The sequence below is a fragment of the Nicotiana tabacum genome, chromosome 7 (genome assembly GCF_000715075.1).
Source record: "Nicotiana tabacum cultivar K326 chromosome 7, ASM71507v2, whole genome shotgun sequence".
In the NCBI taxonomy this organism is placed as follows: Eukaryota; Viridiplantae; Streptophyta; class Magnoliopsida; order Solanales; family Solanaceae; genus Nicotiana; species Nicotiana tabacum.
In genome coordinates, this window is record NC_134086.1 from 63,073,336 (window position 1) to 63,134,283 (window position 60,948).

The following is a 60,948-nucleotide window of genomic DNA, read 5'->3' on the forward strand; positions in this document are numbered from 1 at the left end:
TTTATCAAGATAAAACGATATGTTTTCTACACTCTGCATAATTTGAAATAACTATATTGGATCATGAGCAGAGTCCTACCAAATGCCAAATTTCTTGTGAACTTATCCGTTACAAGTGAACCGGTTACGTTCAAGACTCCTAACCGTATTAAACTACCTATATTCTTTTAAGTTTGCTACTCAAGGGGAAGAAAGTGGTTCTTCCGAAATTGAACAAGTATCTTCTGATTCTAAAGTTTCTCCTGAGACAATTTCTAAAGTTGCTGCAGATTTGGAAAATAGATTTACAGGATCTATAGCAGGTGTTGAGACTAAAGAATCTGGAGAAGTTGGTGGTAAAAATGAAAAAGAAAAAAAGGATAGCAAGGGTGCTAGGAGTACTGTGAGGGGAAAAGGAACAAGAGTGGTTGATTCTCCACCCACTCTTATGAGTTTAACCAAAGACGCATGTGCAATGGTTGTTTGGGGAGATGAACCTGGTTCATCTATAGAGGAAACCCTCGCAATACCTACAAAAGAAAGTGATTGAAATCTATAATCTAGCTTTTTGATAGAGTTATTAATGGCACCAAAAATCATATCATTCCCTATGACTTCGTTCTCACATTTGTGCTTGCATATTTCAATGTACATATGAAAAGGTGGGAGGTTAGTACAAGCATGGATCATTTTTGGGTTAATACTCTGCTTGCTTGCGATATAAAGTCAATGTCACTCCTAAGAACCTAGTTCATCCAAAAAGGTACCAGTGAATAGCAAGCTCAAAGCCTTGGTGCAAGAAAGTGGGGCTAAGGATGCTGAGATTGAATGGCTGAAGAAGAGATTGGTTGAGATGGAGACTAAGAGAGATGCTCTCAAAACTGAGCTGGCAAGAGAAAAAGAGAAGAATGATGGCATTCTTCAAGGTGTGCTAATACTCCTCTAAGTTCAAAACCAAGTACCTAGTTCTTCCCAGCCTTAAGCATCCTAGCCTAGTGTAGATTAAACAGTGACCAAATTCGGGATTTTTTGTTTCTTTTGCTCATGTTTTCAGTATTTTTATTTCTTCTTATGCTTTGTGGTAGAATCTTATCAACCATCAATGAAATTCACTATCTTGTGCTCTAACTGTTTGCTTATATTTCTTTGATAGTTAAAATTTTTAGCTTGATCTATGATGATTAATCCATGATTGCATTTAAAGTAGACTCAGTGGCCATGAGTAAGCTTTAAAATTTGGTTATCTGACTTTTTTTTTTGCAACTTTTCGATGATGCCAAAAGGGGAAAAAGGTTGTGCTTTAAACAAGTGATGTTTATAACCTAATGTACCTGGTCCTTGATGATAAGTGATAAAAAGGAAAAATATTTCTAACAGTGTGTTGATGTTGAGCTGAGTTGAAACAGGGCCTACGCTTATGAAAAACACAGAGTTTGTCATCATTAAAAAAGGGGAATTTATTGTCCCAAGTAAAGGTTTGTTGTGAATACTGACAAAGGAACTCAGGATGAACCAGGTCCATCCCTCAGGTGCACAAAAACGGGCAGATTCGAGCATGTGGGTTGCACGTGAAGGAGATAAGCTTAACTTGGTTTATTTAATATCTCTTGATCGAGAAGGTTGTATAATTGATAAGGGGAAGGACTCCTTAATCAAAGATAACACTATCCATGATAGGGAAGGAGTTAGAAGTTGAAATCAACTTCAAATCTTCCACCGAGGAAGGGTTGCATCAGAACTCTAGTTATTTCTTCATCTACTAACTCTATAAATTGTAGGATGTTCTCACATTACAGTGTTGCACAAACGCAGAAGTTAAACTAAATTGAAAACAAAAGAACAAGGCGATTTTGCAAGCAATTTATGTGAGATTTGAGTGTGCACTCCTGAAGATACTTGAACGAGATAGAAGAACCAGTTCCATTGTATTTTTTCTCATTCTAGTTCAATTGTAGTAGGTGGTTTAAAGTTGTACCTTTCAGCTTTCATAGAAGCAATTGTATTAGGTACTTTAAGTGTTCAAATTATAAGCTAACTTGAAGTTGTCGCAATAGTTGAGGCTGTGTGCCACAACGGGATTAGAGTTAATCCTTAGATTTACAAAGTATTTTTGTAAATGCTGTTTTGGCTCAGTGATTTTAGTGGAAGTTTGGGAAAATTCTATGAGTAGTAAGTCGTGGTTTTTTCACTTTTTGAGCCAGGTGTTTTCCACGTAAAAATCTCTGTGTTTTTTATTTTATGTACTTTTTATTCCGCAAACAGTAGTAGTTAGAACACCTAGAAGAACCAGGTTCTTCTAGAGCGAAAATTGGGTACCACACAAATCACCCCCCCCCCCTCTTGTGTGGTATTAACCCTTAGAACATCACCAGATTATTCCCTATCGTCTTGCACACTCACACTTTATATAAGACCTCACATTCCCTCATTCTCACACAGGTTAATTCTCTGCATTTCTCTCAAAGAAAACACTCAAAAGTTTCAATCTTGATACAGTGAAAACTATTCAAGGTTGTTTTTCTAAGTCCAACTAATAGAGAAAACTAAAATAAAGGAAGAAGGATTCAAGGTTGTTTTTCTAAGTCCAATTCTTTTGGTGCAAGGTTTGAGTTCCGAAAAGGCTTTAGGAATCACATTGTTGTTGTTCTTTGCTTGGTTGTTACTGCTACCGAATTTGCTGAGTTTTATTCTTCAATTTTTCTCTTTGTTTGGCTATTGCGAGCTCTGTGCTCAAGCTTAGGTACATTTATGACTTATATATAAATTTGAATTCTAGCATATTGAAATATTTATGCTCATTTATGAAATTCAAATATGCTATTGTCTTCATGTGACGTTTATGTTTAGCTGCGACAATGTATTTGCATTTGAAGTGATGTTAGAATTTGCCTCTGTTGGTCATGTATAACATGTTTAATTTGAATATGAAATCTGTTAATAATTTGAGGAAACGATGACTTTGTATTATAGTTAACCATAAACGTTTGGCAGATCTATGGAAATTGGGTTCAAGTTTGTCCATGTTGAAGTCTGTTTGTTTTTTCGTTTTACACATTAGTGTTGAAAGCTGAAAGAGGAACGCCATACCTGTAGAACCAAAAGCATGAATAGATGTGATTAATTAATTGCAGTCTATTTGCTATTACATTATTTAATTCATGATTGTAGGATGTTCGTTCCCAGAATCATTATCATCACAAATTCAAGATCACAATTTCTAATGTAATAATTTGGTGTTGTAATTTTAAATCTGGATGAATGTGTACGTATTTTTAGTTTAGTTTATAGCTATTTCATTTCTCTGCAATAGGGCCTGCAATTCGAGAGTTACAAATCACAGGTTTCCACTCCTAGGGGCCCATTTTGAGGCATGCATCATTGCTTTTTTGTGTCAAAGGATATAAAGATGATTTGGGCTAGTGATTTGAAGCCTAGTTGCGTTTCACAAGACCTATTAGAGGTCTGGTTCATTTACATAGTTAGTATGAGTCTATAATATTGTCATCTATTTATTAATATATGATTGAAATATTTAATAAGGTAGAAAACATGTAATCAATTTTGCTAATCTATTTCCAGTAATTCTAAACGCGAGTCTATTCCATGATGTAAGTTTTCTGCTCGATTCTTTCCTCAAATACGTTATCAATGACCATAAGTTTTTTAGATATTCTATTAATTAAAGTTCAAACCTTTAATTTACACCTTGATATTGCTTTATCCACAATAAATCATTTCATAACTTTGAGCCTCCACAACGATCTCAAACCTTAGAAAAATAAACAAATTATGATAACATCTTAGAAATCCTTTAGGTGCGCATTTAATTTTACTATCATGGTTGTGTACACATTCATGCGACATGATTACCATTCCCAAAAAAATAAAATCAAAGTACGCGTTCACGTGACTCTTGCCAAAATAATCTTGATAATTAATAAAGCATGATTAATTATGTACACGTACGTGTGACGTAATTTTAAGCGCCCCCAAATAAAACGATTCGCGCACATGTGATCCGTTTCAAAGAATAAATCCATAATGCCATAATTGAAAATGACAAAAGAGTAAATATAAATAGATTCCAAAATACATAATTAAATAAATTAATTAAGCCAGGTGTGATTAGATCATGATAAAATCACGGAATCCTGAAATGCCTAACACCTTCTCCGGGTTAACATAATTCCTTACCTTGTCTTTTGATTTTTGCGGACTTTAAAACAGAGTCAATTTCCTTGATTTGGGATTTAAAATAAACCGGTGACTTGGGACACCATAATAATTATTATAAGTGGTGACTCTAATTAAATAAATAATCTAATTTCGAATAATGTCACTTTAATTGGATAAACTCCCTATTCCCTGGAAAAAAAAGGTGTGACACTTGTCATCCATGGGAGCCACACCCACCTTCTCTCGAATATCTTCATTCTTAATCTTATCCATCCTATTGTGCCTGTAGATCCACCTTAACATCCTCATTTATGTTACTTTCATGTTCTAGATATGTGAGTTCTTAACTGGCAACACTCAGCCCCATACAGCATGGCCGGTCTAATAACCTCTCTATAAAACTTACCTTTGAGTAGTGGTGGCACTTTATTCTCACACAGGACTCTAGATGCTAACCTCCACTTCAACCACCCCAACCCTGTACGGTGTGTGAGATCCTCTTCGATCTCCCCATCCCCTTGGATAACCAACCCAAGGTACTTGAAACTGCCTCTCTAGGGAATGACCTCCTGTCCAAGCCTCACGTCCATGCCTGATTCCCTCGGCTCGGCACTAAACTTGCACTCAAGATATTTCATCTTAGTCCTGCTCAACTTGAAACCCTTAGACTTAAGGGTAAACCGCCAACCTCTCATTAATGTCGATTCGCGTCTTGTCTATCAGAACTATGTTGTCAGTGAATAATATAAACCATGGAACATATCCTTAAATATGGTGTGTCAGTGCATCCATCACTAGGGAAAATAAGAATAGGCTCAGTGCACATCCTTGGTGTAACCCCGTAACAACCAAAAAATTCTCAAAGTTGCCTTCCACTGTCCTAACCTGAGTCTTAGACCATCTATTCATGTCCTTAATCACCTTAATATAAGAAACTGACGCACCTTTTAGCCTTTTGGAATCTCCAGAGAATCTCTATAGGAACCTTGTCGTACGTTTTCTCCTGATTAATAAACACCATGTGCGGATCCTTCTTCTTATTCCTGTACTATTCCACGAACCTCCTCATAATGTGGTTAGTTTCAGTAATAGAACGACCCAACATGAATGCAAAGGTATCATCTTTTCAAATTACAAATCTTAGCCTGTTTAGCCAAATTTCGAAGGTAGGCTAATTTTAATGAAAAATTGTCAAACAATGTTTTTTGAATAAGTAATTACGGTTAATGAGAAGTTTGTATGCGCTTTTGTTACTATGTATAAATAGTTTATGTTTGGTCGATCTTTCGAAAAGTACTTTTAAGCATTAAATTTACAATTAAAAAAATACAAAATACACTTTACAATTAGTATTATTAAAATAAATAAGTAACACCAAAATTTGTAATTAGGTCACATATGCAAATGTAACTTCCAAAGTTGTTATTCTCTTATCAAATTAATCAGAAAGGGTGATTTGTACAAATAGAATTATTCATTACTAATGTTTTAATTTTGACCTCGTTAACAAAATATCTTTAAAATGTAACAACCCGACCAGTGTTTTAAGCAATTGCATTTTGTTAAGTGGTTCGAGGCCATGAGTAGCTTCATATGATGTATAATGATTTGTGGGTCGGATTTGGTTTTTGAGTGGTTCAGGGATTGATTTGGAAGAATGATTCTCATTTAAGAAGCTTTAAGTTGGAATAATTGATCAAGTTTGACCTCAGATCGGAGTTTTGATGGTTCTGGTGATATTTGACTTGCGCGTATGCCCGGATTTGCATTTGGATATTTCTAGAAGGTTTCAGTATTGTTTGGAGAAAGTTGGCAATTTGAATGTTTGAAAAGTCCATAGGTTTGACCAAGAGCTGACTTGATGGTATGAGGTGCGGATTATTATTCTCGAAGTTGGAATAGGTTTGTCATGCCATTTAAAACTTGTGTGCAAAATTTGAGGTCATTACTAGTTGATTTGATATGGTCCGACACAAGTTTTGGAATTTGAAAGTTCAAAAGTTCATTAAGTTTGATTTGTGGTATGATTCGTGGCTTTGCTATTATGTGTAATTGGAGGCCTAAAATAGGTCCGTGTTATATTTTGGGACTTATTGGTATGTTCGGACAATGTTCCAAGTGGCCCAAGTGTGTTTCAAATTTATTTTGGACCATTTCGAATTATGTTGGTATTGCTGAGATTTTTCATTCTTGGTGATCGTACATGCGGAGCTATGGGCGTAGGTGCGGAGCCATAGAAGCAGCATAAGGGGCGCAAAAGTAGAAAAAGGGGCCTGGGATCAGAGTTCAATGCGGACATTTTATCATTGAAGCGAATATGGACTGGAGGGCAAGAAGGCTAATACCTGGGTGCATCTGCACGTGCGCATGAGCGTTCCCCTATGTACAGAAGCGTGATCGCAGAAGCGAATTTGTTGTCATAGATAGGTGTTGAGTCGGGGCATTTTCGCAAAAGAGGGGTTGAGGCTGCATGTGCGCATCCGCAAAAGCGGGTCTTCAGTCGCAGATGCAACTTACCAGGAACGCAGATGATTCTATCTTTGATTATTGTATTTTATTGGTGAATCCAAAAGAGAATCTGGGAAGTTTTGTCAAAACGTTTTAAAATTGAATATTTGAGATTTGAACATCAATTCACAATCGGATTTTAGTAAAATTGGTATGGTTGGACATGAATACAAATGTGTTGTTGGGATTTCTTAATTTGTCATGTTCTAAGGTGCGACCCTCGGTTGACTTTTTTGTTGACTTTGAGTATTTGATTAAAAATTCAACCTTTATCGTTTGAGTTTTATTCTGTTGACATTATTTGATATATTTAGTTGCTTTTGGTTAGTTCGAGCCGTTCGTAGGTCGATTCGCATGGGATGGCATCTGTAAAGTATTATTTTATCTTGCTTGAGGTAATTATCTTAACTAAACTTGATTGAGGAACTAGTGGCCTGAGTTATTTGTGATAACTACGTGCTATGGGTGCACATATATGTGGGGTTTGAGCCCATGTGCGAGCACCGGGGTATTAATCTATGCTCGAGGTAGTACTTAAGTTATGATATGCCTTGACTTTATTGTTAAAATTTAAGTTGTGATGTTTCTCATATTTGTAACTGTATTGTGAACTATATGATCCATTTTTGAAGTTACATAGAGACTAATTCCCCGAATGAACATGATAATCTCTATTTCCGTGATAAAATTGCCGATTTGAGCTATGATAGCACACTTTGCACAAGAATAAACTTTAGCATGTAATTTAAACCAGTCTAGGAGCATGAAATGTAATATTAATTAATCATATATATGTATTCTTTTATATTTTATTCTGTGTGATATGATTTAGACTGGATGCATGTGGCCATGCTGGGTGGATTGTTTTGTTATTCATGTGACCACGTTGGACGGATTGTATTGTTATGATGTGGCCATGCCAGGCGGATTGTATTGTTATGCCTTTGACCATGCCGGGCAAATTATGCTATTGATCATGTGATCAGGCCGTGCTAATATCATGTAGAATTGGCCGTGCATGCATGTGGATATGGATCCATCCCCCTAGAGTCACCCTTTCATGTGCCTTTTTTATTGTGTACACACAAATTGTGAGAAACCGGCGTGTTTTCTGGTTAATGTGAGCTCTGCGAGAGTTGGTTACTAGTTTTAATTCGATTACTGAGATTCTTATTTGGGCCTGACAGCCATGATGTAATTTTTATTTGGATCAAGTTGTGCGCAGCAACAAATTGATAATTGGTAATTGCATTTCATCTTTACTTGTAATTTTCCTTAATTGTTTTGTCTAATTTACTTGCATATCTTCCTTATATGCTAGACTGTTGATTGCGAATAAAATATTAAACAGAATTGTGAGCACCAAGGTTGTTTTATCTGTGTTTTTATGATTTGATCATATATCAGTTCTATACTTTTGGAAATTTATGAAATTGCACATGTTACTGGTGAGTATCATTTATAATTCTTGCTTCTTTTATCTCGCCGAGGTGAGTTATGATACTTATTGAATACATGGGGTCAGTTGTACTCATACTACACTTCTGCACCTTGCGTGCAAATCTTGGAGTTGATGTTGTTGCATATGGTGGGAGCTAGAATTGAGGATGTACTTGCTTTTCGAATATAGCTACCGCATATCCTTTGTAGTTTTAGATTTGTAATATGTTATGTCATTTCAAATAGATATTGTATTTATTTCATACCATCTTAGTAAATCTAAGTCAAAGTGGCTCATGATTTGTACTACAAATCCTTCAGAGTTGGTATAGAAGTTGAGTTATTTTACTCATTTACTCTTATTATTCTTAGTTGAGTTGAATATTATTTGGCTTACCTAGCGGGTTGGGTTAGGTTCCATCACAGCTGAATGGATTTTGGGTCGTGACAAGTTGGTATCAGAGCCCTAGATTCATAGGTTCTACAAAGTCATGAGCAAGTGTCTAGTAGAGTCTTGCGGATCGGTATGATGACCTCCATACCCATCTTCGAGAGGCTATAGGGTATCTAGGAAACTTCCCATCTTTCTATCTTATCATGCAGCCTTGATTTAGCTTGGCGCGTATAACTTTGATTTTCTTCCATCCACTCGTATGTTATGTCAAGTACTCAGTATCAGTTGTGCATCGATGACTTGTGATGCCATAGATGGGGTGCGAGATGTGTTTTCTATGTTTTGTTGATAGGCTAGTTTGGAGAACCTGGGACCATGTTTAGACCACAACTTTGGCTCGGTAGTTTAATTTATGTGAGTATGTACTTTTGACTTATATGTCCGAAAGTATCCCTATGAGTGGGATTGATGGCTCAGTGAGTGGTTGGATAGCTATGTGATGAATGTTGTGTAACTGAGGACTATGGTTAGATGATCTCTATATGACGAGAATAATTTTTTCTTGGCATGCTAAGGGACTATGGATGTCACGACCCAAATCCTATAATAGGTCGCGATGGTGTCTAACTCCGGAGTTAGGCAAGCCCATATGTGAATCTCAAGTTTAATTATCCCTTTTTAACTTTTAAAAACAGGAGATTTCCTTAAATACACCAAATAAAAGTAAAGCATCATAGGACCATACATATTCCTTTCCAAAAATTTCAACTGTGAATAATACAGAAACCACAGAGATTGTAATAGTGCGTACAATGGTGCATAAACGCTAAAACCCCCCAAAATCCGGTGCCACAAGTGCATGATAAATCTAGAGAATATACAAAAATACTATGTCTATTGTCCGAAGTAAAATAGACAGAAACTGTAAACGAGGTTGTATGCGGTAAAACCGGCGATCCAATTTCCCCGTCATTAGGTCGCCTCGCAGACACGCTTCTCGAGGTTCAAAGCTGAGGTCGTGACCCACCCTCGAGAGTCGTTGGGTTTCAGCCCTAGGGGGCAATGCATACTAACTGCTATAATAGGGGAGACGGGAGTTCCCAAGGCACACAACTGATATTGACAGAGCCTAATGCTATCTAGTTGTCCCATCCCTCTACCTTCATGATTAATGCATTTTTTACTATGTTGGGATTTTTCCTCCTATATAAGGGGGATCCTTGGCACTTTTTAAACTCTGTTGCTCAAACTATTCTACACGAAATATACAAGAACTCTTCCTTTTCTCTCTAACATATTCTCCCGACACTATTGCTATTGCTTACTACTTTCATACTTATTCTTCATTTATCGCTTGTTATTGGCCATAAAGAGCCTCCTTTAATTATATCCTAACTGTTAGCCCCTTTTTGATTATCCCCAATAGCTCGATCCCGAGCCCAGGCATCGACCTCGAGGCCCCTCATCGGTTAGTCCGAGGCTTGGATAGATAACCCCTCGGTTTGATTATAACTCTATTTTAGCTCGCATTTCATCTTTTATCTTCACATATCTAGTATCAACTTCTTTAACAACTAGCATAAAAATAGATCACGTATTTTTAGAGTCACATCAACAAATTTAATTGTTATTACCATTTTTACGGTAAAAGTTTGGCACCCACCGTGGGTCTAAAACTATTAGTGATTATTTTCTTGTTGGTTTCATTACACAACGCAAGTTGCCTTTTACACTTTTTCTTGTCCAAGATCTTCGATTTCATGACAAAATGTCTGGCTCGGTGAACAGAGTGGAGAACAACAACCTCGAAAATCACAAAGAGAAGGACATGACAACTCCAAATGTCGGTACACCACCGCAGAACTCAACCCGGGTGGAAGGGGAGACTCTCTTACACGATGTCCATATGATTATTGGAGGAACCAACATTCCCCAAGGACCCATGTTCAAACGGACGAGAACGTCCACCACAGAAGAGGGACCGACCCGAAATTGCGTGCCCGAAGACACCCTCGCATTCAACAAGAAGGACCTCAAGGCCATGATAGAATCACACAAAGATGCACTGGTGATCTCGTTTCTTTTAAACAATACTAGGATAAAGCGCATGCTCGTGGATCCAGGTAGCTCGGCCAACATAACTGGATCAGAGGTAGTAGGACAACTGGGGCTGCTCGATCGAGTTGCCCCCATCCCTCGAGTCATCCACGGCTTCAACATGATCAGCGAAGTAACGAAATGAGAGATCACCCTCCCGATTGACAAGTCCGACGTGATTCAGAACATCGAGTTCCAAGTCATCAACGACAACATGAGGTACAATGCATTGCTCGACAGACCTTGTATACAAAGCATGAGGGTAGTACCGTCAACCTTACACTAGGTGATAAAGTTTCCCATGAATGACTATATAACGACCATACATGGACAGAAGCGGGTAGTGAAAGAAATGTTCGCAGTCCACTAGAAGGCGTCGATCACCACGCACCCAATCTTAGACGAGGTTAGCAACACACAGACCCCCGACGACGACGAAGAAGATTTCTTCGCTCCTTGGACCTTCGTCGCCCCCAAAGAATCGGACGCAACTAAATCGATAGTCGAAGAGTTGGAGTAGACCATTTTAACCAAACACCTCCCGGACCGTAAGGTATACCTGGGAACGAGGTTAACCCAGAACTCAGGAAAGGCTTCATTCAATTTCTTAGTAACAATATCGACTGCTTCGCTTGGTCCCACTTAGATATGACAGGAATTCCACGAGAAATAACCTCTCATAGGCTGAGCGTAGATCCCAAATTTAAACCCGGGAAGCAGAAGAGAAGACCCTAGTCCGAGGTAAAACATGCCTTCATCAAATAGGAGGTAATGAAACTTCTTAAAATAGTATCTATTAGAAAGGTAAAGTACCCTGAATGGCTGGCCAACATAGTAGTGATGCCTAAAAAGGGAAACAAGCTATGATTGTGCGTAGATTATAAAGACTTGAATAAAGAGTGCCCCAAGGATTCCTTCCCATTGCCTAATATCGATTGTCTGATCGATGCTACAGCCAGCCATGAGACTCTCACCATTCTCGATGCCTACTCGGGGTATAATCAAATCGTTATGAACCTCGAGGACAGGGAAAAAACCTTGTTCATCATAAAGTATGGTACCTACTGCTACAATGTAATGCCCTTCGGGCTAACAAACACAGGGGCAACGTACAGGCGCCTAGTTAATAAAATTTTCGAGCATCGAGTAGGTAAATCAATGGAGGTATACATTGATTATATGCTAGTTAAGTCCCTACACGCAGAGGACCATTTGACTCATTTGCAAGAAACTTTCGACATCCTCAGAAGTTACAACATGAAGCTCAACCCCGAGAAGTGTACCTTAAGAGTAGGTTCGGGCAAATTCCTAGGCTTCATGGTATCAAACAGGGGGATCGAGATTAATCTCGACAAAATAAATTCTACCGAAGAAATCACGGTGGTGAACGATGTAAAGGCTATACAATGGCTAACATGGTGGATAGCGGCCCTTGGCGGATTCATATCAAGGTCATCAAACAAGAGCCATCATTTATTCTCTTTACTCAAAAAGATAGAGCAACTTCAAATGGACTCTAGAATGCCAACACGCCTTAGAGGAACTAAAATGATACCTGACTAGTCCACCTTTGCTGTATATGCCAAAGGAGGATGAAACACTATACTTGTAGTTGGTCGTGTCTGAAATAGCGGTAAGCAGCGTATTGATTTGGGAGGAGCAAGGTACGCAATTTCCTGTTTATTATGTAAGCCAGACCTTGGGGGACACCGAAACCCGGTATCCCCATCTAGAAAAATTGGCTCTCCCACTAATAAGTTCCTCGTGAAAGATGAATCCCTATTTTCAATGTCACCATATCTGTATCATGTCGACGTACCCCCTCCGAAGCATACTACATAAAGTCGAGCTGTCGGGCCGATTGGCCAAATAGGCCATCAAATTTGAAGGGTATGATATCGAGTATCAACCTCTAACGACCATCAAGTCCCAAATTCTGGCGGACTTCGTGGCCAATTTCTTGCCCTCCCTCATACCCGAGGTAGAGAGGGAACTTTTATTAAAATCAGGCACGACTTCTGGGGTATGGACCCTATTCACAGATGGTGCCACAAACATAATATTATTCGGGCTTGGTATAGTCCTAAGGCCACCCATTGGCAGCTTAATCAGACAATCCATAAAAACCACAAAATTTACTAACAATGAAGCCGAGTACGAGGTTATGACTGCAGGTTTAGCACTGGAAAAGTTTGGGAGCCAAGACTGTCGAGGTGAAATGCAATTTGCTCTTTGTAGTAAGATAGGTGAATGGGAGCTTCGAAGCTCGAGAAGACATGATGCAGAGGTACTTGGACAAAATCCAAATCATGTTGTGTCGCTTCAAAGAATGGACCTTAGTCCATGTACCCCGAGAGTAGAAAAACGAGGACGATGCCCTAGCAAATCTGGGATCTTCAATTGAAGAAGAGGACATACTCCCCAGGGCTGTTGTCCAATTGTTTAATTCAGTGATCGAGGAAGGTCACGCAGAGATTAATTCCACCAGTCTAACATAGGATTGGAGGAATAAGTATATTGATTTTTTAAAAGACTGGAAGTTTCTCACAGATCCAAAAGAATTAAGTGCCCTGCAAACCAAAGAGACCCGGTTCTCGCTCGCCGAAAATGAGACTCTATACAGGAGAACTTTTGATGGCCCCCTAGCGGTATGCCTAGGGCCAGGTGAAATAGATTATGCACTCCAAATAATTCACGAGGGTACTTGTGAAAATTATTCTAGCGCCGACTCCTTAGTCTGGAAAGTGATCAAAGCGGGCTACTATTGGGACAACATGGAAAAAGATACCTGAGAATTCGTCCAAAAGTGCGATAAATGCTAGAGATTCGCTCCCATGATCCACCAGCCCGGCGAGCAACTACATTCCATTTTATAACCATGGCCATTCATGAAATGGGGAATGGACATCATCAGCCTTTTGTCGACGACACCAGGTAATGCTAGATTTATTTTATTTATGACTGACTGCTTTTCAAAATGGGTGGATGTGCAGGCCTTCGAAAAAATAAGAGAAAAGTAAGTCATCAATTTCATATGGGATCACATCATATGCCGATTCAGAATCCCATCCGAAATAATGTGCGATAACGGGAGGCTGTTCATCGAGAGCAAGGTAACATAGTTCTTTGAAGATCACAAAATCAAGAGAATCCTGTCAACGCCTTACCATCCATGTGCAAATGGACAGTCCGAATCCACAAATAAAACCATCATTCAGAACCTAAAAAAGAAACTAGAGACTGCCAAGGGAAAATGGGGAGAAACGCTACCGAAGGTGCAATGAGAAATACCTTTCTCTCTAGTATACGATGCCGAGGCTTTGATACCAGTGGAAGTCGAGGAGCCGAGCGCTAGATTCCAGCACACTAATGAGGGCTCGAACAACGAGGCCATGACAACGACCCTCGAACTACTGGATGAAAAATGAGAAGCCTCACTGATCTGGATGGCCGCCGAGAAGCAGAGAATCAAAAGATATTATAACTAGAGAACAAATATCCAGTATTTCAGGATCGGGGACTTAGTCCTAAGGAAGGTCACTCTCAACACCCAAAACCCTCGTAAAGGGAAGCTGGGCCAGAACTGGGAAGGACCGTATCGTATCCTAAGAATATAAAACCTCAAAAGACATGAAAATATTTGTAAGACCTTATTACAGTCATAAACTCGATCCCGGAGTCTAGGCTATATATCGCATTTGTAAGACTCCCGAAAGGGAATACCCTCGATATAGACGCCTAAACTACTACACTTGGGACCAAAAATGGCTCCGACCAAAAACAAATGACTACGATCATACGGCTGTACCAGCCGAATTAATGCGACTCGGGGACGCCCGAGTGTCACTACAAAATCATAGGCCATTACTTCGAATCTACTTCGAAAAGAATCGGTTAAACAGGATACCCTCGATAGGCAAAAGAGCTTTGACCATGTCAGCTCCAAGTCACAAGGCTTCGAGCTACTCAACCTATGAGCCAAACCTTTTAGGTGCTCGAACATCGCCGCAAACGACTTGAAATTGAGGTTATTCCCGAACCGACGAGGGGTCAAGAAAAATCATTTCAAAATGTCCTTAATGAGAGGAAAACAAAGCCTACATATGCCTAAGGACAAAGTGTGAGAGCCATTGTCACCAGCCTAACGAGCCTCAGGGCCACATACTAAAAGGTCATATCAACTGAAAGCGTAAGAGCCACCATCGCCAGTTGTAAATTTGAAAACATGAGGGTAAAAATGAGCTCGAGTCGTAACCCGATTCAGAGACCGGACCCAAAATAGTTAACTATATATGCCTAATGGCAAAGCATAAGAGCCATTGTCGCCAGCTTATATTAAAAGGTCACTTCGGCCCAATGCGTAAGAGTCATTGTCGCCAACCCAAACAAATGCAAAACTTAAGGGTCGATTGAGCTAGAGTGGATATCCGACTCAGAGATTTAACCCAAAATAGTTAAAATACATATGCCTCTGTGCAAAGCGTAAGAGCCATTGTCGCCATCTTAATGAGCCTCAGGGTCGTCCATATAAGGGATCGCTTCGATCAGAGAAGTAAGGACCATTGTCGCTAGCCCATGCAGACTCGAAAGCTCGAAGGTCAAATGAGCTCGAGTCGAAGCTCGACTCGGAGACTAAACCTAAAATAGTTGGGCAGAAGCATAAAAGCCCTAATGCCGGTTTATATTAAAGGTCACATCGACCAGGCGCGTAAGAGCCCCCGAGCCAGCCTAATGAGCCCCAGGGTTGTATCACGAATCTAATGATTCTTGCCAACTTTAAAACGGGATCATCCAGCTGAATTCCAGAAAAAAAGGCGAGTGGAAGAAGCAAAGCCACAGGGTTTACATTATACATATGCCAGTATAAAAGTACGATATACAAACAGGAAAATCTACATGATCCTAATCCATTTATGAGCCTACATTCACAATGGCTCCCCGAGAGTTGCACCCCGAAAGCTATGAGTCCCCCAACTCCCCTTCTCAATAACATCTTCCCTTCCCGTGGATCCACCCTCATTTTTAGCATCACCTGAGCTGTCACCCGACACAACCCAATAGCCTGCTTTTGGGAATCTGGCCAAGCATGATCCACAGCTCGAGGTAAATTCGGGCTAGCCTTCTTAGACGCCCTCTAAATGTGAATACTTGTGACAATATCTTCCTCCCTATGCGAGGATACAAGCGCCTCAGCTTCAGTTTTGATCCTAGATAGTGCAGCTACCAGCTCAGAATGGAGGCCTCTGTACTTATCACTGTCCTCCTTCGCGTCCTAGAGCTGGCACTTGACTGCAGTTACCTTCCCCTAAAGGTTGTCCCTCTCGAAATTTGTTTCCCTTATATACCGACTGAGCTCGAAAATTGCAGCATCTCTGGCCTAGAGCTCCTCTCTCAGTAGGGTGTTTTCCTTCTCAAACTGCACAGATCAGGTCTGAGGTATTAAAAGCATTGGAATCTAACAATGATTCAGATAATAGTAAATGGGGGATGAATAACCTACTTGGTAAGATAGGCTTTCGCACACTCGCAATAGTTTACCTCATCCTTGTATTGGGTGAAAGCCTTGTTGTACATCGCTTTTGCCTGAAGCCACAAAAAAGGACAAGTTAGAAAAACAAAGATCGGAGCATCCCAGAGTGGCAGACAGGGTTAGCAATAATTACATGCTCGCAAAGTCTTCCAATTTTGCCAAAAATGAATGAAGCGTCAACCTCGGGAATTCCCTCGAGAGCGGTTGACGGTTTCTCGAGCGCATCTCCGCCTTTGACCAGTGCTCCTGCATCGGAGGGCTCTTCGCATGGAGCATATTGCACTCCATGAGGCGGTAGGACCACTCCCTGAGGAGAATCAATAACGATCATAGAGCTGGCAGGATCAATCAAAGTCTCCATCCCTTGTTCACCCCGGACCCCAGAGCTGGGCCCCTCCGAACTGCCTACCAAGGGCACCTCAACTCGGCGAGAATTCTGGCCACCAGCCAACTCGGGGGTAGTATTCGATACTCCATCCGTTGCCTCCCCACCATAAATATGAGCCATAGGAGCATCAGGCTTCGGTTCGGAAGCCTACATCCCCACGGTCCAAGGATCATCCAAGTCTATACACTCTTCGGGGGCTGTTGGGAAGCTGCTTTCCCCCACGCCTTCAACTCGAGGGTTTCTCGCCATCTATGGGGTCAGAGTTGTTGGGTCAACCTTGGATCCTTCCACCTTAACCCTCTTGAACTCTGGCGGCCCGACCAACAGACCCTCTGCCTTCTCTTCTTCTCGCCAGGCACTAGGGCATCCCCATCAACGGGTGGTGCCTCCTTCATCAAAGGGACTTCCCCCAGACCTACACAAATGCATAAGTTAAACACAAAAAATGAATAATGCCACTAATAGTGATTTTCATCAAAGTGTGCTGATGCATTAAGATTTGGAACTTACCGTGATCTTTGGCTTCCCATCGGGCTCGGGATAAATCTTACCACATGCATTTGGAATATGGGCAAATCGAGTATATGTGGCCGACCTAATACTGGAGATCTAAAACCACACCAGGGTAGGTTGCTATAGCTAAAAAAGCAAGAGAAATAGAGTTAGATGCTTGGAGAAATATCGTCAAAGAGAAGCGAAGAAAGACCCGACAACACGTTTACTTACGCCCAACGTTCCACCTCTCGGGGAACGACATCTTTTCTGCCAGGATCAGGTTAGAAGTCCTCACTCGAATGAATCAGCTTGCCCATCCCTCGTTGCCGAGCTCCTCGGTATAGGTAAAAAGGGACCTCGGGGCTCGACAACGGTGTTTGATTAGGCCCTCGCAAAGGAGACGGGGACTATACATCCTGATCAGGTGGTTGAGGATGAAGGACATCTCCTCTATCATGTTTGTGTAATGCCTGATCATAGAAACAACACACCAGAACGAAGGATGAATTTTACCAAGGGTTACTTGATAACGTCGACAGAAGTCGAGAATCATGGGATCAATCGGGGGAGAGGATGGCCTCACCGGCCCCAAGGTGAATGGATAGGTGTACACACTCAGAAAGCTGAATTTATGAGCCGTAATATCTTCTTCCCAAGTAGGAATCTCCACAAGCACGGTATCCCCCTAGTGGCAGTCTGCCCTCACTCTCTCCGCATCTGTTAGAGTTGATATACCGAGTTATGGGCTCACAATGCTCTGGCTTCGAGGAAGGTCTCTCAACCTTGAAATCAAAGGCCATCGCAAAAAATCCTAGGACTCATTCCTCAACACGAGGAGGTATGGACACGTCACATTGAGAAAGATGCGAAAAGGATGAGCCCGCAACCTCCTGGGAAGCAGAGGTGGAAGTTTTCGCCATTCGTAGAAGATTCTGGAGGGAGAAAAAGAGTTTCATTACTGAGAAAAAACGAGATCAAATGAAGAGGGAACATTTTTAGGGATTTGGGCAGGCAATGGGTTATAGAAAAGAAGAAGGGAGTACTTATAAAAGCACCGTGTGTGCATTGAAGGAGGCCAAGAGGCAACTAAGAGCCATAGTCAATGCGGGAACCTGTAGGAGCAGCGTGCGTATTGTATCTTGGCATCTTGGTCCATTGCCGATTGCAAAATTATCAAAGGAGGAAGAAATTCAAGATCGTTTCTTATCACTTTTACTCTAAGAAACGCGAAGACTATCTGTATGCGGTAAAACCGGGGGGCCCGATTTCAACGTCATCACCTTACGGACATGCTTCTCGAGGTTCGAAGACAAGGTCGAGACCCACCCTCGGGAGTCGTTGGGTTTTCGCCCGGGGGGTCAGTGCATACTAATGACTATAATAGGGGTAGAGGGGAGTTCCCAAGGCACGCAGCTGATATTGACAGAGACTAATGCTATCTAGTTGTCCCATCCCTCTACCTTTATGATTAATGCATTTTGTACTATGTTGGAATTTCCCCTCCTATATAAGGGGGATCCTTGGCACTTTGTAAACTCTGTTGCTTCAACTATTCTACACGAAATATACAAGAACTCTTCCTTTTCTCTAACATATTCTCCCAACACTGTTGCTATTGCTTACTACTTTCATAATTGTTCTTCATTTATCGCTTGTTATTTGCCATAAAGAGCCTCTTTTGATTATATCCTATTTGTTAGACCCTTCCCGATTATCCTCGATAGCTCGAGCCCGATCCCAGTAATCGACCTCGAGGCCCCTCAACGGTTAGTCTGAGGCTTGGACAGCTAACCCTTCGGTTTTATTTTAACTCTATTTTAGCTCGCATTTTATCTTTTATCTTCACATATCTACCATCACCTACTTTAACAACTAGCAAAAAAATAGAACACGTATTTTTAGAGTCCCATAAATAAATTAATTGTTATTACCATTTTCACGGTAAATAAAGGTAGAGGGAGACTTCGGTGCTGTAGATCGAAACAAGGCAACCTGCTCACCATTATGTCTTCAAGGAAGTACATCGACGCGCTCGTGTGACCACTGGAAGTACCTATCTCAATACCTGCACATTCAGTTTTTAAGTATAGTGTGAGTATGTAAAACAACACGTTCCCAGTAAGTATCTAGTCTAACCTCGAAGAAGTAGGGACGACGGATCGACTTAACACTTACTAGTGGTCAAACAGTAATAAAAATACATAAAATAGACATGGAGGATGTACAACAAGTAACAACGAAACTGATAAAACATTAATTATAAACATCCAACATGGATCTTTATCAAATCACTAAAATGTCATAACTGGCCTCGAAGACACTAGCTCAACTGTTACCGTAACCAGTTCCAATCTCAAGTATTAATCATGAGTTTGCCGAGTAAAACTGCTTGATCCAATAAGAATAGTGATACAGAATACCGTCGAGGCGAACGACCCAATCCCATAAGAATAGTGTTATTATACTACCGAGGCGAAAAACCCAATCCCATAAGAGTAATTTACAACACTGCTGAGGCAAACGATCCGATTCCATAAGAGTAGGAAAATTACCTCGCTCGCGGAATAAGTGTGGACATCTATTCCACATGTCCTCCTCGCCTTCCAAGTTACTGCTTCTACTGGTTGACCCCTTCACTGGGCCTTCACTGCTAAAATCTTCTTAGAACTCAACTTGTGAACTTGCTTGTCAATAATGGCAACTGGCTCCTCTTCATAACCCAAGCTCTCATCAAGTTGCACACTACTATAATCCAACACATCCGACCTGTCAGCATGGTACCTCTGAAGCATAGACACATGGAAAATCGGATGAACTCCTGATAGACTGGGAGGCAAGTTAATCTCGTAAGAAACCTCCCAGCTCGCTTCAACACCTCAAAGGGGCTAGTAAACCTCATACTCAGCTTTCCCTTCTTTCCAACCCTTATGATACCCTTCATCGACGAGACCTTCAAGAGAACTTTCTCGCCCACCATAAATGATAAATCACGTGCTTTCTGATTCGGGTAACTCTTCTGTTTGGACTGTGCTGTGCAAAGTGTCTCCTGAATTAACTTCACCTTATCCAATGCATCCTTTACCAAATTAGTACCATTAAACCTAGTATCACCATGATCAGACCAACTGATGGGGGAAGGACATCGCTGACCATATAAAGCATCAAATGGAGCCATCTCGATGATGGACTGATAACTATTATTAAAGAAAACTCAACCAATGGTATGAATCGATCCCATTTCCCTCCACAATATAAAATGTCTGCTCTGACTGCCCATTGGTCTACAGATAAAAAGTTGTGTTAAGCTCTACCCGGGTACCCAAATCACTCTATACTGCTGTCCAAAAATTTAAGTGAACTGGGGTCCTCTACCTGAAATAATGGAAATAGGTACACCATGAGCTGCAAAATCTCCTGAATATAAATCTGGGCCAACCTCTCTGAATAGTACATAGTCACCGCCAGAAAAAGTGTGCCGACTTGGTCAGTTTGTCGACAATGATCCAAACAACATCAAACTTCCTCAACATCCGTGGTAACCCAACTATGAAATAGATAGTGATGCGCTCCTAGTTCCACTTCGGTATAACCATCTTCTAAAATAGGCCACCTAGCCTCTAGTGCTCATACTTAACATGGTGACAATTCAGACACCTCACCACATACTCAACTATTTCCTTCTTCATCAGCTTCCACCAGTAATGTTGCCTCAAGTCACGATACATCTTTGTAGCACCTGAATGAATAGAATACTGAAAACTGTGTGCTTCATATAGAATTGTCTCCCTCTGGACAAACATTAGAAACATTTAAGCAACATTGGAGTAGGAGAACATCATTATCACTGATAGTAACCTCCTTAGCAATACCCCGTAGCACCGTCTCTCTAAGGACTAACAAGTATGGATCATCATTCTTGTGAGTATTGATCCGCTCAAGTAAAGAAGGCTGAGCTACAACACATTCAAGAACTCAACTGGGCTCTGAAATATCAAACCTCACATGTTTGTAAGATAAGGACTAAATGTCCAAAACCATTATCCTCTCATCTGCTAAAATGAATGCCAAACTACCCATACTCTCAGCCTTTCTGCTCAAGGTATCTGCAACCACATTAACCTTGCGCAGATGATAGAGGATAGTAATATCATAATCCCTCAGTAACTCAAGTCACATGCCCTACCTTAGATTAGGATCCCTCTACTTAAACCCATTAAGATAATTCATCCAAATCTTGAGAGCATGAATATCACAACCACCTCCAAGTCATGTACGGAGTAATTCTTCTCGTGGGTCTTCAGTTGACGTGAAGCATATATAGTAACTCGCCCCTCCTACATAAATACACAACCCAAGGCAATGCACGAAGCGTCGTAATACATAGTATACATCTCAGAACAAGAGGAAAACACTAACATTGGTGGTATCGTCAAAGCGGTTTTGAGCTTCTAAAAGCTCCCATCGTAATCATCGAACCATCTGAACAGAGCACCATTCTAAGTCAATATAGTCAAAGGTGATGCAATAGACGAGAATCCCTCCACAAACCAACGATAATAACCTGCTAACCCCAAGAAACTCGTGATCTCGGTCATTGCGATAGGATGAGGCCAATACTGAACTGCCTCTATCTATCCTTGTTTTTGGTATTTGGCTAATGATCTCAAGAAAGAAACTGGGGGTTTTTCGTCTAAAATTTCATAAAGTGAATTTTTGAGTTTTAAGAATTGGTTCAGAGTCGGATTTGAGTTAAACTAGTAAGGTTGGACTTGTAATTAAATGAGTTGTCGGATTTTGTAAGTTTTTTCTGGTTTTGAGGTGTGACCCTTGGTTTGAATTTTTTGTTGACTTTGGGGTTTTGATTAAAGGTTCGACCTTTATTGGTTGGGTTTGTTTCCTTTAGCATTTTTTGATGTTCTTGTATTGCTTTTGGCTAGTTTCGAGCCATTCAGATGTCAGTACACATGGGATGGCATTTTTGGCGTATCATTTGGCTTGCTCAGTATTGGTTCGGCTTGTTCCAAGTAATTTAACACTTTTAAAACTTGGTGATGATGGTATTTATACCTGAATATATGTGATATATGTTTGGTATAGAAGTGACGCACATGCTAAGAGATGGGCATGTGGGCATTCACCGTGTGAATTATGACTCGGTTAATTCTGTGGTACTTTGTAGTTATTTAATCTTGTCTTTATCCATGAAATTTCTACGTGATAGAGTAATTGAACTGTGATCCATTTTAGAAACCATGTTTAGGCTATATGCTTATTCTGTTGGGACACACTAAGGTCATTTTTGCATTGAGTTATTTGCTTAAAAATTTGCAGTTACATACTCAGTCATAGTCATTCATTTGCATATCAAATCTCAGTCTCTATTATCATTTGTTGTCACAATGTGTTATAATTGTTTAGGCCGATTGGCATAATATTTGCGAGCCTGAGATACTAGAGAGATTGATGACTAAGTTGGGGCCAGAGGGCTGGATTTTTAGTGATATTGATGGGATCGGATTGTATGCCACAACAGGCCTTATGGATTCATTATGGGATCGGATTGCACACTTCTATAGGTATTATTGATTCATGATAGGATCAGGATGCACGTTGTTACAAGTATTATTGATTCATGATGGGATTGGGCTCCGTGCCGCAGCAGGTTTTATTAGTGCTTAGGCAGGATCCTTCTCACTGGAGTCTGACATAACAGCAGTGAGCGCATGTTTAGTTGATTCATGATGGGATTAGGTTGTGCGCTGTAGCAGGTACCGTAAAGTGTTGAGTGACTGAGTGGGCTGAGTGATTGAGTATGATGAGTGGGAGTGCGAGACAATGAGATTAAGTACTCTGAGAGTGTGAGTACATGAGTTCATCACTATGTTGCATTGCATTTAATATGCTTACTTGACTTTCAGGCATAAAGATGCCTTTCTCATGCTACATGGTTTTGTGACATTCATGACTTCCCAAGAACATCTGTATGTAGGCATATAGATGTACTATCCTCATGCCATCTGAGAATGAAATATCTTATCTGTTGTTGAATGGTTTGGGGAAAATCACAGTTTTTCTGATTTACTCTTATTTTGGTGATTTCGGTGAAAGATTTGGGTTTTACTGCTATACTTGAAAAGCATGACTATTTTTCCGTAAATGTGAACAAGCTGAGCATCATATCCTTGAGTTATATCTTGTACTACTTTATTATATTTTATGAGTTGTTGTTAGGTATTGGTGTTGGACTCTAACCATTGTCCAAACTCGTCACTGCTTTCAACCCAAGGTTAGGTTTGTTACTTATTGGGTACACGTGGTCGGTTGTACTCATACTACACTTTTGCACCTTGCGTGTAGACTTTGGATGCTGATGTTGCTGTGTATGACGTGAGCTGGGACTGAAGACGTACCTTCATTCCGGTCATAACTGCCTCTTATTCTTGGTAGCTTTAGAATTATTAATCTGTTCATGTATATTTATATGTTTATGTATATTTTGAATAGATGATGTATTTATTTCATACCAGCTTCGTAAACTCTAAATCTTAGAAGCTTATGATTTGTACTACCAGTCTTTGGGAATTCTTTGTATAAAAGTTCAGTTGTATTATCATTACTTTTCTTAATGAATCTCATTGGAAATTGGATTGTTGCTAATTGGCTTACCTAGCGGGTTGGGGGTTGGGTGCTGTCACGTCTACTTAGATTTTGGGTCGTGACAAGTTAATATAAGAGCTTTAGGTTTATAGGTTCTATGAGTCATAATCAAGTGTCTATTAGAGTCTTGCGGATCAGCGTGATGACTTCCATACCTATCTTCGAGAGGCTACAGAGCATTTTGGATAAACTCCCGATCTTTCTTCCTTATCGTGCGACATTGATTCGGCTTGAAGCATATCTCTTTGGATTTACTTCCACTCACTCGTATACATATGTGAGTGCTCGATATCAACGGTGCATCAACGACTTGTGATTCTATGGATGAGGTACGATATGTGATTTTTGTGTTTTGGTGATGGGCCGGTCTGAAGGACTTGAGGGTTGACTTGGTACACAATTTAGGATCGGTAGTTTCCATTGTGTGAGCATGTGCTTTGGGACTTCCACGTTCCGTGGTGTCCCTATGAGTGTGAATAGTGGCTCGGTGAGTGTTTGGATGGCTATATGATGAGTGGGATGTGACTACGAGATTTGTTCAGATGGTTTCAATATAATGGGAAGAGTTTGATTAAGGTGTGAAAAGGACTATTGGATGCTCGATTTATGTGGATGTGTCATACGTTCTTGAGTTATAAAGGTTGTTGAGAGATTCTTTTGTGTTATTTCATTTGTGGAACGAAGAACATTTCCATATCTTGTTGATGAATTCAGACTTAGAAAAATTAAATGATTGCATAATAGTTGTGGTTGTGAAATGGTATAGAGAGATGTCAGTTTGAGGCTAAGCTGGTGGTTACTACCTGTGAGGTAATCTACGGATGTGTGACCCTTATAATGGTTGTATGGAAAGTTTCTTGCTACCAACGGGTTATGTGTGATATGATTTGGTTTGGATTGATTGAGGGGGTTGACTTGTCTTTCATGACGATGAATACGAGATTAGTAGATAATTTGAGCTATTTTATGGTTGGTGTTGCAAGAGCTTGCGAAGAATTTAGTTGAATCTCACCGCGGTATTATGACAGTAATAGAGTATGGATATTTTGAGTTATCGAACGTTTTGATCCTTGGCTTTGTCAAGTGGGGGAGCATGCTATCAATAATTTTATTGAATAGTTATGTGTTAAATATTAGTTTTGGTCTGAGGCATACTTATGGATCATTTCTAAGTTGCAGAGGTTGAGATCGAGGATGACTCGAGTAAGGGAATTTCTGGATACGGGTTATATTGCACTTTATGGGTGTATGGAAATCGTGGTATGATTTGAGTTGTTATTCGTGAAGGATTTAGTGCGCATGGAGTAGGAATTTGCTCGGTCGCGTTAAGGTAGGGTTACTTCTTGGGTGTTGTCGATCTAATGGGGCATAAGTTGTTCTACCCATATGGTCGGTGAAGTTGAGATTTGAGCAGAGTGGGTAACTCTCGAAAAGGTTCTAATGGGTTCAAGATTTATATGTAGGAATTGAGAATTTTCCAAATTTGTGTATGGCTAGAATTTGAGATTTGCATCGGATGGTGTCGGGACTAGCGGTATTTTTGTATCACTATTCATAAAAGATCTATACAGAGTGGGTGTCTCGTTTGTGGTACATTTTTGGTGCTAAGATGGAATATAATGGCTTAAGGGCCTTAGAGCGGTGTAGTTTTGTGCTAGGATCTCTTGTGGTGAGCTTTAGGTAAAGATTGTGGTGTTCTGGCAAGGAAAAATGTTAACTTGAGGGTAATTCGAAAGGAACTCAGAGTAATAGGACGGCTTGGTAGTAGTTTAGATCAGCACAATAATGGATATGATCGGTTCTTTAGGTACTTATGATGTGGTGAGTCTCTACAAGTATTTTATGGAAATACTCTTGGGTGTGGCAACCTGCGTGGCTTGGTAGAGTTAGAGAGATTCAAATCTAATGTTTTTAGTTTATGCAAATGGGTTTCAAAGTGTTCTCAATGGTTTCTACCATGCTTTGAGATAGATATTTCCTACCAGAATAAGGAGGATGTTGTGTATTGTGATTTTCTCCTGGATGGGATCAAATAGAAGGTTTCTTACTGATCAGGTATGTGTTTCGCTGGTGACTCATAGTCGATTATGAGATTCTCGTGCATTTCATGTGATGGCATGATAGATGTGGTGTGTTATGTGAGATTGAGATTTACATGTACAAGATCACAATTCAGTTTTAGAAGGCAAGGTCGGGAATTCTTAGACATCATGGATGGTTTCAGATGACTAGATGAAAGCTATTACTACTTGGAATTTCTTAAGGGTGCGCGTTTCATAAAGCACACTAAGTTTTGACTTATTGATGCTTCATTGGTATGCAGTACTCGCCTAGTTGATCAACTGTTGATATTTAGATTTTTATTATGTGACTGGGGGGGATAATAGAAGTATTTCTCATGCGATAATTTTGTATGAGAGATGTGTTAGTCATTCGATAGTTGGAGTCGAGATCGACTATGGTGATTTATGTGTTCTTTAGATTTAGAGACTGGGAGTTCTCAGAAGCATATTGTTTTGGGGTTACGAATTGTGAAGATGTGGCCAGAGTTAGACAGATGGTGCTACGTGTTATGGTTAGGTCGTTGTGGAATTTTGGAGGGCTATTTATCTATTCAGGGATGACCAGAGTTGATTTGGGGGCCCATTGGTAGGCCCAATGAGGATGTGTATTCTCCACCGGATTGGATTTGTTGACTCTGTACTACTATTGTTGAGGGATATTCCATTCAGTTAGAATTAATTTTATTCGCATCCGATATGTTCTATTTGTTACTCTTCTATACTACAAGGGTTGTGATTCGTTGGTTATACGCACACAAGGTGTGGTTCTTTTGGGCCTTATAGCGAAATTCGAGCGAGATGGTGATTGGGGTGTGGAATGGTTGATTGCACCTTGGTTATGGTCTATACGAGTTGTGGTATATCGTGTTATTTGCTTCTCCATAGTTATGGTCATGCACTTCGTGTACTTGATGTCAGCTATGCGTGGTTGTTGATTTTCAGCATTGTGGCTTTAGGTATTTTATATGGACAAGTGTTTGGATAGGATCATGCATTGCAGCTGGGTTATGTTGGGATATGATCCTTTGTGTTAGATTCATGTGTCTTTGTTCTGCTATGTGTGATGGGTTCTTAGCATTGCATTGTGGTGGTACTTGTTGAGCTTGCAGGACGGTTCTCTCATTTGAGTCATTTTCTATGATTAAGTACATTTGAATTGTTGCTTATTATTACATGGATTGTACGATTTGTGGCTTTAGGTTGTATTGGTGTGGAATGTCAATAGAATAGTTTTGGTTGATGAGATAATGTCATTGGACCTAGAACGGATACTATAGGATTTGATTACGGTATGTTTGAAAGAATAATGTCTGAATTTGGCTAAGAATTTGGCTTTGGTTCTAGTAGGATAAGTGAGAGAGCTCTATAACTTGTCTATTTGATGAGTGGTTATGCGTTTATGCATGTTTCATTCATCATCGATAGTGTACGAAGGTCTTCAATGAGGTTTTATTTGATATTACGTTTACTACCGGTATCGGGTTTGTTTTGAGCATTCACTGTAATCGGGAATTATTGAAACGAGTATGCAATTTGTGTGGTATATCATGTGTTTACATCTTGGATTATGGTTATGGCTTGATACAGCATGCTCAGACTTATACGGTATGTACATGCGAGATCTTGATCTTGTAAGGAATTTCGGATGTTGGAAATTAGGTTCTATGGCTTACGGACTAAGAATAAAGTAATGATCTTTAGTTATGATGTGTTGTCAGGCCTACATGGATTGGGGTGACATGGGCGGGTATGTGTATGGTAAGGCTACATGGAGAATTGATGTCTTCGAAATGACTCTTTTCACGTTCGAGAATGAAGGTATGTTTAGGGGGGAGGAATGTAATGACCCAGACGGCCATTTTGAGCATTTGCATTTCGTTCATCTATTTGAAGTCTTGAGCAGCATCGTGTGATGTATTATGACTTGTCTAAATCATCGGTTTTGGTTTTCAGGTTATTTTGAATTGATTTGGAAGAACGATTCTCAACTAAGAAGCTTTAAGTTGTAAGAGTTGACAAAGTTTGACTTTTAAGTATTTGACCCAAGATCAGAGTTTTGATGGTTCCATTAGGTCCAGATGGTGATTTCGGACTCGAGCGAATGCCCAGATTTACATTTGGATATTTCTAGATGGTTTTGGCACTAATTGGCAAAAGTTAAAAATTTGAAGATTTGGTATGTTCATAAGTTTGGCCGACAATTGACTTCAATGATATCAGATTCAAATTGTGGTTCCGAAAATTGGAATAGCTTCGTTATGTCATTTGGGGCTTGGGAGCAAAATTTGAGTACATTACAAGAGTTTTGGAAGTTAAAGTTCAAAATTCATTATATTTCATTTGAGGTGCGATTCATCATTTTAATGTTGTTATAGTGATTCAAGGCCTCGAGTAGGTCCATGTTATTTTATAGGACTTGTTGGTAAATTTGGATGGGGTCCCTAGGGGATTGGGTGAGTTATGGACGTGATTTGGATCATTTTTATCTCTTGTTGCATTGCTGAAGATCTTTAGTGCTGGTTTACCCGCATCTGCGGAGTCTTGTTTGAAGAAGCAACTTTACATGTGTAGGTTCTTCATCTCATAAGCAGGAAAAGGCTAGGTGAGGAAAGATCACAGAAGCAATGTTTTGAGCGCATGTGCGGATGGGCAGGTCTGGTTGGCTAGAGCGCAGAAGCTAGGTCTTACGCAGGAGTGAATGATTACTCAAACCTGAGACGTCGCGTAAGCGGATATTTTGCCGGTAAGTGCGAGGGTCGAATTGTCAGCTAGATCTACATAAGGGGATGAATTGTCGCAGAAGCAGCGCATTTGTTCGCAAAAGCGAAAATGGCTGGGCAGAAGCTTTAAATCGAGGGCTTGGACATTTTATTCATATTTGGAGCTATGGAGGTCGAATTGAGACGACTTTTGAAGCAATTTTCAACATATGGATTGGGGTACGTGTTCTCCGCTCGATTTTGATTATATTTCATGAATCTATCCTCTTTTTGGCATTTAGCTGATGATCTCAAAAGAGAAATTGGTGAGTTTTTGTCTAAAATTTCATAAAGTGAATTTTTGAGTTTTGAGCATCGATTCAGAGTAGGATTTGAGTGAAACTAGTATGGTTGGACTCGTAACTGAATGGGTTGTCGAGTTTTTTGAATTTTGTCAGGTTCCAAGGTGTGGTCCCAGGTATGACTTTTTGCTTGACTTTGGGCTTTTGATTAAAGATTTGACCTTTATCGATTGGATTTGTTTCCTTTGGCATTATTTGATGTTCTTGAGTTGTTTTTGGCTAGTTTCGAGCCGTTCAGATGTCGCTATGCGCGAGATGGAATTTTTAGAGTATTGTTTGGCTTGCTCGGTATTGGATTTGGTTTGTTCGAGGTAAGTAGCAATTCTAAATTTGGTGTTGAGGGTATGAATCCATGAATATACTTGATATGTGTTTGGTGTTGAGGTGATACACATGCCAAGTAATAGGTGTGTGGGCATGGACCGTCTGAATTGTGACTTAGTTTATTCTGTGGTACTGTATAATTATCTAATCTTGTCTTTATCCATGAAATTTCTACGTGATAGAGTGACTGAGCTGTGATCCATGTTAGAAACCATGTTTAGGCTATATGTTTATTCTGTTGAGACCCACTAAGGTCATTTCTGCTAGTGTTATTTGCTTAAAAATTTGCAGTTAGATACTCAATCACAGTATGTTATCATTTGTTGTCACAACGTGTAATCATTGTTAGGGATTGTTGGCATGAGATTAGTGAGCCCGAGAGACTATAGAGATTGATGAATGAGTTGGGGCCTGAGGGCTAGATTGTGAGTGATATTTATGGGATCGGGTTGCATGTCATAGTAGGCCTTATTAATTCATGATAGGATCGGGTTTCACACCGCAACAGGTATTATTGATTCTTGATGGGATAGGGATATACGCCACAACAGGTATTATTGATTCATGATGGGATCAGGCTACGCGCCGCAGCTGGTTTTATTAGCGGTTGGGCAGGATCCGCCCCTCCGGAGTTTGACATACCAGCAGTGAGCGCATGTATTATTGATTCGTTAAGTGATCGGGTTGCGCGCCACAATTGGTACCGTGCGGTGCTGAGTGACTGAGTAATCTGAATGATTGAGTGTGATAAGTGGGAGTGTGAGACAATGAGATTGGGCACTCTAAGAGTGTTAGTACATGAGTTAATCTCTGTGTTACATTGCATTTGACATGCATACTTGACATAATGGCATAAAGATGCATTTCCTCGTGATACACGATTTTGTGGCATTCATGACTTCACATGCACATTGACATGTAGGCATAGAGATGTACTTTCCTCATGCCATCTGAGAATAAAATATCTTATCTGTTGTTGAAAGTTTTTGTCAAAAATCACAGTTTTTATGATTTACTCATATTTTGGTGATTTCGGTGAAAGATTTGGGTTTTTATTGCTATACTTGAAAAGCATGCCTATTTTTTCCGTAACTGTGAACAAGTTGATAATCATATCCTTGAGTTATCTCTTGTGCTACTTTATTATATTTTTATGAGTTGATGTTGGCTATTGGTGTTGGACTTTGACCATTGTCCAAGCTCGTTACTTCTTTCAACCTAAGGGTAGGTTTGCTATTTATTTGACTACATGAGGTCGGTTGTACTCATACTACACTTTTGCACCTTTCGTGCAGATTTTGGATGTTGATGTTGTTGTGTATGGAAGGAGCTGACGTTGAAGTCGTATTTGTGCTCCGATCATAGCTGCCTCTTATTCTTAGTAGTTTTAGAATTATTAATTTGTTCATTTATATTTCAAACAGATGATGTATTTATTTCACACCATCTTTGTAAACTCTAAACATACAAGCTTATCATTTTTACTACCAGTCTTTCGGAATTCTTTGTATAAAAATTCAGTTGTATTATCATTAATTCTCTTAATGAATCTCATTGATTTTGGATTGTTGCTTATTAGCTTACCTACCGGGTTGGGGTTAGGTGTTGTCATGACTAGTTGGATTTTGGGTCGTGATAGTATCTTACCTAAACTTAGTTGAGGCACTAGTTGCCTGCGTTATATGTGATTGTTATAGGCTATGGGCCCACATATGTGTGGGGATTGAGCCCATGTGCGAGCACATATGTATTTATTCATGCTTGTTGTATCGTTTAGGATATGATATGCCTTGAATTTATTTTTAAGCTTAAAGCTTTGATATCTCCCATATTCAAAAAAATGTTGTGAACTATTGGATCCATATTTGAGATTACATAGAGGATAATTCTCTTAATGAACTTGATAATCGTTATTTCCATGATAAAATTGTCGATATGAGATATGATAGCACACTTTGCACATGCCTACACTCTAACTATTTATACCAGTCCAGGAGCATGAAATCTTATATTCATTCATCATACACATGTATTCTTGTATAATTGATTATGTGTAATGTGATTTGGACTGGATGACTATGAACATGCTGGACAGATTGTGTTGTTATGTTTGTGGCCACGGTAAGTGGATTATATTGTTGTGCTTGTGACCACACCAGGCGGTTTTTTGTTGTTATACTTGTGACCACGTCGGGCAGTTTGTATTGTTATGCATATGACCATGCTGTACAGATTATGACATTGAGCATATGACCATGCTTGGCTGATAGCACATTGACATGCGTGTGTATATGGATCCATCCCCCTAGATTCACCCTCTTATGTGCCTTCTTAATAGTGTACACACGGATTGTGAGAAATCGATGGGTTTATAGTTGATATGAGCTATAGGAGAGCTAGTAATTGGTTTTGGTTTGGTTGCTGAGATTCTGTTATGGTCCTGAGCCGTGATGTGATTTCTATTTAAACCGGATTGCATGCCGCAACAGAGTAGTTATTGCATTTCATCTTTACTTGCAATTTCTTTGACTATTTATCTTATTTACTTGGATATATTCATTATATGGTAGATTGGTGCCCAAGCAGAACACTTTAAAAAGAATTTTGAGCACCAAGGTGGTTTTATTTGTGATTTCCTGATTTGATCATATATATATGTTCTATACTTTTGGGAAATTTATGAAGTTGTACAGGTGATTGGCGAGTATCATTTATAATTCTTGATTCTATTACATACTTATTGAGTATATGGGGTCGGTTGTACTCATACTACACTTCTGCACCTTGCGTGTAGATCTTGGAGTTGTTGCTGCTATGTATGGCGAGAGCTGGCATTGAAGACGTACTTGATTTTCGGATATAGCTACCACTTATCCTTGGTAGTTTTAGACTGGTAATCTGTTATGTATATTTCAAACACATGTTGTATTTATTTTATACCAGCTTTATAAATCTGTCTTAGTGGTTGATGGCTGGTAATACCAATCCTTGAGAGTTTGTATAGAAATTCAGTTATTTTGCTCATTTACTCTTGTTATTCTCAGTTGCATTGTGTTGAATGTTATTTGGCTTACCTAGTGGGTTGGGTCAAGAGCTAATACGACTTGATGGATTTTCGGTCCTAACGAGTTGGTATTAGCCTCTAGGTTCAAAGTCTTTCCAAGTCATGAGTAAATGTCTAGTAGATCTTGCGGATTTGTATGATGACATCTATATCTATCTTCGAGAGGCTATAAGGCGTGTAGGAAAATTTCCCATATTTCTTTTCTTATCGTGCGGCATTGATTCAGATTGAAGTATATCTCTTTGAATTTCTTCCACTCACCCGTATGTTATGTTGAGCACTCGATATCAGTTGTGCGATGTCTGCTTGTGATTTCATGGATGAGTTATGAGATTTGTCTTCTGCGTTTTGGTGATGCACTAGCCTGGAGGACTTGAGGTCGTGGTTCGGACCGCTGCTCGGGCTCGGTGGTTTTGGTTGAGTGAGTATGTGCTTTTGGACTCATATGTCTGGTAGTGTCCCGATTAGTAGGTTTTATGTTGCAGTGAGTGGTTAGATGGCTATATGGTAACTATGATGTGATTGTAGGATGTGCTCAGATGGCTTGGATATGATGAGAAAGGTCCCATGGGATGTGAAAAAGGAATATTTGGTGCTTGCTTTATGTCTTGATGTGTTGTATGGTCTCGATTTATGTGCTTGTTGAGGGGTCTTTCATGTTGTTCCTTTATTGAATGAGGTAGATTATTATGTCTTGTTGACGAGTTCAGACTCGGGAAGATTAAGTTATTACATAGTGGTTGTGGTATTGGTAGCGCATAGAGAGATGCCAGTTTGAGTCTAAGCATGTGGGTTATCACCTACAGCGTAGTCTACAAATGTTTGATTTTTATGATGTTTCAGTGAAGTTCTTCCTACTAGTGGATTATACTTGTTGCAACCTGAGTTTGGATCACTTGCGGAAGTTGGCTTGACTGTCATGAGGGTGTATGTGGGTGTTGAGGATGATTTGCTGTATTTTATGATTTGTGCTACATGCATTTGTGAATGATTTAGTTGAATTATAGTGTGAAATCATGGCTATGGTGGACTAAATAAGAACGATGTTATTGTTGAATGTGTTCTATGGCTTTGAGCCAAGTGAGGGAGGCCGCTATCGACGATCAAATTGTCTGGAAATCTGTTGTATTAGTTTCAGTCTGAGGCATAATTGAGAATTAGTTATGAATTACAGAGGTTGTCTTTGAGGATGGTTTGAGTAAGAAAAATTATTGGTGCATGTTGTATTACTCTTTACGGATATACAGAAATCTTAGGTTAATTCAGTTGTGTTATTCGAGGTGTAGATAGAGAGCATGTAGTAGGGATTCACTCAGTTACTTATAGATGTGGGTTACATGTTAGGGTATTTGTATGCTAATGGAGCACAAGTCATTTACCCCATTTTGATTGTATATTAGAGACTAGAGCAAAGTGGATGACTCTTGAGAAAGTTCAAATGAGTTCACGATTCATAAGTGGTATTTGAGAAATTTCAAGAATTATAAAGGGATAAGATATGAGATTTGCATTGGATGGTGTCGGGACTCATGGTATTTCAGTATCATTATTAGATTCAACATTTCAGTATCGGAGAGGTTATGGAAAATAACTTCAAATCCACATATGATCTCTTCTAAGTGGGTATCTTGGGTGAGGTATTTTTTGGGTACTTACGAGGGACTACAGTGTCTTATGGGCTTTAGGATGACATGGTTTCATGCTAGGATCTCTTATAGTGATCTTTGGGTAAGGATCGTAATGTTCTTACAAGGAGAAGTGTTAACTTTAAGGTAATTTGGAAGAAATTCAGAGCAATAGGTCAGCTTGATAGTGGTTTAGATCGACATGGTAAAGGAAATGATCGGTTCTTTTGGTTCTCCTGGTGTGGTATGGTTTTACCAGTATTTTGTGAAAACTCTTGGGTTGAGCAACTTGTGTGACTTGATTGAGTTAAACAGACTCGACTCTGATAGCTTGGTCTTATGCTAATGGGTTTCGAACTGTTCTTTATGCTTTATACCACGGTTTAAGATAGATATTTTCTAACGACATGATGAGTATGTTGCGTATTGTGATTTTCTCCTGGATGGGATTAAGTGGAAGGTTTCTGGCTGATTGAGTATGTATCCTGCCAGTGACTTAGAGTTGATAATGGGATTCTCGTGATTTCATTTGATGGTATGTTAGAGGCGGTTTGGGATTTACATATGCAAGTTTGCTGTTCAATTTTGATAGGAAGATCATGAGTTTTAGATATTATGGGCAGTTTCAGATATTTAGAAGAATGCTAGCACAATTTTTATATCACTTGAGAAGAGTACGTACTTCATAAAGGCACACTGTATTTCGACTTGTGGATGCTTTATTGGTATTACAGTAATCGCCTAGTTGATTGATTACTAATGTTCAGGTTTTTCTATGTGGCACAGAAGGATTATGGAAGTATTTCTCATGAGATGATTGTGCTTGAGAGATATGTTATGCATTCGAGTGGTGGAATAGGGATCAGATATGGTGGATTCATGTATCCTAGGGGTTTGGAGACTATGAGAGTTCTCAGAGGCATATTGTTCCTGGGTTGCGGACTGTGAAGGTATGGCCAAAGTTAGACAGCTAATGATATGTGTTATGTTTAGGTTATTGTGAACTTTTGAAGGGTTATTTATCTATTTGTGAATGACCTAGTTGATTTGGGGGCTATAGGCAGGCCTAATATGGATGTGTATTCTACACAATGTTGGATTTGTTGACTCAGCATTGCTATTGTCAAAGGATGTTTCATTCGGTTAGGGTTGAGCTTGCTCGTGTCTTGATATGTGTTACACTTCTTGGTTGCAATGGGTTGTAATCTGTTGGGTATTTGCACACGTGATGCGTTTCGTTAAGGTTTTGGAAATTTGAATGAGATGGTTCTTGGGGTATTGAATGGTTGATAGCACCTTGGTTTTAGTGTTTCCTGTTTATGGTATATTGCACTGCCCATTTCTTCATGTTTATGGTCATGCACCTGGTGTTTTTATTGTTGATTTGCGTATGGTTGTTAATTTTGAGCAATATGGTTTGAGGTATTTCATGTTGACCAGTATTTGGATGGGTCACGCATTCCAGTGGAGTTATAATGGGATATGATCATTCGTGTTAGATTCATGTGTCTTGGTTCTACTTTGTGTGATTGGATCACAGCATTGTGCTTGTGGTGGTATCTGCTGAGCTCGCAGGACGATTCTCACATTTGATTCTCTTTCCATTTTTAGGTACATTTGAGTTGTTGCATGTTTTGTGCATGGATTACACGGTATGTGTCTATATATGGTATTGGCATGGCATGTCGTTTGAATAGCTTGTACTGTATGAGGTGAGGTTATTGGACCTGGAATGAATGATATAAAATTTGATTAAGGTATGTTTGGAAGAATAATAAAATTAATCAGCTTAGAATTTGGCTATGGTTCGTGTCGAACGAGAGAACTCCATGACTTGTTGATCTGATGGGTGATTATGAGTGTTTACCATGAAAATGGTAACAACAATTAAATTTGTAAATGGGATTCTAAAAATACGTGATCTATTGCCGAGCTAGTCGTTAGAGCAGTTGATGCTAATAATATGAAGTTTAACGATGAAATGCAATATAGAACGGGATAGTAATCGAACCAAAGGGCCTGCTGCCTGGGTGTAGGTCTGGTCGAGGGGGGATCTCGGGGTCGACGTCGAGGTCGAGCTTGGGCTATTGGGGATAGTGGGCAATGGAATAATAGTTGGATATATAGTTAAACAAGGCTATTTATGGCCAATATTAAGCTATGTAATGAAGAACAAGTAAGAAAACGATGCATATAAGGATGGCCTTGAGCCAGTGAGGACAAACAACCTAGAAAGAAAAGAGAGAGAGATAAGAGAACGATGACATGTTGAAAATAGGCCCCGAATAGACCAGCCAAGTCAGGTTAAGCCGCGTGCCTTGGGAACTCCCTTCTCGCCTATCATAGCTTGCTGTATTTGTCAGAATACGATATCCTTCGGACCGACATGTATCGAACCTTGAGGATGAGTCTCGACCTTGGCTTCGATCTTCGAGGGGCATGACCACAAGATAGTTCTATGGTGGGGGAATCAGGCCCCCAGATTCGCCGTATACAGATAGTCTCTGTTTTTCACAGAGTGAAGACGACGAGAAACAATAAGAAATGGTTCTGAACCCCTGCTTCCTCTGGTACCCTTGCGAACGGATACAAGGTATTAAGGCGCATTAACTGCACCGTTCCTGCAGATTTTAGCATTGACTGCAGTGGTTGGCTTCCTTTAATATACCCATGATGCTTTTATAAATACTCGTCTCTTCCTTTCTAGATTCCATCTTATGTTCAAAACCCTTAGTGAGGTCTATTTCCCTTCGTTCTCACTCTTTCCCAGGTCTGCAACCCCCTTTTTCTTCTTTCCTCAGATTTCTCATAGGATGACAAATATTTCCACTTCTTCTTCCTAGGAGGCTGCGGGCTCATCTTCTTCGCTTTTCTCTCGAGGCGAAATGGCTACTCTCCCCCCCCCTCCCCCGTGTCGAGGATTGCATTCCATGACCCTTTGTGATGACCTCCGATTTTAGAGTGGAGAGATCCTTCTCGAAGACAGGGCACTGTGAGCCTGTAACTCGATATATTAGCTCTATAATGGACATCAAAAGAGTAAAGGCAGATTGCTATTGGGGAGATACTGCGCTCGTGGAGATTCCCGCTCGGGAGGAGGATATTACGGCTCATAAAGCTAGATTTTTGAGTGTGTACACCTACCTATTCTCTTTGGGGCCGGTGGGGCCTTCCTCACCCCTGATCGACCCCGTGATTCTCGACTTCTGCCAGAGTTACCAGGTACCTCTAGGTCAAGTCTACCCTTCATTTTGGCGCATGGTTTATATGATCATGCATTATTCGAGCATGATAGAGGGAATGCCCTTCACCTTGAACCATTTGATCTGGATGTATAACCCGTATCTACTTCGCGGATGCTTAATCAAGCTTCGATGTCAAGCCTCGAGGTTCCTTTTTGCCCCCACTGAGGAGTTTGAGGACGATGGGTGGTTAAGACGATTCGTCCAAGTGAGGACATCTGATCTGATTCCAGCGGAAAAAGATACTGTTCCTTGAGAAGTGGAACGCAGGGCATAAGTAGACGTGGTGCCATTACCCTTTCTTGTTAATTTTTCTTCATACATCTGACCCTGCCTATCTTGTCTTTTTAGCCGTAGCGATCTACCCCAGCGCGGTGCCCGATCTTCAGGGTTAGGTTGGTCGTTTGCACTCAATCTACTCGTATACCGACCAAGCGTGGCGGGATTTATCCCGAACTCGGTGGGAGGTCGGAGGCCCTAGTAAGCCTTGAGTCTTGATACATCTGTGAATTTTGATGTAGCTTGCTGTTAGTAGCTTTCTCCGTACCTTGTATTTTAACATATGTATCTATGTAGGTCTGGGAGGGATCCTACTGATGAGGGAGGTGCCATCCATTGGAGGGGACATTCTGATGCATGGTGAGGACAGGAAGAAGTAGGAGAGCCAATCGTTTGAGCCACCGGAGCTAAGAGGATCAGAGTGGAGGATTCTAAGGTTGACCCATTGGCTCAAGTATCCTGGGTGATAGGAAATCCTCGTGCTAAAGGTTAGGGAGAAAGCAGCTTCTCGGCGCCCTTTGAAGAGCGTTTGGGGTTGATTGATCCTCGGGTCGTGGGAATAGATGCCTCCGGACAGGAGTCTATTGCTGGCGCGACTCAGATTCATGGTGGCGAGGCAGCTGATGGGGTATTGAGCACTGACCTTGAATTAATAGGTGGTCGGAGTTCCCCCTGATTCGGGACACCCTTGACAGACGGTTTGGAGGGACCTCGAGCTAGGACCTGTGATGAACAGAGGATGGAGATTCAGGTTAACCCCGTAGGCCCATTGGATATCATTGATTCTCCAAAGGAGGAGATCTTTCCATCTTTCGGAATACAAAAGGAGTCTCGTGAGGAGCCTTTCGGGGTAGGAGCACTGATCGAAGATGGAGACGCACTCGGGAGGCCAGCGATCATTCTTGAGGGTAATTCCGAGGTCAACGCCTCATCTATTTTTGGCGAGACGGGCAGGCTTTGTGAGCGGGTAACTTCATCTAGCCTTTTCTGCTACTTCGGGCTACTCCGCCCTTTATCCTCTTAACTTTTTTATATGGTTTCAGGATGAGGCGCTTTATAACCAGGCCCTTGCCCAATATCAGCTTGAAGTGAGTCATCGTGAGTGCGAGACAGCCCTTTTCACCGAACGGTTATCTACCCCTTGTTTTCGCTATCATATGAGCCCTTGTAAAATTTTGTCGTTTTTACCTCTTCGTGCCACGATCTATGCAGTTTGAGAAGGAAAATGCCCTGCTGAGAGGGGAGCTTTGGGCCAGGGATGCTGAAATTTTCGAGCTTAGCCAGCATATGAGCGAGGTGTCTTCTGAAAGGGACAACCTCAGGGAGAGAGTTACCTTGATTGATCGTCAGCTTCAGGGAACGAAAGAGGATAGCGGCAAGTATAAGAGTATTCAATCCGAGTTGGTAGCTGCATTGCTCCGAATCAAAGTTGAGGTCAAGGAGCTTGTATCTTTACATGGGGGAGGAGCGGTTGTCGTATATTCCTACGTTGAGAGGGTGTTCGAGAGGGCTGGCCCAATATTTCCTCGAAACGTGGATCACGCTTGGTCAGGTTCCTGAGGGGTGACCGTCGAGGGTGTATTGGAAGGCAGCTCGAGCGGGGTTAAAAATGGGGGTGGATCCCCGGTTAAGGGGGACGCTGTCAAGAAGGGGCCATCGGGGGATTTGTAATCGCCAAGATGCAACCTTTGGGCCCGTCGGTTCGACAATAGATTAGGATCTGCTATTTCTTCCTATTGATTTCCCGGTTTGTTGTACAATACTTTTATTTTGGCATATGTATGAGGAGAATTCCGCGACTTTATTTTCCATATTCCCTATCTCTTTTGAATTCAACAACAAACAGCGATAAAACCTTTAGACCTGCAATATAGCCCTGTGGCCCTTTTGGGCTGGCTAGGGAATTGTTGTATGGTCAATTGATGCGGCCTCTGACGTGAACCGCCGTGAGGGGCCTCACGCTTTTGCCCCGTCGTCTTACATTGGGTTTTCGGGCTGGGTTTGTCCCGATATTCGTTGATTTCCTCTTTCCCATGCCTGCACGGTCGGGTGATGATGGTTCTTATCTTTTTCCCTTGGGCATTTTTCTGTTTCAACTATTTTGGGTCCAGTTTCCAAGTCACGTCGCGATTGGAGCTTTAATTGACCCTAAAGTCCTTTTCTGCCTGCATGGGTAGGCAACAATGGCCTTTGTGTTTCAGGTCGAAATGACCTTACAAACGCGTGACCCGGGGGCTCACTCGGCTGGTCGATAGTGGCATTTATGTCGTGCCCTTAGGCATGTTGCAGTTTAACTATTTTGGGTCTAGTCTCCGAGTTGCATCACGATTCGGGCTTTAATTGACCCTTAAGCATTTTCAGACCGGCGATAGTTCCTCTTAAGATGTTTTGGTCATTGAGACCTTTTCATATGTGGCTGGGAGGCTTGCATAGTTAACTATTTTGGATCCGGTCTCCGAATCAGGTTACGATTCAAGCTCATTTTAATCCTCAAGTTGTCAATTTTTAAGCTGGAAATAGTGGCTCTTACGCTGTTTGGTCGTAGAGACCTTTCAATGTGCGGACCGGAGGCTTGTTTGGCTGACGACAATGGCTCTTATGTTTTTTTGACAGTGGGCTTTTTGTAAGCTTTATTTTCCGCTCGTTAAGGTCTTTTGAAATAATTTTGCCTGACCTGTCATCGGTTCTGGAAGAACCTCGATTTCAAGTCGTTATCAGCGATGTTTGAGCACCTCAGAAAGTTCATAGCTCGTATGTTGAGTAGGTTGAAGACTTGTGATTTGGAGCTGACATGGTCGAAGCTCATTTTTGCCTGTTGAGGGAAGCCTATTTTAACCGGTTCTTTCCGAAGTATAGTCGAAGTAGTGGCCTGTGATTTTTGTTTAGTGACGGTCGGCCGTCTCCGAGTCGCGTTAGTATGGTTGTATCATCCGTTTTGACCGTAGTCATATATGTTTGGCTGGATCCATGTTGATCCCGAGTGACAGTTCAGGCGTCTACACTGAGGGTATGCCCTTTCGGGACTCTTACAAATGCGACTAGAAGATGAATCTAAGAAGTTAACAGCATTCACAGTACCACAAGGATTTTATGAATGGAATGTATTACCATTTGGATATAAAAATGCACCAGGTAGATATCAACATTTTATGGATAACTACTTTAACCAATTAGAAAATTGTATAATATATATAGATGATATACTGTTATATTCTAGAATAGAGAACGAACATATAAAACTACTAGAAAAATTCATACACATTGTAGAAATATCAGGAATAAGTTTAAGTAAAAAGAAAGCAGAAGCAATGAAAAATCAAATAGAATTTTTAGGTATACAAATAGACAAAAACGGAATAAAAATGCAAACCCATATAGTACAAAAAATAATTAACTTAAATGAAACACTTGATACAAAAAAGAAGTTACAATCATTTTTAGGATTGGTTAACCAAGTAAGAGAATGTATTCCTAAATTAGCAGAAAACTTAAAACCATTATAGAGAAAATTAAAAAAGGATATAGAATATCATTTTGACGAAAAGGATAAAATACATATACAGAAGATAAAAAATATGTGTAAACAATTACCAAAACTATATTTTCCAGATGAAAAGAAACAATTTACATATATTGTAGAAACTGATTCTAGTGATCACAGCTACGGAGGAGTTCTAAAATATAAATACGATAATGAAAAAATTGAACACCATTGTAGATATTATTCCGGATCATACACGGAACCACAATTAAAATGGAAAATAAATAGGAAAGAACTATTTGGATTATATAAATGTTTGTTAGCATTTGAGCCATATATTGTTTATAACAAGTTTATTGTAAGAACAGATAATACACAAGTAAAATGGTGGATAACACGGAAAGTACAAGATTCAGTAACTACAAAGGAAATAAGAAGACTTGTATTGAATATTCAAAATTTTACATTTACAATTGAAGTAATACGAACTGGCAAGAATGTTATTGCAGATTACTTATCAAGACAAAAGTACTCAAACTGATGAGAATCAAGAATCGAAAGATATATTTGCAATCCTTACTACCCTATCATTACAGATGGATAGTATGGGCAAAAGATTACAACAGCTAAAAAGTCAGCAGCATGACTATAAAAATGCGGAGCTAAGTCGATCGGAAGACTTAAAAATTCCAGAATTAGAAGGAGACGTTGGGAAACTCCAAAAACCCCATGACAAAGTTTGTTTACCTACAGCTGCAGGCACAAGCAAACAGGTGAATAAGAAGCTACATACCAATGTAAATTTAAACAACGTATTTGATAAGCCATTTACATCAAAAAAGCCAAAAGAAACAATAGCTATAACCCCACAAACTACAACTTATGCTAATAGCCTACACCACAACAAAAAGGTATATAACCATATTACTCAAACATATATTGAGAATATATATAAAATTCAGACATTTCTAAACCTAAACCCCAGATCAACTACTACTACAGATCCAACACAAGATTATATAACCCAAAAACTACAGGGATATAATAGGCTAATAGCCCAACCAAAAACAAAAGCCAACCTAGTAAAGACATGTTACAACTACGGACTACTCAGCACCGTATATACCCACGACGGAGAAGAAATAATTGGAATACCAGAGCTATACAAAGCATTTGTCACTTTCAAAAGAATTACAAAAGGCAACCTATTCTTCATCAAATTCTATACAGCACCAGCTGAAATACTATATGATGAAATAAAACCCATTATACAGGTGATAAAGATAGGACTAACACGAGATATGATAATACCGGAAGAAATAGAGAAACAACCGGAGATACAGAAAATGGAGATACCAAGTTTCTATGCCAACAAAAGAATAATTGGTATAGCAGCTATTATTCAAGAACTAGCTAACAATTATCTACAAGGAAATGCTATCTGGAGCTATTATTCCAGAGACCAGTTAATGATATATGCCAACTCAAACGAACTACGACAAGGAGATATGGATGAAGTCCAGAAATGGATTTTATCATTATTAAAGCCAGAAATGCAACCAACTACCAGAGCATTGAAAAAAGAATTTATTTCAAACGAGTTATTGACAAGATACTGCAAACTAGTGGGACACAAATATCCAGACCACATATGTTCAAAGTGCAACGGAGATGATAACTATGTACCAGAAGTCCAACTAGAATGAAGGTATCAACAGGAAGACAAATGAAGGAAACAGCTATTGAAAACAAATAATGTAAAGGGTCGAGTCATGTAAAAAAGTCGTAAAGTAAAAGTCATAATCATGAAAAGTAAAGGTCGTTCATGAATAGTAAGAGTCATGTAAAAAAGTCATAAAGTAAATAGTAAGACTCATAATAATGAACATTAAAGGTCGTTCAAAATCAACCATATTGAGCAAAAATAGATCAGTCCTAGTCTCACAACCTCCAATAGTAACCACACACGACTGATATACACAATCTACCATAATAGAATCCCCCACCAGTGTAGATATATGAACAAACATAACTAAGGAATCATAAGGCATATCCAAATAATGGGAAAAATAGGATGACACATATGAATAAGTGGAACCAGGGTCAAATAACACGGAAGCATCCTGGTGGCACATTGAAACAATACATGTGATCACTATGTCGAAAGAAACTACCTCTGGCCTGGCTGGAAATGCATAGGAATGGGCATGTCCCCTACCTAATCTACCTCCTCCTCTAGAGCGACCTCGAACCATCTGAGCCACACCCCTAGCTAGTTGGGCGTGTGGTGTAGTTGTTGGTGCAGATATCATAGGCTCCAAGCTCTATTGTGGAACCTACTAAGAAGTCTGGGGCAATCCCTCTAGAGATGACTCAAGTCCTCGCACTCAAAGCAACCCCTCCTCTAATGAAGTTGCTGACCCTAATAATACAAATAACTACCTGTAGAACCTTGTGCAAAAAAGGCATGGTAAAAACTTTGTGTCGTAGTGCACTAAATGATGATTAAACTGGTTGAGCACTGTAGGAATTGTGGCTAACTGAAGGACCACGAGGAACATGACAAGAGCGGGACTAGAAGGACGACCTTTGCAATAATGTGACTGGCCTCTAGATGAGGCAGTACTAAGACCACCTAAACAACGAGGCCTCTTAGCCTCTTGCTCCTCATGCTCAAGCCTGCGAACCTACTCTAAAGTCTAGCAATCTCTAGCACCTGGTTAAACCTAGAATCTGTCTCAACCTTTTTAGCCAAATTGTAAATTAAACCATAGTTGAGGACATCAAAGTGTTACAGCTCACACCTAAATAAATCTTGGTAAGTATGGCTTCTAGCGTGGCCAATTAGTTGGCAACACATTTGAGGCTAGAATGAGGCTACACATTTCAGTAAGCTTCTGACAAATGTCTTACCAAGCAATGTGGCTGGGGCGAGGCGAGGCAACCCATTTTGCATGTAGACCCGATGGAGTTTCCTATGCTTGGAATACACATAAAACGGTAGTCAGGCTTATTCTCTTTCATTTTTCATAAGTACCATGCACTATACCTCACAAAAATGTTCTCACCTCTTCTTTGAAGTTCTAGAATAGACTAAACTGAATCAAAAGTTAATTCAATTAGGATTTAGCTTGAAGAAACACTTGAATCACTATTGTAGTATCTATCATCCGTTGGTATTGACTCTGAAGATTTGATTAAGGAAAATTAATAACTATAGAAGTGTAGTTAGTTCTTCAACAAAGGTATGTAGGGCGACATTCTTTTCTTGGCATGAGTTAGTGTAAGTTCCTCTTTACACTAACCGGATGAACTGGTAATACCCCAATGTCTGATGACCTTGAGCTAGCTACTCTAGATTACATGCAGTGGTAGAGTGGGCAACTCCCCTATCCTGTGAGGCAGCTGGTGCAACTAGGATCATAACCGCCTGAGCCAAACTCATGCACATAGTCAAAATCTGAGCCAAAACTTCTGGAAGACCAAGAATAACAATAGGTACAACCGGTGTTTGGGCTGGTCCCACCGGCTCAACAGTATTCAGCATATGCTCCTCTACTAGAGTGATTGGTGGTTACGTAGGTGATGCCCTAGCTACAGTGCAAGTCCCACCTCTGCCTGTACCATAGTCCTGGCCTTTTGTGGCCCTAACTGGTGGTACTAGCTCGTCTGCCTTATTCGACTTGCCCATGTTCTTACCATTTGTGAGAGAATAGAAGAGTCGAGGTTCAAACTTCGGAAATAACAAATTCGCACGACAAGAATGCAAAAAAGTAATGTTTTTCTAGAAGTTCGGTAGCCTCTCAAAGATAAGCACAGACGTCTCTGTATCGATCTGTAAGACTCTACTAAACTTGCTCATGACTCACAATACCTATAAACCTAGGGTTCTGAATACCAACTTGTCATGGCCCAAAACCACGAATTAGGCATGATAGCGTCTAACGCACTTTCTAGGAAAGCAGAACATGACAAGACGAAACAAAATAATAGAATTTAACAAAATAATACAAGTTTAAACAAGCAACAATAAGGATCGGGATAGAGCTCTACCTCATCTCTCTAACAACTCTACAAGCAACTCCGCTACTAGTAACTAGGTAAAACACCTGGATTTGCACAATTAAGTTTAGAATATAATGTGAGTACAACTGATCCCATGTACTCAGCAAGTATAATAACAAACCTCGACGAGGTAATAGAGGCAAGAATTATAAATGATACTCTCTATATCGTAAGTAGTTCATAAATTCAACCAGTACAGAACAATAATGCGATCAAGTCATAAGGCACAAAAAGAAGCATCTTGGTGTAAAATATTTCTCAAGTACTCTGCTGAGTCAATGATCTGACATATATAGACGATATACAATTAAATCTGGAAATAATCAAGGAAATTGCAAGTAAAGATGAAATGCAATAACCAAACAATATTGGCTAGTTTTACCTCAGAATTTCCTTACCGTACCAACACTAATCAATTTTTCCTCAAGTCTGCATGTACATCATCAAGAAGGCAAATAAGAGGGACACCCTAGGGTGATAGATTCATATGCACACACTGTATGAACAACTCACGTGCTAATAATAGCAAGCGCACGAACAACTTACGTGCTTCCTGGACAACTTACTTGCTAATAATATGTATATCTAGATCAGCACGAACAACTCACATATTGCACGTGCAACTTACGAGCAAATAATACCAATCGTACGGACAACTTATGTGTCAATAATCACAATTCGCCTGTCATGGTCACAGGCTACAAGTCCGTATCATATCACATAGAAAATAAATATACAAGAATACATGTACATGATCAATGAATATCATGTTTCATACCCCCCTGGACTGATTTATATGAAATGTTAGGGTGTAGGCATGTGCAATGTGTGCTATCACAGCTCAATCAAACAATTTCATCGCAAAATAGAAGTTTATCAGGTTCAATCAGCAGAATAACTTCAACGTAACGTCAAATGTGTTACAAATAGCTCATAGAGGGGGTACAAATAGAAGCAAGACCACATCATAAATCTTAACAATCATATCAATATATATCATAGCCTAAGCACTACCCCGAGCATGAATAGTACCATGGTTCACGCATATGGGCTCAACCCCATACATATGCACCACTCATAGCACATAAGAATCATAAATAATTCAGGCAACTAGTGCCTCAACCAAGTTTGGGTAAGACACTTAACTCAAGCAAGCCAAATCAATCCTCTAACAAGCCCTTCCCGCGTGTATCAACCTCCGGACGGCTCAAAGCTTGTTAAAACAACTTCATATAATCAATAAAAGCTTTAGGAACCTATTCAAATTGATAAAGCTAAGATATTTAACTAAAATAAAAAAGTCAGTCCCCGGCCTACACCCCTGAACCCGACCAAATTCACAAATTCCGAACACCCATTTAAATACAACTCCAACGATACCAATTTCATCCAATACCAAACACAAATCAACCCTCAAATCATCAAATCTAACTCTCCAATAACATAGTCCGAAAATCCCTAAATCCCACCTTACGTTCATGACAATTAGATGTAATAATCCATGGGTATTCAATAGCTAATACCAAAAGTGAGTAAGGATCACTTACCTCTTCAATTATGAAGAAAACCACTCCAAAAATCGTCCTAGTCCGAGCTCGCAATTCAAAACAATGTGAAAAACACTATAACCCTTGATTGTTAAGCCTGCTAAGAAAACTCGCACCTGCGGTCACTAATCGCTTCTGTCACGCCCCAAAAATCGAGGGGCGCGACCGGCGCTCGACCGGGTAGGCCCCAGCAAAGCGGACCAGGGTGCCTTTCCTATTCCACGCGATACCCTACGTTTCCATTACCCATTAACCAAGTGAAATAGCCATTTATAAATTTAAACACATTCTTACGAGATTTACATAACATACATAGTTACTTAGCGTGGTTTACAAGTTATACTGCCCAAAATACATAAGTACATAACCCACATTTCCTGTCTACGGAGCCTCTAAATACAACTGAAGAATAATACAAAAATGTCGGCAACAAGGCTCTGGCTATACCTTACACAAATACCAAAATAAGACTCTGGGAAGAAAAGCGGCATGGGCCACGCAGGGCCCCGAGACAAAAGGGTCTTACCAATACAGCTGACAGAAAGTGGAGGAGGTGCTACTGCCGGTGGACAGGAGTACCTGCTTTAGAACCACCTACAATCATAACACGAATGTAGCGCCCCCGGCAAAAGGGACGTCATTATATTTGAATTGTACTGTTATGTATAAACAAACTTCATCCCAAGTAAAATCAAATAACACACAAGTAACAGACATCAATAGAATCAACGATCAAATGCACGTGAAAGAAACCATCAAAGCCAAACAAGTTTCACAATCTCTCCTTTTGCCCTTCAACATTATCACATCAATGATTTCACAATTTTCTCATATTTTCATTTCAATAGTGATTTCGATCACTTTCCACCCTTATTACCTTGGCCACTCTTATTACCTCGGCACCCTTATCACCACAACCCACACTTTATAACTTCGTGTTGCGGCGCGCAACCCAATCCTACCGGACAATTACATTTCACACAACAATAGTAGTTCACAGTTCAATCACATGGCTTCTGGCCATCCAGAATATCATTTGACAATAATAACAATTCACAAGAATTTGCATAAACATCAATACCAATTCCATCATATACAATAACCCGTATACAATTCAAGTCACAACGATAATTGCCCACAACAAGTCACCGATGATATTACCATCGTTGTTTCAATTGCATCAATTACGATTTCTTTTCTATCATTTGTTACACAGATCTTACCACATAACCATATTCACACACACACACACACTTGGTTTGTTTCCATTTATTTACGCCACTATACACATTCCCACATTTGGACACATTAAGATTCTTTCATTTGTTAACACATACTTCCATGTCGACATCCTCAAGCATTTACAAACTTTGCACATAATAAGATAGGCACATCAAATCACTTCTCACAATAACATATAACTTGGTGGTATGGAAATCAACTAAGTCAATCAATTCACATATTTTCATAAAAGGTACACATACCGTATGCTCGTCATAACAAGGGGATTCTTCAAGAGTTAAAGTTAGCCATACATACCTCGTTTAAGCTTTACTTAAGTTACTACAACGTTCCAGAAATTCTAGCAATTCTAATCTAGTTTGAGACATAAAAAATTTGGAACACAAATTAGAAAGGTATTCATGGTTTCAGCTCATTTGAGCATTTTATCAAATACTAGTTGAGCATCTTAATCTCAAATCTCTTTTTCAAGGTTTTCCTTCATTCCTCAACCAAATCTTTACTTATTTATGTTAAACAATCTTCCAATAAACCTAAGTTGTACATGCATGTATACACAATACTAATACGCCCAAGAATCATACCTCAATAACCCATCTTATACTCCAAAGTCGAAATTAAAACCTAGGGTATAGAATCTTACCACTTAGATGAAGAACTTGTGATTGGGTTCTTTGATTTTTGAAGATTGATGCAAGATTTGGATGATTTAAATGATGGGTTCCTTCTTCTCTCTCTAAAATGCTCTCACCTCTCTCTAAAATGAGTAGATAATGACCCCAAATGAATCCCCAAAGGCTATATATTAAAATGGGGTCGGGTTATAAAAATTAGAAAATTAACCCTCTGATGTCAAGTATGCGATCGCAGAATGGGTATGCGGGCCGCAGATTCGTCGCAGAACTCGTTGCCCAGAACTGGGCTGTTCTGCTTCATTCTGCGACCATTCTGCGATCGCCAAATGGTTTTGCGGTCCACAGAGTGAAATCTGCGATGGCAGATTTCACCGCAGAATAGCATTTTTCCAGCTTTTGGTAATGTGATCATAACTTTGTGTAGGAATGTCCAAATGATGAACGATTTGAAGCGTTGGAAACTAAACTCGAAGAGCTTTCATATGATAGGTTGTTCATAACATAAAACCTTATATATACTTATATATGCTCGTTCAAAGTGGGGGCTTGTGCGAACTCATTTGAAATCTTAGCCTATTATGAACCTTTCCAATTTTCCTTAGACTTGGGCCTTTCCTTGGACCCCAAATTACTTACCATAAGACTTGTACACATATTTACCAAATCCAATTGATACCCACCATGTTAATAACGAATAAAATAGTTTAATAAGCCTACATGGCGTCACGAAATCCTAGGTTGCTTAGCGAAATTTTCCGGGGCCTTACATTATCCCCCCCTTAGGATCATTCGTCCTCGAATGATAATTGGAGTCAATCCGCAATTACTTAGTAACTTATCTCCTTTTTCACACATCTTTAACTCCCAAATTTTTCAGAAATTTTGGCAGAGTTTCCCTTGTAACTAGGACTATCCACCTGTGAGAGGGCCCTAGAAACACACCTCAACAACATATATGTGATCAAATGACGCAACAAAACATAAAATAACACCAACTGTAGTCCCATAATGAACGAGGGGTACTTCTTTTTCATTTATTCCTTAGCTTCCCAAGTGGTTTCCTCAACCTGTTGGTTTCTCCATAACACTTTCACAGAGGCAATTTATTCATTTCTCAACTTTCGGACTTGCCTATCAAGAACGACAATTGGGATTTCTTCATATAACATCTCTTTGACGAACATTCGAATAGGACTTTTGACGGTTCTGAGCAGTTTTCAACTACTCCTTAATAATCTTAACCTTCTCCCTATCCTGATGCACAAGGTCTGGCCCTATCAATTCAGCTTCTCCAACCTCGAACCGCCTAATAGGAGATCTACATCTCCTACCATATAATGCTCAAAATAATGCCATCTGAATACTAGCATGAAAGTTGTTATTATAAGCAAACTCTATGAGGGGTAAATATTCATCCCAGCTACCTTTGAATTCAAGAACACAAGTACGCAACATATCCTCAAGCGTCTGAATGGTTCGCTCTGCTTGCCCATTAGTTTGTAGATAAAAGGCTATACTAAGATTTACTTGAGTACCCAAACCTTGCTAAAATTTCTTCCAAATGTTTGTCGTGAATTGAGCCCCTCGATCTGAAATGATTGAGACTGGAGTGCCATGCAACTTGACTATTTCTTTGATATAAAGTTAAGCATACTGCTCCGCCGCAAGCGACGACTCAGCCTTATTTTGCACAATTTCCCTACCTTCACCAGACTTGGCAAGACAAACTTTCAAACTAGCCACTGGTGAACCTCCATGGCCAATTACATTTGACATATCTCCAAGTGAGCTAAACTATCCATAGATTTTTGGCTAAGAGCATCCGCCACAACATTGGCCTTTTTCGGGTGATAGAGAATCTCAATATCATAGTCCTTGGGTAATCTGAGACATCATCTCTATCTCAGATTAAACTCCTTTTGTTTAAAAAAATATATTGAAGGCTCTTGTGGTTCATAAATACAACAACATAGACCCCATACGCATAGTGTCGTCAAATCTTTATACAAAAACTACCGCCGTAAGTTTTAAGTCATGTGTCGAATAGTTCTTTTCATGATTCTTGGGTTGCCTTGAAGCATAAGCAATCACCTGGTCATGTTGCATCAATAGTGGACCATCTATGTCCCATTTCTCTGACATATGACCTCATAGGATTTGAGCTCTTCAATAATTTCCTTGATATGGTTACAATCGTTTGTGAATATATGCAACTTGCTATTCTAAATTCTCAATAAAAGACATTACTGGATGATTTTTCTTATAGGACCTTTTATTTCAAAGAAATCATATCTTCTAGACTTCGGACACACTTTCACATCATCAACATGCACGACATTGCAACAAATGTAATGTAACATTGTTCTCAGACCTTTCTTGGTCAACCTCTTTCCCCCTTACGTGACTTATAAAATTTAAGAAACCACTCTACTTCCCTTGTGAATATTCTCACGATCTCTCTTTATTGTTCAACACTTCCCAAAACACATATCATCACCCTTTATTTGTATACAATTTCGGAAGAGTCAATGGCCCGAGAAGGGCATTTTCTGAAACTTGAGATCTTCCTCAATTCTTCAACAACGACTTTAGATTTTACTCTTAAGTGTAAGACTTAGTCCACCTGATTCTATCCTCGATGAGTAACTCACCTCATTCCCCGTATTGTAGCAACCAATAGAGTTTCCTGATATTGCGGTTTAAGAGTTACCATGTTAAACATGTCTGGTCCGTAACAAGTGTTCATCCTCTTTCAATCTATTTTGAACCTTTCATTTGCCCTTTGATAGATTGTGTTGTCTTTCCATTTTTGATCGCCCTTTGGCCTGGACAATATGTTGGTACCATCTTTTCTTTCTAATTGGAACATTCATCCTCATTCTATTTTGCTCAGAGTGCATAATTGATAGCCTTATTGTGCCCCGTACTTGTCCACCTCCCGTGAACTTGTAATATTATTGTGGCTAGTTTAGTGAGTTTATCATACCTCAATTTCACCTCCAGTAGCCTAACTTTCAATTGTATGTAGACATGAACTGTCTCTAGCTTCTTTAGTTACCATTCAATTTCACCTAAGTCGGTAGCATTACAGTTAGTCCTTTATACCTTCTATTAACACGTGTGCTCCAGGCGAGTCCACCACTCTGATATGAACTATTTTGCTATAACCATAGACATCTCAATTTATAGATTTTCTTTACATTTCTTCTCGCCTCATAATTCCTAGCAAGTGAATAGCCATGCACTCTTCCACATGTTACGTGGTCTTTTCCCTTAGTTATTTCATCCCTGCTCACCTCTTATCTCTTGTTAGGATATCCGTTGGAAAGTGTGCTCATCCGCATATCACTTAACGCTTCTTTGCTTATAAGATTCTTTAGAGGCTCTCCATCCAGCCCAAATACCGTCTTGGGTTATTATAGCATCACATTTATTTCTCCCACTAGTTCCACCTTTCTTAACGCCTTGGTACTTTGGTTAAATCACAGATCTATGACTAACCCGTTCTAAAATCCCGCAACCTTCCACGTTTTACCTATAGTACTTCGTTAGGTTCCATTGTTCTTGACCCTCTAACAAGTATAAGATCCCGTTACAAACGTACTCTTAGTCTCTAGGATAGTTGACCTTAACATTCACATTGCCTTTTATGAAGAATTTACCTTCCTTAACCATCCACCTTCTTGGGGGTACTAGAGGTCTAGCATTAGCATATCCTTTCAGATAATCACGTCATCCATTATCACTTTTCTAGACTATGCATGTCTTCAACAAAATATTCAAACATCATATCTACATGATCTTACTCTTGTTTCATTGTATTTAAGTGGCCTTACTATGGCCTTTCCTCCCCCACTTAGGGCGAATGTCCCGGATTTTGACACAAGTCTTGAATTTAGCAACTTTAGGGACATATGTCTCATATCTCTATCCCTCATATATATGCTCGACTATTAGGGAAATTTAAGTCACCATGGTATTAACCTCATAAGTTTTCTACTCTTATTCGGCCACACGGGCTTGGGATTCCAATTCCCCATATCAATATCCTTTAGGAGTGTAACATCACTTTGTACACTTCTGGAGTTTTATGAAGTTCGTAGTATAGGGGTCTTCTCATCGTGGGTTTAATTGACTCTAATTTCATAACTTCTTGTCTCCTATGAGATACATGCACTCTCATCATTAATCTCCTGGTCATGTCTCCCATATATCACGTGCTTATATAACCAATTTTATTTCACACCTTAGGATCATTTACATACTTTTCACACTACCCACATGTGCTATTCAAGCTTACATATCACTTATCAATTCAATGTTTCTTTGGAGGTCACAATCATTTTTAACACTTTCTCGAATAAAGTATGCTTCTGGTACTATGTACATACCTCATATATTCGTACAATTTGTTCAACATGATACATGTGCCATCTCCTTAATATTCAGGCCTTTGCTCATTGGTCATTCCATATGACAACATTACTTGAAATAGGCGAAAGAGCGTTTAAACTTACCTTGAATCTCAACGCACAAGTTAGAAGACAATCTTGTAGTCAAGCTTTGTTGCACGATCTGGAGTTTTGAAGAAGGGTAACATTCCAAAATGACCATGTAGCCTCTAACTTATAGATGTGGTCAACAACACACTGATAAGAAGGACTCTAGAAGACACGGCTCCGAGACATCCTAGGACACTTTAAAACCTTATGCTCTGATATCAAGTTTGCCACGACCCAAAAACCGAGGGGCGCGACCGACGCTCGACCGGGTAGCCCCCATCCAAGAGGACCTGGGTGCCTTTCCTATTCCACGTGATACCCTGTGTTTCCATTACCTATTAACCAAGTGAAATAGCCATTTATAAATTTATACACATTCTTACGAGATTTACATAACATACATAGTTACTTAGCGTGGTTTACAAGTTATACTACCCAAAATACATAAGTACATAACCCACATTTCCTATCTACGGAGCCTCTAAATACAACTGAAGAATAATACGAAAATACCGGCAACAAGGCTCTGGCTATACCTTACACAAATACCAAAATAAGACTCCAGGAAGAAAAGTGGCATGGGCCACGCAGGTCCCCGAGAGGAAAGGGGCTCACCTATACAGATGACGAAAAGTGGAGGAGGTGCTACTGCCAGTGGACTAGAGTACCTGCTTTAGAACCACCTACAATTATAACACGAATGTAGCGCCCCCAGCAAAAGGGACGTCAATACATTTGAATTGTATTGGTATGTATAAACAAACTTCACCCCAAGTAAAATCAAATAACACACAAGTAATAGACATCAATAGAATCAACGATCAAATGCACGTGAAAGAAACCATCAAAGCCAAACAAGTTTCACAATCTCTCCTTTTCCCTTCAACATTATCACATCAATGATTTCGCAATTTTCTCATATTTTCATTTCAATAATGATTTCGATCACTTTCCACCCTTATTACCTCGGTCACCCTTATTACCTGGGCCACCCTTATCACCACAACCCACACCTTATAACTTCGTGTTGCAACGCGCAACCCGATCCCACCGGACAATTACAATTCACACAACAACAGTAGTTCACAGTTCAATCACATGGCTTCAGGCCATCCAAAATATCATTTCACAACAATAACAATTTACAAGAATTTTCATAAACATCAATACCAATTCAATCATATACAATAACCCGTATACAATTCAAGACACAACGATAATTGCCCACAACAAGTCACCGATGATATTACCACCGTTGTTTCAAATGCATCAATTACGATTTCATTTCTATCATTTGTTACACAGCTCTTACCACATAACCATATTCACACACACACACTTGGTTTGTTTCCATTTATTTACGCCACTATACACATTCCCACGTTTGGACACATTAAGATTCTTTCATCCATTAACACATACTTCCATGTCGATATCCTCAATCATTTACAAACTTTGCACATAATAAGATAGGCACATCAAATCACTTCTCACAATCGCATATAACTTTGTGGTATGGAAATCAACTAAGTCAATCAATTCACATATTTTCATAAAAGGTACACATACCGTATGCTCGTCATAACAAGGGGATTATACAAGATTTAAAGTTAGCCATACATACCTCGTTCAAGATTGGGTGCTTGATTTATGTCTTGATGTGTTGTATGGTCTCGATTTATGTGCCTATTGAGGGTTCTTTCATGTTGTTCCTTTATGGAATGCGGTAGATTCTTATGTCTTGTTGACGAGTTCAGACTCGGGAAGATTAAGTTATTGCATAGTGGTTGTGGTCTTGGTAGCGCATAGAGAGATGCCAGTTTGAGTCTAAGCAGGTGGATTATCACCTACGGTGTAGTCTACAAATGTTTGATCTTTATGATGTTTCAGTGAAGTTCTTCCTACTAGTTGATTATACTTGTTGCAACCTGAATTTGGATCACTTGGAGTAGTTGGCTTGACTGTCATGAGGGTGTATGTGGGTGTTGAGGATGATTTGATGTATTTTATGATTTGTGCTACATGCGTTTGTGAATGATTTAGTTGAATTATAGTGTGAAATCATGGCTATGGTGGACTAAATAAGAACGATGTTATTGTTGAATGTGTTCTATGGCTTTGAGCCAAGTGAGGGAGGCCGCTATCGACGATCAGATTGTTTGGAAATCTGTTGTATTAGTTTCAGTCTGAGGCATAATTTAGAATTAGTTATGAATTACGGAGGTTGGCTTTGAGGATGGTTTGAGTAAGAAAAATTATTGGTGCATGTTGTATTACTCTTTGCGGATATATAGAAATCTTGGGTTGATTCGGTTGTGTTATTCGAGGTGGAGATAGAGAGCATGTAGTAGGGATTCACTCAGTTACTTATAGATGCGGGTTACATCTTAGGGTATTTGTATGCTAATGGAGCACAAGTCATTTATCACATTTTGATTGTATATTAGAGACTAGAGCAAAGTGGATGACTCTCGAGAAAGTTCTAGTGAGTTCACGATTCATAGGTGGTATTTGAGAAATTTCAAGAATTGTAAAGGGATAAGATATGAGATTTGCATTGCATGGTGTCGGGACTCACGGTATTTCAGTATCATTATTAGATTCTACATTTCAGTATCGGAGAGGTTATGGAAAATAACTTCAAATCCACGTAAGATCTCTTCTGGGTGGGTATCTTGGGTGCAGTATTTTTTGGGTACTTACGAGGGACTACAGTGTCTTATGGGCTTTAGGACGACATGGTTTCATGCTAGGATCTCTTATAGTGATCTTTGGGTAAGGATCATAATGCTCTTGCAAGGAGAAGTGTTAACTTGAAGGTAATTTGGAAGAAATTTAGAGCAATAGGTCAGCTTGATAGTGGTTTAGATCAGCAGGGTAAAGGAAATGATCGGTTCTTTTGGTTCTCCTGGTGTGGTATGGTTTTACCAGTATTTTGTGAAAACTCTTGGGTTGAGCAACCTGTGTGACTTGATTGAGTTAAACGGACTCGACTCTGATAGCTTGGTCTTATGATAATGGGTTTCGAATTGTTCTTCATGCTTTTTACCACGGTTTAAGATAGATATTTTCTAACGGCATGATGAGTATGTTGTGTATTGTGATTTTCTCCTGGATGGGATTAAGTGGAAGGTTTCTGGCTAATTGAGTATGTATCCTGCCAGTGACTTAGAGTTGATAATGGGATTCTCGTGATTTCATTTGATGGTATGTTAGAGGTGGTTTGAGATTTACATATGCAAGTTTGCGGTTCAATTTCGATAGGAAGATCATGAGTTTTAGATAGTATGGGCAGTTTCAGATGTTTAGAAGAATGCTAGCACTATTTTTATATCACTTGAGAAGAATATGTACTTCATAAAGGCACACTGTATTTCGACTTGTGGATGCTTTATTGGTATTACAGTAATCGCCTAGTTGATCGATTACTGATGTTCAGGTTTTTCTATGTGGCACAAAAGGATTATGGAAGTATTTCTCATGAGATGATTGTGCTTGAGAGATATGTTATGCATTCGAGTGGTGGAATAGGGATCAGATATGGTGGATTCATGTATCCTAGGGGTTTGGAGACTACGAGAGTTCTCAGAGGCATATTGTTCCTGGGTTGTGGACTGTGAAGGTATGGCCAAAGTTAGACAGCTAATGATATGTGTTATGGTTAGGTTATTGTGGACTTTTGAAGGGTTATTTATCTATTTGTGAATGACCGAGTTGATTTGGGGGCTATACGCAGGACTAATATGGATGTGTATTCTACACAAAGTTGGATTTGTTGAATCAACATTGCTATTGTCAAAGGATGTTTCATTCGGTTAGGTTTGAGCTTGCTCGTGTCTTGATATGTGTTACTCTTCTAGGTTGTGATGGGTTGTAATCTGTTGGGTATTTGCACACATGATGCGTTTCGTTGGGGTTTTGGAAATTTGAATGAGATGGTTCTTGGGGTATTGAATGGTTGATAGCACCTTGGTTTTAGTGTTTCCTGTTTATGGTGTATTGCACTGCCCATTTCTTCATGTTTATGGTCATGCACCTGGTGTTTTTATTGTTGATTTGCGTATGGCAGTTGATTTTGAGCAATATGGTTTGAGGTATTTCATATTGACCAGTATTTGGATGGGTCACGCATTCCAGTGGAGTTATAATGGGATATGATCCTTCGTGTTAGATTCATGTGTCTTGGTTCTGCTTTGTGTGATTGGTTCATAACATTGTTCTTGTGGTGGTATCTATTGAGCTCGTGGGACGATTCTCACATTTGATTCTCTTTCCATTTTTGGGTACATTTGAGTTGTTGCATGTTTTGTGCATGGATTACACGGTATGTGGCTATATATGGTATTGGCATGGCATGTCGTTTGAATAGCTTGTACTGTATGAGGTTAGGTTATTGGTCCTGGAATGAATGATATCGGATTTGATTAAGGTATGTTTGGAAGAATAATATAATTAATCAGCTTAGAATTTGGCTATAGTTCTTGTCGAACGAGAGAACTCCATGACTTGTTGATCTTATGGGTGTTTATGAGTGTTTACCATGAAAATGGTAACAACAATTAAATTTGTAAATAGGATTCTAAAAATACGTGATCTATTCCCGAGCTAGTCGTTAGAGCAGTTGATGCTAATAATATGAAGTTTAACGATGAAATGCAAGATAGAACGAGATAGTAATCGAACCAAAGGGCCTGCTGCCCGGGTGTAGGTCTGGTCGAGGGGGGACCTCGGGGTCGACGTCGACGTCGAGCTTGGGCTATTGGGGATAGTGGGGAATGGAATAATAGTTGGATATATAGTTAAACAAGGCTATTTATGGCCAATATTAAGCTATATAATGAAGAACAAGTAAGAGAACGATGCATATAAGGATGGCCTCGAGCCAGTGAGGACAAACAAGCTAGAAAGAAAAGAGAGAGAGATAGAGATAGTATTGTACTTGTGGAGGAAAATGGAGCAACATCAGCCGAGCCTACAAAGTAATTGTGATCCCCTTTATATAGGAAGGGAACCCGTTATGGTACAAAATGTATTAGCCGTAAAGTTATGGAGATAGGATGCCTACACATGACATGTTGAAAATAGGCCCCGGATAGACCAACCAAGTCAGGTTAAGCCGCGTGCCTTGGGAACTCCCTTCTCGCCTATCATAGCTTGTTGTATTTGTCAGAATACGATATCCTTCGGACCGACATGTATCAAACCTTGAGGATGAGTCTCGACCTTGGCTTCGAGCTTCGAAGGGCATGACCACAAGATGGTTCTATGGAGGGGGAATCAGGCCCCAATATTCGCCGTATACAGATAGTTTCCGTGTTTCATAGAGTGAAGACGACGAGAAACAATAAGAAATGGTTCTGAACCCTTGCTTCCTCTGGTGCCCTTGCGAACTAATACAAGGTATTAAGGCGCATTACCTACACTGTTCCTGCGGATTTTAGCATTGACTACGGTGGTTGGCTTCCTTCTATATACCCATGATGCTTTTATAAATACTCGTCTCTTCCTTTCTAGATTCCATCTTGTGTTCAAAACCCTTAGTGAGGTCTGTTTCCCTTCGTTCTCACTCTTTCCCAGGTCTGCAACCCCTTTTTTCTTCTTTCCTCGAATTTCTCCTAGGATGACAAATATTTCCACTTCTTCTTCCTATGAGGCTGCGGGCTCATCTTCTTCGCTTTTCTCTTGAGGCAAAATGTCCACTCCCCCTCCCCCGTGCCGAGGATTGCATTCCAGGACCCTTTGTGATGACCTCTGATTTTAGGGTCGAGAGATCCTCCTCGAAGTCAGGGCACCGCGAGCCTGTAACTCGATATATTAGCTCTATAATGGACATCAAAAGAGTGAAGGCAGATTGCTATTGGGGAGATACTATGCTCATGGAAATTCCCGCTCGGGAGGAGGATATTACGGCTCATAAAGCAGGATTTTTGGGTGTGTACACCTACATATTCTCTTTGGGGCCGGTGGGGCCTTCCTCACCCCTGATCGACCCCATGATTCTCGACTTCTGCCAGAGTTACCAGGTACCACTAGGTCAAGTCCCCCATTCATTTTGGCGCATGGTTTATATGATCATGCATTATTCGAGCATGATAGAGGGAATGCCCTTCACCCTGAACCATTTGATCCGGATGTATAGCCCGCATCTGCTTCGCGGATGCTTAGTCAAGCTTTGATGTCAAGCCTCAAGGTTCCTTTTTGCCCCCACCGAGGAGTTTGAGGATGTTGGGTGGTTAAGACGATTCGTCCGAGTGAGGACGTCTGATCTGATTCCAGTGGAAAAAGATATTGTTCCTTGAGAAGTGGAACGCATGGCGTAAGTAGACGTGGCGCCATTACCCTTTCTTATTAAAATGCCCAGAATCACGTCAAAATCAACCATATTGAGCAAAAATAGATCAGTCCCAGTCTCACAACCTCCAATAGTAACCACACACGACTGATATACACGATCCACCATAATAGAATCCCCCACCAGTGTAGATATATGAACAAACATAACTAAGGAATCATAAGGCATATCCAAATAATGGGAAAAATAGGATGACACATATGAATAAGTGGAACCAGGGTCAAATAACACGGAAGCATCCTGGTGGCACATTGAAACAATACATGTGATCACTATGTCGAAAGAAACTACCTCTGGCCTGGCTGGAAATGCATAGGAATGGGCATGTCCCCTACCTAATCTACCTCCTCCTCTAGAGCGACCTCGAACCATCTGAGCCACACCCCTAGCTAGTTGGGCGTGTGGTGTAGTTGTTGGTGCAGATATCATAGGCTCCAAGCTCTATTGTGGAACCTACTAAGAAGTCTGGGGCAATCCCTCTAGAGATGACTCAAGTCCTCGCACTCAAAGCAACCCCTCCTCTAATGAAGTTGCTGACCCTAATAATACAAATAACTACCTGTAGAACCTTGTGCAAAAAAGGCATGGTAAAAACTTTGTGTCGTAGTGCACTAAATGATGATTAAACTGGTTGAGCACTGTAGGAATTGTGGCTAACTGAAGGACCACGAGGAACATGACAAGAGCGGGACTAGAAGGACGACCTTTGCAATAATGTGACTGGCCTCTAGATGAGGCAGTACTAAGACCACCTAAACAACGAGGCCTCTTAGCCTCTTGCTCCTCACGCTCAAGCCTGCGAAGCTACTCTAAAGTCTAGCAATCTCTAGCACCTGGTTAAACCTAGAATCTGTCTCAACCTTTTTAGCCAAATTGTAAATTAAACCATAGTTGAGGACATCAAAGTGTTACAGCTCACACCTAAATAAATCTTGGTAAGTATGGCTTCTAGCGTGGCCAATTAGTTGGCAACACATTTGAGGCTAGAATGAGGCTACACATTTCAGTAAGCTTCTGACAAATGTCTTACCAAGCAATGTGGCTGGGGCGAGGCGAGGCAACCCATTTTGCATGTAGACCCGATGGAGTTTCCTATGCTTGGAATACACATAAAACGGTAGTCAGGCTTATTCTCTTTCATTTTTCATAAGTACCATGCACTATACCTCACAAAAATGTTCTCACCTCTTCTTTGAAGTTCTAGAATAGACTAAACTGAATCAAAAGTTAATTCAATTAGGATTTAGCTTGAAGAAACACTTGAATCACTATTGTAGTATCTATCATCCGTTGGTATTGACTCTGAAGATTTGATTAAGGAAAATTAATAACTATAGAAGTGTAGTTAGTTCTTCAACAAAGGTATGTAGGGCGACATTCTTTTCTTGGCATGAGTTAGTGTAAGTTCCTCTTTACACTAACCGGATGAACTGGTAATACCCCAATGTCTGATGACCTTGAGCTAGCTACTCTAGATTACATGCAGTGGTAGAGTGGGCAACTCCCCTATCCTGTGAGGCAGCTGGTGCAACTAGGATCATAACCGCCTGAGCCAAACTCATGCACATAGTCAAAATCTGAGCCAAAACTTCTGGAAGACCAAGAATAACAATAGGTACAACCGGTGTTTGGGCTGGTCCCACCGGCTCAACAGTATTCAGCATATGCTCCTCTACTAGAGTGATTGGTGGTTACGTAGGTGATGCCCTAGCTACAGTGCAAGTCCCACCTCTGCCTGTACCATAGTCCTGGCCTTTTGTGGCCCTAACTGGTGGTACTAGCTCGTCTGCCTTATTCGACTT

The 60,948-nt window shown here is 40.1% G+C and overlaps 1 protein-coding gene across 1 annotated transcript; it reads left to right on the forward strand.

Annotated features, from left to right (window-relative positions):
• The first annotated feature begins 41,300 nt into the window (after positions 1-41,300).
• On the forward strand, positions 41,301-56,414 carry LOC142162115 (uncharacterized). The gene is made up of 2 exons (XM_075218426.1): positions 41,301-42,268; positions 56,234-56,414. The coding sequence occupies exons 1-2, from the start codon at positions 41,301-41,303 to the stop codon at positions 56,412-56,414; spliced, it is 1,149 nt and encodes a 382-aa protein (XP_075074527.1).
• The last annotated feature ends 4,534 nt before the right edge of the window (positions 56,415-60,948 follow it).

Coding starts and splice junctions, on each gene's coding strand:
- LOC142162115 (XM_075218426.1), top strand. CDS start 41,301: ATGTTATTGCAGATTACTTATCAAGACAAAAGTACTCAAACTGATGAG. Junction 42,269..56,233: donor AGCTATTATTCCAGAGACCA/GTTAATGATATA, acceptor ACTGATGTTCAG/GTTTTTCTATGTGGCACAAA.